Raw genomic sequence first — 72,089 nt, 5'->3', positions numbered from 1 at the left:
TAAGAAGCAAAAACATGATAAACATCACATGCAATCAAATAGTGACATGATATGGCCAATATCATTTGCTCCTTTTGATCTCCATCCTCGGGGCGCCATGATCATCCTCGTCACCGGCATGACACCATGATCTCCATCATCGTGTCTTCATGAAGTTATCTCGTCATCTATTACTTCTACTACTATGGCTAACGGTTTAGCAATAAAGTAAAGTAATTACATGACGTTTATGTTGACACGCAGGTCATAAATAAATTAAGACAACTCCTATGGCTCCTGCCTGTTGTCATACTCATCGACATGCAAGTTGTGATTCCTATTACAAGAACATGATCAATCTCATACATCACATATATCATTCATCACATCCTTTTGGCCATATCACAACACATGGCACATGCTGCAAAAACAAGTTAGACGTCCTCTAATTGTTGTTGCAAGTTTTTACGTGTCTGCTATAGGTTTCTAGCAAGAACGTTTCTTACCTATGCCAAAACCACAACGTGATATGCCAATTTCTATTTACCCTTCATAAGGACCCTTTTCATCGAATCCGATCCAGCTAAAGTGGGAGAGACAGACACCCACTAGCCACCTTATGCAACTAGTGCATGTCAGTCGGTGGAACCAGTCTCACGTAAGCGTACGTGTAAGATCGGTCTAGGCCGCTTCATCCCACGATGCCGCCGAATCAAGATAAGACTAGTAACGGCAAGTAAATTGACAAAATCAACGCCCACAAAAACTTGTGTTCTACTCGGGCATAGAAACTACGCATAGACCTAGCTCATGATGCCACTGTTGGGGAACGTAGCAGAATTTTAAAATTTTCTACGCATCACCAAGATCAATCTATGGAGTCATCTAGCAACGAGGGAGAGGAGAGTGCATCTACATACCCTTGTAGATCGCGAGCGGAAGCGTTCAAGAGAACGGGGTTGATGGAGTCGTACTCGTCATGATCCAAATCACCGATGACCTAGCGCCGAACGGACGGCACCTCCGCGTTCAACACACGTACGGTTGGGAAGACGTCTCCTGCTTCTTGATCCAGCAAGGGGAAGGAGAGGTTGATGGAGATCCAGCAGCACGACGGCATGGTGGTGGAAGCAACGGTGATCTCTGCAGGGCTTCGCCAAGCTCCAACGAGAGAGAGAGAGAGAGAGAGAGAGAGAGAGAGAGAGAGAGAGAGAGGTGTTACGTGGGGAGAGGGAGGCGCCAGAGACTTGGTTCGGCTGTCCACCCTTCCCCCCACTATATATAGGGACCCTAGGGGGGGCGCCGGCCCTAGGAGATGGGATCTCCAAGAGGGGGCGGCGGCCAAGGGGGGGACTTGCCCCCCAAGCCAAGTGGGGCGCCCCCCACCCCTAGGGTTTCCAACCCTAGGCGCAGGGGCAGGCCCATGGGGGGCGCACCAGCCCACCAGGGGCTGGTTCCCCTCCCACTCCAGCCCATGGGGCCCTCCAGGATAGGTGGCCCCACCCGGTGGACCCCTGGGACCCTTCTGGTGGTCCCGGTACAATACCGATTACCCCCGAAACTTTCCTGATGGCCGAAACTGGACTTCCTATATATAAATCTTCACCTCTGGACCATTCCGGAACTCATCGTGACATCCGGGATCTCATCTAGGACTCTGAACAACTTTCGGGTTACCGCATACTAATATCTCTACAACCCTAGCGTCACCGAACCTTAAGTGTGTAGACCCTACGAGTTCGGGAGACACGTAGACATGACCGAGACGACTCTCCGGTCAATAACCAACAGCGGGATCTGGATACCCATGTTGGCTACCACATGTTCCACGATGATCTCATCGGATGAACCACGATGTCGAGGATTCAATCAATCCCGTATACAATTCCCTTTGTCAATCGGTACGTTACTTGCCCGAGATTCGATCATCGGTATCCCAATACCTCGTTCAATCTCGTTACCGGCAAGTCACTTTACTCGTACTGTAATGCATGATCACGTGACCAAACACTTGGTCACATTGAGCTCATTATGATGATGCATTACCGAGTGGGCCCAGAGATACCTCTCTGTCATACGGAGTGACAAATTCCAGTCTCAATCCGTGTCAACCCAACAGATACTTTCAGGGATACCTGTAGTATACCTTTATAGTCACCCAGTTACATTGTGACGTTTGATACACCCAAAGCACTCCTACGGCATCCGGGAGTTACACGATCTCATGGTCTAAGGAAATGATACTTGACACTGGAAAAGCTCTAGCAAACGAACTACACGATCTTGTGATGTGCTTAGGATTAGGTCTTGTCCATCACATCATTATCCTAATGATGTGATCCCGTTATCAATGACATCCAATGTCCATAGTCAGGAAACCGTGACTATCTATTGATCAACGAGCTAGTTAACTAGAGGCTTACTAGGGACATGTTATGGTCTATGTATTCACACATGCATTATGATTTCCGGATAACACAATTATAGCATGAACAATAGACAATTATCATGAACAAGGAAATATAATAATAATCATTTTATTATTGCCTCTAGGGCATATTTCCAACACAAACTTGTCAATGACCGATCGCCAGAGCCGTATGGAGAAGCGGCACTTGACGAAAAGGTGGATGCCTGATTCTTGATCCCTCTTGCAAAGTGGGCAAAGCCCACAATTTTCCTAACCACGCTGCTCCAACCGGTCTGCAGTCCAAATCCGGTCTTGCAAGGCCAGCCAGGCGAAGAATTTGACCTTAGGGGGAGCCCAAGCTTTCCAGACCATGTAGTGAATGTGTGAATGTGTTAGGCCAAGGAATTGCGCCTTATAAGCAGTGGCCGCCGAGTATATCCCATCTACAGCATGTTTCCAAACAATGCCATCCTCAACCTGGTCATCAAGGTGAAAGCCATGCAGAAGTGTCCAGAGCGAGAAAAGCTCCCGGACATGGGCGCCGGAGACCATCGTGTCATGCGTGATGTTAGTCATCCAAGCGTTCCCGTGTATGGCATCTCGTAGCTTCCAGTTCTTCCTTTTCGCGGCTTGATAGATAAGCGGGGCAACATCCTTGGGCTTGCGACCAAGCAACCATGGGGCGTCCCAAAAAGGTGTTTTAGCACCATTTCCGACGATGATTGTGGTTGAGGCATAGAAGAGATCCAGGTCGTCCTCGGTGCAAGGGTTGCCCAATCCAACCCAAAGTTTATTAGGCTCCTTCCATTCGAACCAAAACCACCTCAGCCGCAAGGCCCGAGCAAACTTGTCGGTGTTGAGGACCCCAAGGCCTCCGTAATTCATGGGCCTGCAGACCACGTCCCGGTTGACCTTGCATTTTGCACTGGTCGTCTTGTCCGAACCAGCCCAGAGGAAGGCCCTCTCCACCTTGTTGAGGTTATGGAGTGTGCCCTGCGGCACAATGAGAGGCGTGATGGAGAAGACCGCTTGAGAGGTGATGACTGATCTGACAAGGGCAGTGCGTCCAATTGTTGTGATGGATTGTCCCTCCCAAGTTACCAACTTCCCGGCCGCCTTGTCTTCGAGATATTGGAAGTCGACTTTCCAGAGTTGCTTGACCGAGAGCGGGAGGCCTAAATATTTTATTGGGAACATGGCGCGTGTCGCCGGGATGCTACTCAGAATATGCCCCAGCGGAAGATGGTTGCATCGAATGGGCACCACCGAGCTCTTGTGGAAGTTGGTGCAAAGGCCTATCACCTCGCCGAAACCCCTTAGGATGGCAGAGAGGTTGTCAACGTCCCTCTTAATTGGGGCCATGAAGATGGCCGCGTCATCCGCATAGAGGGAGGTTCTCATCATGGTACCTCGCCCGCGTATCTTGTGTAAGATGCCTTTACGAGTTACGGTGGCGAGGATTTGTTGAAGGGGGTCGATTGCAAGGACGAACAACATCGGTGATATCGGATCTCCTTGACGGAAACCGCGGCCATGCTTGATCGGGTGGCCCGGAAGCCCATTGAGGAGGATACGCGAAGAGGATGATGAAAGCAGAGCGGCGATCCAATTCCGGAATTTGCAAGGAAACCCCTTGCGCTGCAAAAGGTCGAGGATGTATTCCTACTTGACCGAGTCAAATGCTTTTCTAATGTCGAGCTTGAAGAGGAGGGCGAAAATCTTGCGTTTGTGCAACCGGCGCGCAAAATTGCGAACATACATGAAGTTGTCATGTATACTCCTCTTCTTTATGAAAGCACTTTGGGCGTTGGAGACGAGTGCGTCCATGTGGGGGGAAAGCCTCAAGGAAAGAATCTTGGCAATAGCATGCACCAGGCTAATTGGCCTATAATCGAAGACGCCTTCCACCCCATCCTTCTTGGGCAACAACACCACATTGGCCGAGTTGAGCCATTGCAAGTGGGAAGTGCGGAGGGAGTCAAAACATTGGATGACACGCATGAGATCATGCTTGATGATATCCCAACACCGTTTGAAGAAGCTGCCGGTGAAGCCGTCCGGCCCGGGTGCCTTGTCACCCGGCATCGCTTTTATGGCCGCCAAAACCTCATCCTCTATGATGGGGTCACCGAGATCGTGCAAGTCATGGGGTTGAATTTTCAACTCATCCCAATTGAAGTCAACGTTGCTTGTGCTACCTCTGCCCATGACCTCCGAGAAGTGGTTGTGGATTATCTTCTCTTTTTTCTCATGCTCGGTCACCCAACCATGTGCATCCTTGATCCTATGGATGTGATTCTTTCTTCTCCTGGCGTTGATACGACGGTGGAATTTTTTTGTGTTAGCATCTCCATCCTTGAGGTTTGCGATCCTAGCGCATTGGCTCTTTCTTGCCCTCTGCAGGACTGCCAGACTAATCACCCGCCTCTTAAGCCTAGAGCGCAAGTCCATCTCCTCCGGGGATATTAGACGGTCCTCTTGCGCAATGTCCAGTCGAAGAATGATCATGTTGGCCGCATGTAGCTGAACCTTGGCCTTGGAGAAGATACGCTTGCTCCACTCAGTGAGACGGAGTGCCTTTTTTGAGCTTATGATGAAGGACCTGATATGGCTCAGAGTGGCTGACCCTCTCAGTCCAAGCATTTTGGACGACCTCTTGAAATCCGGGCAAAGATACCAGAAGTTCTCGAATTTGGAAGTACGCGGGCGCCTCGGGCCCTTGTCGTCGGCGAGCAATAACGGGCAGTGGTCAGAGAGGGAAGACGACAGGGCGTGTAGCAGGTGACTGTTGTGAGTGGTGTCCCACTCGGCATTGCAGAAGAAAGAATCAAGCTTGCACAAGGTGGGGTTTGCGCGTTCATTGCTCCAAGTGAAGCGTATGTTCTGGAGGTGGATTTCCTTGAGCTCACAAGACTGGAGTGTGGAGCGAAAACGATTAATTCTACTCGTGTCGACATTCCTTCTATTCTTGTCCCTCGCCCGGTAAATTTGGTTGAAGTCTCCGGCGACCAACCAAGCCACATCAGCGAGTGGTTTGTGGTTGAGCATCTCCGTAAAGAAGGCGTCTTTGCATGTCGAATCAGTGGGGCCATAGACCGAAGTGAGCTTGAAGCAGGAGCCCGACACGCGTATATGAAAGGTGGCTGAAAGACAGTATGCCGAGGCGACAATGTCGGAAGCATCAAGCAGGTTCACATCCCATAGCAGAAGGATACCGCCCCTCGTACCAGCAGCCGGACGCTGAGCATAGCCAGTTAGTCTGTTCCCCCCAAGGGACGCGGCGATGAATCTGTCCACAGCACACAACTTGGTCTCCGGGAGGCAGACTAGCTGGCACGATGACTCAGCTAACGTTGTCCTAACTATAGCTCGCCGGTCTGGGCAATTAAGCCCTCGCACATTCCAGCTGATTGTGTTTATTGGTTGTATTGTCATTGATCAACAACCTGACCCTTGAAGTCTGGACGAAACCCACCAAGTGGGCAAGCACATGCAAGTACAGGATGGAAGTAGAAAAGCTTGAAACAGGGCCAGAGGCCATTCTCAGTTAGCACGTACAGTACAGAGCTAAACACACACCACAAGCAAAGCTACAACCAAACTGGTACATACCCTTGCAGAATAAAAGGAGTTGCACTAACATGGGGAACAAAGCACCCAACAACATGTACGAGCTGATTACACCGATCAGATGCCCACGTCCAGCGAGCTAACACCATCGGCAGCACCAACAGTGTCGAGGACCCCCGCTCCACCATGGCCGATTAGAGCATCTTCAACAGCTGTAACAGCACCGTTGTCGAGCTCGAAGAACTCTCTCATGGCCACAATCACCTCAGGAGAGAGTTGCTCTTTGAACTTAACCGCAAAGGCATCCACGGTGGCCGTGGTGACGTCCTCACCGTCCTTGGTGATGCCCAGGCTGCGGCTAACCATCCGCTCTGCCATCTTTGCTGCTGGAGCCGTTGCCGCGAGCACTGCAGGGCGCCTGACCCTCTGAAGGGAGAGGCCTCCCGTCTTGGAGATCTTCACACCAACCAGTGTTTTCCGTCGTGCCGCCGGCTTCTTGGGTGGGGTTGAAAATGGCGATGCAGGGGGAGCCGGAGCAGACGGCATGAGCGCCGGCAGGCGGCCGCAGAACAAAGGCTCAGGGAGCGCCAAGCCCAGGCTGGGCACCAGAAGTTCGGCGAAACCCGCCGGCAGTCCATCATCATTTGCATGCCGGCGAGCCCGTGGAGAGGTCGGGGTACGCTGCAGGGGGCCACTGCTGAGCAGTGGCGGCGTTGGAGAAGTCTCGAAGCCGGGCGGGCGCACCGGCGAGATGCTAAGGAGAGGGCTTAGCATGGAGGCCGGTGAGCAAAGCTCAATGAGCGTCGGGCTCTTTTCCTGGATGGCTTCTAGAGCAGCCCTGGCCTCATCACGCTTGCAGGGAGGGGGGCGAACGGAGCACCGACGTGGGGGAGAGTGGAGGCGACGACGGGGGAGTGCGTGCATCCCTTGAGTTGCGCCTTGCGTTGCCTGGGTGGTCCTGCCTGACCGGACTGCGCCCCCGGACCTCCACATGAGCAGCCGGGGCAGGGGTGGCGATCTGCAGCTCCAGAGCGCCGGTCACGGGGGTGTTGGCTGAGCCGGAGCCCAGGAGGAGAGGGGCGGATACTGGCGGGGGCAGTGGTGAGGCGGCGCGTTGACGGCCATCGCGGCTGTCGCGACGGTCGTCCCTGCCACCCCTTTCGTGGCCGCGGTGTTGCTGCTGATCATCACATGGCGCGCGCGAGAGGCTCCTGTGGGCGCGAGCACCGCCGTCCGGCCCTCCCCTGGAAGCATCCCGCCCGCCGCGGCCACGGCCGTGGTCGCGGTCCCCATCTCCATCTCGGTCGCGACGATCCTGGCGCACAGGGCGGGAAACCCGCTCACGCCTGTCGCGGGCCTTTGACTCGCCATCAACGATGTTTGAGCGCCAGACGAATGGCTTGGAGACGAGCCTGCCCGAGGAGGGATCCTCGTGGATGTCGAGGTGCGCGAGAACGCGATGCTCGAGTCCCTTCCTGCCGTAGATCGGAGCACCTCCATTGCGCGCTGGAAGAGTGATCCAACTCACTCGCGGGACCTTGCTAAGGAAGGGTGTCCATGCCCACAGGCCCAGGGACTTGGTTTCCGTCTTCAACTTGGAGCAGGCTCGATGTAGTCGAGGGAGCAACCGGAGCCGACGGCATTGGCGACGGCGAGCTCATCCCAGGCGTAGAGGGGGAGGCCCTCGAGGCAGAGACGAACGTGGTGGCCGAGGTCGACGTGCTCCGCGTGCTCCTCCAGCCGTCACGCCCGGAGCTGCAGCTTGGTGTCCCCGAACGGCAGCACACGGCGAGATACGGCCAGCTCGGCGTGGTGCTTGTGGATGAACCGCACGAGGTACTTCTCTGGGTGGTGGAGGACGACGACAACATCGATCTGCAGAGCCCCAATCTTGTCGGCAAGGAACGCCGCCATCTCGCTGGTGGAGACATGGCGGTCCCGATCGAACCAGGCGACGACGGCATTGGACTCCAGGAGGGCCATCTCCAGCTGCATCGCGGGGGTGTTGTGGTCTGTGGCGAACACCTCCGGGCGGACCGAGTGGTCGCCAGACCAGGCCGAGGTCGCCATCCGGGCAGGCGGAGGCGGCGGGGGCGGAGGAGCGCGGGGTGGTGGAGGGGAGGCCGCCTTGTGCGGCCTAGGCGCACCAGGACGCAGGTGGGGACGCGGGGCGTGGAAGCACTCACACGCCCAATGGCCCGAGCGGAAGCAACGCCTGCAGGTGACGGGGTTGCGGCAGTCGACGGCTCGGTGTCGATGGCCAAGGCAGTGGAAACACAACCCGTTTATCCACGCAGGAGGAGGAGCGCGCGTAGTGAATGCCCCAACTGGCTTGGCTGGTGAGCGTGGCCGCCGTGATTTGACCTCCACCCATGGCGCGGTCACCTCTGCCTCGAGCTTCGAGGCCACCGCGCTGCGCGGCCTTGAATGCTCGGCGACACTCTGCAAAGGTTGTGGGCGAAAGCAAGCCAACCAGCCCGAGGGATGGCCTCCATTAACTTCACTAACGCTCGACGGGATGGCACCGTGGCCAGCAGCAGCCGCATTGAAGCCGGTAGGTGTGGGTGCCGCGCGGACGAGCAGGCCGGGAGGGGTCTCCAGCACCACCTCAACCTTGTCAGCAGAGCGGTGCGGCCGACCCGGAGGAGGTGGCGGCGGCGTGCCAAACTCCAGATCTGGATCGGGCGCACCCGTTGGCGCAGGCGCCGCGGCTTGAGAAGCAAGGAACTCCCAGAGGAGCTGCTGGGACGGGCGTTGGAGGCCGACAAGGAGAGCAGCAGGAAGGGAGTGCGGGGTGGCCGACGTCGCCGGATGGAGCGCCGCCGGTATGGGCTGGTGGAGGGGTGGTGGATTAGCAGCGGGCATGGCTTTTTTCCTCCCGGGCTCCCTCGAGTGGGAATTATTTCAATACACTAAGTAAGCATAGCAATTTGATTTTTGCGAAACTTTACGGTTGTTGAGTACATGGGTGCTTGAACATTGTTGGTGAAGCTGCAGGAAACGAACGTGGCCGGCATATTACATTGCCTTGTAGGATACTTAAATCTCAAAACGTATGTTGATATTTTCTTCAAATGCCTACAATTACACAGTTAATTAATGCCAAGGTGGCAAACTGGTCGTAGCCTAGATGGTCAGATTCCTTGTGGTGGAATCCACTGACCAGGGTTCAAGTACTAGGCATAACACTGATGAAGCATTTTTCTATATTTATTTCAAAAATTCTGGCGATGTTTGTTTAGTGGGAATCTATATTTATTTCAAAAATTCTGGCGATGTTTGTTTAGTGGGAAGATATGTTTCCTGTCGACTACGAGGTGTCTGTAGTGACTTTGTCAATCTCAAGATTTTATGTCGCCTCAGTATCTCGGAGGTGCTAATTTGTAAAACAAAAATGCTATACGTATGTAGAAAATCTACGTACTCTTACGTAACTTGCCTAACTAATCTCTCCACCACCATGATTTCAACTGGGTGGGCCCCCCTCCTCTGATTTCCTCCAACCGAAAAAGGCCACCTAAGCTATTACATTAGTTTATGTTTGATGGTTACGAAGGTGTAGCATTGCTGTTTGTAATAAGCCGGACCAATTTTTTCAGAAATGCCCACAAATATCCTCATGGAACATTACCACGCATGAGGACACCGACCAACCCGACTACCCGCACAATATCCACACACGCCACAGAGAAGAAACGTCGTCGATGTTGTCATCACTTCTTCTTGAGCTTTCAACTCTGGCTTTGCCAATGAAGATAAGTCTACATTGATCACGCCCCTAAAATCGATCACCCATCTTATGTCATCGTCACCTCCAACACTCATCATCGTTAGCTCCGACTTCACAAAGATATGGTGTGGTACGAGGGGCCCTCGAACTTGCCAGAAGAAACTGGCTACCAAAATCTAGTCGCGACTCAACAATCAACATCGCTTGCCGTCACCATCATTTCCGAACAAGAGGGTCCACCCACTAATCCAGGGCCACCACCCCCAACATCCCCACAACAAGGAGCAACAAATCTCGTAAATCCTGATGCTTCCAACTCCTAGAATGTCTATGGATTTCGAAAACATTGCAAAAGCAACAACAACTAAGTGTAAACTTCTGTGTGTTACGTATGCTAGCAACCACTGGTCTCTAGTCTCTACTCCTTGCTTGGCTCAGGTGCGAATAATGGATTGTTTGTGAATAATGATCATGTTCCTTCTTTTGTCTCCAATTTAAATAGGATTACCATTTTCTCACCCTCGGATATGAGTACCACTACATTAAGTTTGGTGTGATGTGATGCAACCACCATTTCGCTTACATGCCTTTTATTCCTGCCTTCAGGAGCACATGGACATCCATATACAGTTTTTAGATGATGATGGTTAAGATGGCATTGTTTTGTATTTCTCTAGATGACCACATTTAATATAGCCTTTGCATTTGTCAATAGTTGCCTGACCAAATGATGGAATTCAAGATACTGAGAGGAGTTTGTCGGACGCAACAAAAGACACAAAGATGAGTTGATAGTCTTGCAATTTGGGGCAGAGAGAGAGAGAGAGAGAGAGAGAGAGTGCTAACTGTTGATTGGGTGAATAGTTCTAAATGTGCACCTTATCTCCATGCTATAGCGGCGATATAGTGTTTGGAGGGATGTCATGCTAATCCAGTTAATGCGCTATAGGGTCAATTTAGTGTGATAATGCTTCTTTCGCTAGTTTCCACGACCCACTACTTAAACTATAGTTAGAGTTCAAATACTGAAAATAGTTAGGTTACTCAGTACATAATATCTTAGGATGTGTCTAGGACTCATCTAGATATGACATAACTATGTCACATCTAAGATGACATCATCAATTATTTGTATTGTCTTTGTTTGTCTTTTCTGGTATCTTTTGTTTGTTGTCTGTCACGATCGTTAACGTCCAGCCTAATAAAATCTTATTCTGCCACAATCGTTAGTCGAGCCCAACACTGCTATGTGTAGCTCACGTCTTCCACTTGGGCCGCTTTAGTTTTTCTTTCGTTTGAGTTTTTTTAGGTGTTTTTCTCTTCGAGTTTGGGCAGCTCTAGTTAGGCAGGTCCATATCTACTACCTAAAGCGCTTGTGTTGTATCTATTGAAAAACAAGGTATCACACTAACCTCAAGAAAAAATAGGTGTCCTGCAAATAGCATTTACGCAAGTACTAAATATACTTTTTTTCGAAACGTGTAAGTGCTTTTGGGGTAAAATACTAACATTTTTCAAGAAAATATTTTACTAAAAGTTGATGAATTTAAATATTATCCACTAATTTGAAAAAATGTTCGTGAACTGGAGAATAGAAAAAAATGTTCCTGGTTTAAAAAACTCATTTTTAAAAAAATGTTCACAAGTTTCAAAATATTTGTGATTCCGAAAAAATAGTGAGTTCAGTTTTATGGATTCAAAAAATGGTCATGAATTTGAAAACAATGTTCATCTATTCAAAAAAATGTCCCCTAGATCCTAAATATTTATGAAATAAAAAAATTATTCATGAATAAGAAAAATATGTTCACAAGTTCAAAAAATACTCACATGTTTAAAAAATGTCCGATTATATGAAAAGTGCAAAAACTGCAAAAAGAACATCCCATGCTAAAAAGTAAAGTCAAACAGAAAAACATCCTCACACACACCTATTTTTCGACGCTTCCTCCCTCCCCTCCCCCCCCCCCCCTGTCCATGGTGCGAGTTGATGCTTGACTTGCACCTGGGTCTTGGGGTAGCTACAACCACAGAGAGAGCCTTAGTTGTCTGTCGAGGATTGTAGTTGCAACTGGGTAATTACAACTACAAAAAAAGCGTCGGTTGCATGTCAAGAGTTGACTTGTAGTTGAGGCAGCTACAACCTACGAAAAAGCCTACTTGCATGTCGATAGTTGACATGCAACTGGTTCGGGGGCCCCGGCTGCAACTACAACCTATGGAAAAGCCCAATTTACAAGTCGAGTCTTGATTTGCAACCGGGGCAACTACAAAACCTTTGCCCAAGTTGTGAGTCGAGGGTGGATTTGCAACTGGGACAACTACACAAAACTACTATTCCAGTTGCGAGTTGAGGATGCACTTGCAACTAGAAAAACAAGCGGCTGAGTTGTGTGTCGAAGGGTGGACTTGCAACAGGGACAACAACAAAACTATGGGCCTAGTTGCGAGCCGAGGGTGAACTTGCAACCGAGACAACTACAATACTACGAGCCCAATTGCGAGTCAAGGGTGGACTGCAATTGGGTTGAAATAAACAACATGCCTAGTTTAGTTTAAAAATGATTATACAATAATTATGATTAAAAATAGTTGATGAAAAAATAAAAAAAATATGACAATGGTTAAAAACCAATTTGAAAAAGGACCTGAATTGCGAGTTGGTGTTTACTAGCAAAAATGTGACACCCACAAACTTAAAAAGGTCCTAGTTTTATGTTTCGAGTTGCAAGTCAACCATTGACTCCCATACATACGCCCACACCCTAGTTTGTGAACCGATTGTCGACATGCAACTGGGGCCACTACAAAAAAAGACGCCTCTTAGTTGCGAGTCGATGGTTGACTTACAACTAGGGCAACTACAAAAAAAGTACGACACATCCTAGTTGCGAGTTGATGGTTGACTTGCAACTGGCCCCCTACGAAAAAGTACGACGCATCCTAGTTGAGAGTTGATGGTTGACTTGCAATCGAACCCCTACAAACATATGTCCCCCCTAGTTGTGAGTCGATGATTGAGTTGCAACTAGGCCCCCAACAAACACCCGTCCCCCCATTGAGAGTCAATGGTTGGGTTGCAATTGGGGCAACTACAAAAAAGTACGACGTGCCCCAGTTTCGAGTTGATGGTTGACTTGCAATTAGGCCCCTACAAACATACGCCTCCTAGTTGCAAGTCAACGGTTGACATGCAACTAGGTCCGGCCGGTACAAAAAGAGTATGATGCGTCCCAATTGCGAGTCGATGGTTGACTTGCAACTAGGCCCCTACAAACATACGTCCACCCCCTAGCTACGAGTCAGTGGTTGACTTGCAACTAGGCCCCTAAAAACATACACCCCCTAGTTGTGAGTCGATGGTAGACTTGCAACTGAGCCCCTACAAACATATGTCCTCCTAGTTGTGAGTCGATGGTTGAGTTGCAACTGGGGCCCCCAACAAACATACGTCCCCCCGTTAAGAGTCGATGGTTGACTTGCAACTGGGGCAACTACAAAATGTACGACACGTCCTAGTTGCGAGTTGATGGTTGACTTGCAACTGGGCCCTTACAAACATACACCCCCTAGTTGCAAGTTAATGGTTGACATACAACTGGGTCCAGTAAAAAAAGTATGATGCGTCCCAATTGCGAGTCATGGTTAACTTGCAATTGGGCCCCTACAAACATATGTCCCCTAGTTGCGAGTCGATGGTTGGCTTGCAACTGGGATCCTACAAACATATGCCCCTAGTTCCGAGTCAATGATTGACTTGCAACTCCCCCCCCCCACCCATACAAACATACGCCCCCCGACTGCAAGTCGATGGTTGACTTGCAACTGGGGCAACTAGAAAAATGTACGACTCATCCTAGTTGCGAGTCGATGGTTGACTTGCAATTAGGCCCCTACAAGCATGCGTCCTCCTGGTTGCAAGTCAATGGTTGACATGCAACTGGGTCCAGTACAAAAAAGTCTGATGCGTCCTAGTTGCGAGTCGGTGGTTGACTTACAACTGGGCCCCTACAAACATATGTCCACCCCCTAGTTATGAGTCGATGATTGACATGCAACTGGACCCCTACAAACACACGTCTGCCTCCTAGTTGCGAGTCGATGCTTGACTTGCAACTAGGGAAACTACAAAAAAGTATGATGCGTCCCAGTTGCGAGTCGATGGTTGACTTGCAACTGGGCCCCTACAACATACGCCACCCTTAGTTGCGAGTCGATAGCTAAAATGCAACTCCCCCCCCCTCAAAAAACACACACACCACCCCATAGTTGCGACTCGATAGTTGACTTGCAACTGGGGCCCCTACAAAAAACAGACGCCACCCATAGTTGCAAGTTGATGGTTGACTTGTAACTGGTCCCGTACAAACAAACACACACACACACACACACACACACACACACACACACACACACACACACACACACACACACACACACACACACACACACCTCTAGTTTGCGAGTTGATAGCGGGAGCCCCGACAAACACACTCCCCACCCCTAGTTGCGAGTCGATGGTAGACTTGCAACTGAGGCCCCTACAATAACACACAGCCCCTAGTTGCGGGTCGATGGTTGACATGTAACTGCCCCCCCCCCCCTACAAAAAATAGATACTGCCCCCCCCTCCAGTTGCGAGTCGATGGTTGACTTGCAACCGCCCCCCTACAAACACACTCCCCACCTAGTTGCGAGTCAACGGTAGACTTACAACTAAGACAAAAATAGGCCGGGCCCAGTTATGCGTCAAGGGCAAGTCAGAGCTTCTCTCTTGACATCAAACTTAAAAGAAAATAGAAAATAGGCAGCGACAAGCGACATACCATGTCTCTTCCACTTCAATAACACGGGCCAGCTAAAATGAGCCATAGAGTGCACTGACAAAATTTGACAAAAAAACACAAACGTGCGACAGGAACAACCAACAAGTGGGCAAAAAAAACAAGGCATCACAAGAATACATTGACACGAAATTGCGAGTTTATAGTGCACAGAGAAAATGAACAAAAATAAACAGCGCCCCCCCCCCCCCCCCGGTCCAACGATGACATATATGAGCCCATGTGAAAAGAAACGCGAGAACTGACCGACACAAAACAAATGGGACAAAAGAACGAGCTGACATGAACGCGCATGAATGAGTTTGCGTGGACATTAAAGCAAACAAATTAGATGGTTATATACTTATTAGACAAGACATCACTATGATTTAGCAAATCCGAAAAGAAAAAAAATCTAGTTTACTCTTCTCTAACTAAACAGCTGAACCGAAAACAAAATAAAAAACATGGAATAAAAAGACACATGGCCCTTCACAAAAAAATATAGACCACAAAAAAAACCCAATACACAATAAAAACGGCCCACTAAAAATTCATATGTCAATTCTTCATAAGGAACGAACAGAAAACATGACACAAAGAGAAATTAGCATGACACTTTTTTTTAAAATAATGAGCGTGTATCTAACAATATACGAGTTACATGACATTTTGAACTATCAGCTAGATGAGAGTCAGCAAAACCAATCCAAAACCGGACTCCCATATCGCGTCGCCGAAAACGGCCCAACAAAAGACGCATGCGCAAACAGGTGGACAAGTAGACATTACATAGACGACGCGACACGAACGTGCGCGACAAAATGAACCTGCAATGAACATTTGCAAAACATTTAATGTTAAAATATGGGAGAGTGGAAAAGGTTCATGAATTTAAACAAATAAATATATAAGAAATAAAGGGAAATAAAAAAGAAAAAGAAATGATAATTTTTTTAAATCATGCAATTAAAGTTTGTAATTTAAAACAAATAATTAAATAGAAAAAATAAAAAGAAAAAAGAAACATAAACAAACAAAAAAGCAAATACAGGGTGTGGCATGGAAGTGTGCAAAAATAAAAAGAAAAAACTTGGACTGAGTTGTAGCACAGACTTGAAAAGGAAATGCAAAACGCAGCCGGCCGCCGAACAAACGAAAGCCCACAATAAAAAGGCCCCAGGCCTAGACACGAGGGTGTACAACCCTAAGCGGACAAGCCAACAAAAAAAGCCCAGATTCGGGAGACACATCGACAAGGACAAGAACGATAGGTTATTTATCAGCACAAATCTTATAGCAAGTTTGATCCTGTGGTCATGAACTTAGATGTGAGATAACTATATATCATCTAGATGTGACTTAGCCAATCCGAATATCTTAATAGATGTGAAAAAATAGACATTGTTTAGAAATGTTTGCTACTCTAACTTCTACAAGTGTGAACGTGTCATTCTAATCCCGATCTTACATTAATGCTCCTTCTAAAATTTTGCTTTGTTTTCTACCAACGTGCAAATTTTCTTTATGGAATAACACAGAGGTCTAGGGAAAAAAATAGTGCTCGGTAATGATTTAAAGATAGTGTTTTTGGAGCACTATTTTTTTTATCAAGAGCATTACGAATTTTTTTTCTTAATAAAACATTGCAAGCGGGTAAACCACTCAACAAGTCACAAAAATAATTCAGATCTTTTATGAATTTTATTGCTATTTTCTCTGAATTTATTTTTCATCTAGGTGCATGTGCACGTAGGACAGTGGGAGCCAAAACTTCCTCCTACAAGTGGTCTTTTGTGGTGACCTTTCTTTCACCACTGACAGAGTAATACCACTACTCGTTCCATATAGGATCGCCCATCTCATAATGGTTGGGAATTTGTTTTAGAAAATGTTGGATCTTGTACAATTGTAACTCTAATTTTTTTCATGCTGAGCAAAAAGAACCGATACTGAAACACAATTGTCATGGAATACGTTATTGCACATTTTGTTTGCACCAAGATTACTTTCACGGGATAAGGATTATGTTGTTTAAGTTGTTGGAGCACAATGCACTGCAATCTACTCTTTTCGTCCCAAAATTCTTATTTTAGATTTATCTAAATACGGATGTATCAAGTCACGTTTTAGTATTAGGTACATCTATATCTAGACAAATCTAAGACAAGAATTTTGGAACGGAAGGAGTATTATACTGGGCACAGTCCAGGCATGTCTGCTTCCATTCACTTGTTTGATTAGGTTTTCCACACACACAGCATGAACCAGCCAAAATATAACGAGGTACAGACAGATATTGTAACAGATTAGACTACAAGCACCACTTCCAGACCAGACTCGAAGCATCAATTACTTGAATATGGTGCATCGGAGAAGGAAGGTGATACACAGGAGGAGGAACAGTTCGCCATTGCCAGGGTACTCCCCGTTCTGTTCTATTACCCGGCCTCATGCATCATCAGGGCTTGACCCAAACCTCGCTGGCGAATCGGATGGCTGGTGGGTCTCATGGTAACCCATACGTCTTCTTCGTCCTTCAGCGAGCGCTTCCTCTGTAATACTCTGCTCCGCCTAAACCTTCTCTGCTTCCACCTTTGCTGCTACATGAGCTTTGCGTTTCTCCCACTTCTTATGTGTGCGCCGTGTTACAGATACGATCACTAGTAATTCAAGACTCCATAGTTCCGTTCCACAAAAACATTTTCGCAGAATACAACCACAACTAGCACACACCTACTCTCTGGCTGGATCACACGCAGAACATGCGACCATAAATGAGCACCCAAAGCTACCACAGGTTCGCCACACTGTACAATGATGAAGCTGATGTGGCACCAAATGTTCCCTAGCAAACGCCCATGGCTAACTATGGCCAACTCCAACGCTAGACCCCAAATCATCCGTTTTCGTCTGTTTGGGGTAAAATACGTCCCAACGGGCGTACGCAAACGGACAAAGCTGTCCGCTGGTGTCCGCTTTTTATCCTCCCGACCCCAAACCTGGCCAAAAATTGGGCGACAAATGTTGGACGGACACGAAACGGACAATGTCGCTGGTTGCTCTCGTCCGCTTCATCCGCTCTTTGGCCCACAAATCAGTGACCGCACATTCCGCTCGCCCCACTGGCCGCCGCCGTCCTTCCGCCTCCCAGTTCCCAGCGCAGGCCGCCGCCGTCCCTTCGCCTCCCCGCTCGCCGCGCAGGCCGCCTACGTCCCTCCGCCTCCCCCCTCACCATGCAGGTCGCCGGGAATCGCTTCTCCAGCCCGTTCCCCGCGTATGCAACTAGATAAATCTAGTTTCTCGTATGTGATTGATCCTACTAGCATGCTACTTTATGTACAAACCCAGCTAGATGTACTCTTAAATCCCGACACTTCCAAGTCCTAGGGTATCCATGGTCCCAACAAAAATGGCAAACCAACTGAGTGCAAAACTTGCATTAAATACGCTAGCAACCTCTGAGCTCTATCCCTTCTCAGCTCGGGTGCAAAGAGTGGCTTTGTAAAAAATGGTTATTTGCTGGTCAGTTTGTCTTCTAAAATTTAAATAGGAGATTGTTTCTCATGCTTACATGGGAGTGTTCTCATTTTTTAAGGAGAAGAAAATCTATATTAATGAAACCCCATTATTATAAGAAACACTCCAACAATTGGAAATACACTTTGATGCTTCTAAATGTTGGAATTGATCTCACGGTTAACAAACCGAGAGAAAAACAGGGGAGACAAAGTCTCAAACCCTCACGGTTGTGCCTTGATCGGGAGCACCCAAGCCCAACAACTGGTTTCGGTCCCTGGCCCATCAGCGTCCCACATATATTAAGAGGGGGTAGTGTATCTCTTTGAGACATGCACAGTATGAGAAAACACCCAAAAGAACCTCCTAACAACTGATCCACAAAAGGGGCGCTGAAGGGTTAGAAGGCCGACTACCACCGCCGACCACCACATCAGTGTCGGCGGCTTCCTGCTGCCACCAGCGAAGCTCTTGGTCCAGCTGCTACATCTCCACCAATGGATGGCAAGAGGGTCATGCCAGACGCCCTCTGCTGCCATCTACGTCACCCTGGTGGTGCTGCTCTTCTTCCCCGGCTATGTCTTCACTGCCAGAGACCCCAAGGTGCAGGCACGGGCAATCTTCTACTGATCCCTGCCAATCACGGTTAGTCACTACTATTCCGCATAAGAGGTGTTCTGAACACGAGATTAAGATCATGTTTTAAGTCAATCCTAAGGAATTATTTCTAACACTAAATCCTAACATATCTATGGGTTTCAGCGACACTGCAAAAGCAATTCCAACTGAGGGCAAAACTTGGAAACATTACATACGCTAGGAACCACCGAGTTTTACTCCTTGCTCAACTCATGTGTATTTCTGAATAATGGCAATGTTTCATCTTTCTTCTCACGTTTAAATAGGAGGACTATGATCTCATTATTTGATTACATCCATGTATTTTAATCTGCCATAACGAGCACGTGGATATTCATACACTATTGTGAGTGCTCCTTGGTAATCATTAAGAGCTTCCTTAGATGATCGAATGTAATATAATCATCATAGAAAAATTGCAGTGTTTTTATTTTCAAATTTTATCTAATCCTTATTGGTTCCACTTTGCTCGGCATCATCTGCATCATTCACTCAGTGGTATGTCATTAATGTTGGATCGTAAGATAACCAGGCTCACACTATACATGTAAGCAACACTTCAGGTTCTATCACCATCTTCACTACCCGCAGATAGAGTTAGGACGTCACGCTACTATGTCTGTTCGCACTATCCACGACGACGAGAGGTTGTGGTGACCACCTCTTCCCCAGGGAGAAACACAACCTATTGTGCATAGTGCCATGCCGCATTGAAAATGTGGATACTATGCTAGTCCAGTCACAAGTGCACAGCCACATATTTTTTCCAAGAGTCCATATCTAGCTGACCTTTATAATTCCATCCAGTTGTGTACAAATCTGAGTCAATGCACTCGCAAATTCTGATGCTTCCAAGGCCTAGGACGTTGATAACATTGTAAAAGCAATTCCAACCAAGTGTAATGAACTAGACTCTACTCCTTGCTCGGCTCAGGTTTCAAGTATGACTTGTTTTTATGAATAATGACCATGTTCCATCTCTCTTCTCCCCTTTAAATAGAAGCACTATTTTCTCATTAATAACTTGGATCTGATGTGAAGCAACAACCACTTCTATGCATTTTAATCCTAACATAATGAGCACATGGTCATCCATGACTGCATATACAGCCTGGAGGGCTCCCTGGTAAACGTTGAAGTGTCGAATAATACATTGAGGCCTCCATTGGTTTGTAGGATTCTTGTATGAATTTCATATGATAGGATTTTCAAAGGAAAAATTCATATGGAGCCCTTTAGTTTGTAGGAATGGGTTCCTATTCCTATGTAGGATATGATTCAATCCTTCACATTCAAAGGAAAAAAACATTAGCCTAGACTCAATGAAAAAATTCCTATCCTATGTATCAAATAGCGTCTCTTTCTTTATAGGAATTGAGATGCACGTCATCTCACTTTCTATGAAGTTGCTATTCCTACAATATTCTTATCCGATGAACCAAAAGAGGTCTGAACATGTCCTTGGTTTTGAATTTCTTTAGACCATCACACTTAAGATAGCCTCGGTCTTCGTCGTTGCTTACCTTGCCAACCCGTGGAACCCACAGTGAAAAAGGCAATAAGAGACGCAAAGGAGTTTGATAGACCGTGCGGTCGTTTTCTTTCTTTTTGAAAAAGGAGGATTACCCCCGCCTCTGCATCAGACCGTGCGGTCGTGCCGCTCAAACCATGTTAATTGCTTAACGAAATAGAGTTGCACATTCCATTTTCCACTAAGATAACGTGAAACACGTATGGATCTTGATAGAACGAACTGTCCTGTATGTACACTGACATGGTCCAGGCACACGTCTGGTTCCATTCATTGGTTCACTAAAGCAGGGAAGATGATGCGCAGGACAGGTACCATTCATATTGGGTCAGACTGCAAGCAAGTTGCCGGGCACATCTATGATGGTAAAGGAGGAAACTATGCTTGCACCATTAGAGAAATTAGAGAAACTGTTAAATCATTTTCTAGTTGTAATACTTGCCATGAACTTCGTGCTTCAAATGTTGAAGCACACACAAGAGCTATATATGACATCCCCTTCTCCCAGGGTATACATTTGTGGCTTGGATCACCGCATGATCTTGATGTAATCCCCGTAAACATTGCCACTGATCAATAAAGGCTATAACTATCTTTGCTTAAAAAAATACGATCACCACCAAATCGTGCTCAATGGTTCCATGTTAGAATACAACTTGTAATAGGATTAGGACTCCTACTCAGTTTGTAATAGGGCTAGGTCAGGTGTGGCTTGGCTCTTATATATACCTCTTGTACTGGCACAATATTGCATCAACAATTATTTAATACAATTCTACATGGTATCGGACTTTCAATCCTAGGGTATGGCTAACCCGCCAGCCCCGCCACGTGCCAAGTCCGTGATTCGTTTACCTGCAAAAGATCGTCTCAATCTTCATGCATCTTTATCTCCTTCCTCTCTACCCAAATCTTACAAATCAGCTCTCCTAGATCCTAATTGGGCCGCAGCTATGAAAGATGAATATGATGCCCTTCTACAGAATAACACATGGCAGTTAGTTCCTCGTGCTTCCAATACAAATATCGTTTCGGGCAAATGGGTTTTTCGCCATAAATTTAATTCTGATGGGAGTCTTGCCCGTTATAAGGCTCGATGGGTATGTCGTGGTTACTCTCAGCAACACGTCATCGATTATGATGAGACTTCCTCTCCAGTTGTCAAGCCCAGCACTATTCGCATTGTCCTTAGCATCGTCATCTCTTCTTCCTGGCCAATTTATCAACTAGATGTCAAAAATGCTTTCCTTCATGGCTCTCTTCAAGAAACAGTCTATTGTCAACAACCTCGTAGTTTCGAACATTCCTCCTATCCTAATCATGTCTGTCTTCTTCAAAAATCTCTTTATGATCTTAAACATGCACCACATGCCTGGTTTCAATGTTTTTCTACTTATGCTCAAACCATTGGTTTTACCCCATCCCATTCACACTTCACTCTTCACCTTTCATCACAACAACAACAACACTGCTTACCTTCTTTTATATGTTGATGATATTATCCTCACAGCTTCCTCACAACAATTTTTAGATCATGCTATCTCTCTTCTTCGCCACGAATTCTCTATGACAAATTTAAGTCTTCTTCACCACTTCTTAGGTATTGCTGTTATTCGCGACTCCTCTGGTCTTGTCTTGTCTCAACGTCAGTACACTCTGGATCTTCTTTCTCGTGCTGGTATGCTTGATTGTCAAACTTCTCGTACCCTTGTTGATACAGGTTCCAAACTCTCTGCCGACGGTGATCCTTTCTATGATCCTTCTCTTTATCGTAGTCTTACCGGTGCACTTCAGTATCTTACTCTCACTCGTCCTGAAATTTCTTTTGCTGTCCAACAAGCTTGTTTATACATGCATGATCCTCGTATTCCACACTACAATCATGTCAAATGTATTCTTCGATATCTCAAAGGCACACTAGACTTAGGTCTTCATATCAACAAATCCTCTCCCACCTCCTTAACAGCTTACTCTGATGCAGACTGGGATGGTTGTCCAGATACTCGTAGGTCCATATCCGGATTTTGTGTTTTTCTTGGTAACAATTTGGTTTCTTGGTCTTCAAAAAGGCAGGTTACGATCTCCCGCTCGTCTGCTGAAGCTGAGTACTGCGCTGTGGCTCATGCGGTTGCTGAAACGGTTTGGTTGCACCAGTTGCTGTCGGAGCTGCACCGTCCTATTGAGCAAACTACCATTGTTTATTGTGATAATATTCCAGCTGTCTACATGTTAGGGAATCCGTTTCAACACCGTCGCACCAAGCATATTGAGATCGACATTCATTTTGTTCGAGAGAAGGTGGCTCTCGATGAAGTTCGCGTTCTCCACGTGCCTACTTCTGCTCAGTTCGCTGATATCTTTACTAAAGGTCTGGCGACTACTCCGTTTCAAGACATTCGTTTCAGTCTCAACGTCGTTGAGCCTACCGTTGACACTGTGGGGGGATGTTAGAACACAACTGGTAATTGGATTAGGACTCCTACTCAGTTTGTAATAGGGCTAGGTCAGCTGCGGCTTGGCTCTTATATATACCTCTTGTACTGGCACAATATTGCATCAACAATTATTCAATACAATTCTACGTTCCATTCCACGCCAACTTTCAAAAAAGACAACACTAAACAGAGCATTTCGGCCACAAAAGAACTAGTAAAACCCACTGCTAGCAAACTCTGCCAGCACACTGATCCTACCACTACACTGACTGATGACGCCGATACTGAACGTTGTTCACTATAGCAAGCGCGCGAGTGCGTGGCTGGGGGAGGCTCAGGCGATGGCGAACTGGACGAACTTGGTGTTCCTCTCGGGCGGCTGCTGCTTCTTGAGGCTGACGGTGAGCACGCCGCTCTCGCAGCGCGCGGCCAGGGTGTCTGCGTCTGCCTGCTCCGGCAGCCGGAACCTGCGCACGAACGACCGTGGCGACGCGCGACTCTCCAGCCGGATGTAGCGGCAGTCCGCCTCCTCCTCCTCCCGCTTCCGCTTCCGGTTGGCGCTCTTCATCACCAGCACGTTGTCCTCCTCCAGAGACTTCTGTGGATGAAAATGAGTAAACGCCCCATTGTTAGTTCACCGGCGTAACGAGCTCGGTCCGAGGAGAAATTGGGGGCAGCCATGGCGGCATGGCATGGTGTGCGCACGTACCTGCATGTCGGACTTGGAGAGGATGGGGACGTCGAGCAGGAAGGCATACTCGCCACGGGTCTCCACGATGTCCACGGGCATGCTGCCATGGTGTCCGTGCCCATGCCCGTGCGCGGCGTGTTTGTGGGCGTGGTCCCAGTGGTCGGCGTCCGCAACGGTGAGGCACTCGAGCACCAGCGGCAGGTGGACAAGGCCGGCCACGGCACGGGCGAACAACAGCTCAGCCATTGCTTCTCCTTGTGGTTCCTTGATTGGTTCCTCGCTGCGTTCGTAGAAATCAATGTTCTTAGAGATTGTTTAACAGGGGGCTATATTTCATAACTTTATCGGACAATTGGGCATGAATCTTATAGCTGGTCATTTAGTGGCACCCTTCTCAAACCGCTATTTAGAACTTTGGTAAGGAACAGTGGGACTCAGACTTCAAGGGATCGATGGATTGGATGAATTTTTCAAAACCATTATGTGTTGAACCTTGCCGAACGATATTTGACAAGAAAATTCTTAACCTGCAAACAGGTCGGAGAGGAGAGTATGAAAAACTTAATTCCTTTTTTCAGCATATCACATCATGTGTCATGTCCCTACAGCCACCAACAAATTGGGTTCAGCAAAGCGTAAACACCACAACCACACTATACAGGTCCTCTTCTTATTGCTTACGATGTGATGTTATCAAGAAGGAGCACTGATGGCACCGCACTCGATCAGGCCACGGAGGAAAGGAGGAGCCAGCCCGTAGCCACCGGGGGGCTCATGAAAGTAGGATGCCACCTCTTCCACCAGTAGAGTTTCAAGGTTTGGCACACGCGTTGCGCCATGACATGTCGTTCTGAAGTATACTAGTTCGATGATCATCACATGGTTGCCAAGGAGTCCATCTTTAGTTGACCATCATAGTGACGCTACTCCGTGTACAAACCTGAGTCGATGTAGTAGTCAATCCTGATACTTCAAACTCCTAAGAGATGTCGATGGGCTTTGACAGAGCAACAGAAATTCCTACTAAGTGTAAATGTGCTTACACTATCTATGGTACCCACCACTGAGCTCTACTCCTTCCATGGCTCGGTTGTGAAGAATTGCTTGTTTGTGAATAATGATTTGTTTCATATCTCCTCCCGTGTACAAATAGGGATATTTTCCTAACCATTAAATTTGAGTGTTATTATGTTAGCTCTTGTGTGATGTGATGCAACAACCATTCATGCCTCTGCGCATCTATACCATATAGTGTGTGAATAACTTTTAATACTAGTAGTTGGATGAGACTGATCCAATGGTTGAGAAATGGCAAATCCGAGTAGTGTTGGGCATTGAATATAGCTTCACCACACCAAATTCTGCTACATGTACTATTCAGAAGATTCAATACTTGGACCTAAACACAATTTGCTTTATTATTTACGTTGTATGCACAAAACACTTATCATTTGTTCAAGACTCTTTTATTCTTCAATTCTTCCTACCTTTATTTCCTCCAATGAATTGGTATTTAATTTTTTTTCTTTCTCATTTTTTTCTGGTTCAAAGCTATAGCATCATCTTCCTGAAGTCCATTTGTCCTCGCCTCCTGTCTTCTCTCGCGACGGGAGGCCTTAGGCCGATACGCGTCCGTCATCCTTGGACGGCAGCATGGATGCCGGAGCGTGGATGTCGGGGCAACGGCCCCGGGATCCTCGGTGGTGGCTAGTGCTCGTAGCTCTGTGGGTAGCCGGAGCTGGCCCGATGGCAGTGCCGACGGTGTGGCGGCTCAGTTCCTCGGGCCAGCTAGTTTTTGGAGCAAGGTTGGTTGTAGCGTGTGGCGGGTCTGGCGGTGACCGGCTCGTCAGCAATGGGAGGTCGAGCGCGGCTGGCCGGTGGCCTCGCGCGAGGGATTCGAGCCCTTGTGCCCGGATCGGACGGTTGCGGCGGCAACTGTTGTTGTTATGGGCGATGACAGCGGCTGGCGCTACGATGGGTGCTCGCTGCTAGCACCCGGATTCAGGGTGGTGGTCCCTCTTCTTCGAAGATGAATTCCTCGGTGATCGTGTAGACGACACTCTGGCCGCATCTCTGGGTGGTGACGGCCTTTCTAAGGCTGGTGGTGGATGTCCCCTCCATCAACGGACTGGGTTTGATGCGGCTCGGCAGGTGACGCATGTGTCTCTTCTGGTTACCGGGAATTCGTCACGCTAGTATATCTGTTAAGGTCACCGCCATCCGGGATATCTGCGACGAGGATGTGTTGTGGAGGCCACCTCTTCCCCGAGGAGAAACCCAACGTATTGTGCATACTGTCATGCCACAGTGAAAAATGTGGAGACTACGCTAGTCCAGTCACAAATACACAGCCACGTATTTGACGAAGAGCCCATGTCTAGCTGACCTTCACAGGTACATCGAGTTGTGTAAAAATCCGAGTCAATGCACACGCAAATCCTGATGCTTCCATGGATTGGTGGGCTCATTACAGCTCAGGATTGGTGCGCTCATTACAGCTCTGGCCCTAAGAAGAACGCCCAACAAGCCATGTACTCCGGCGTGGAACATTTGGAATGAACGTAACCGGCGGCTCTTCAAGCACATCTCTTCGACTGCTGAGGAGGTTGTCTCCTTAATTGCCTCAGACTTAAATCATGTACGTGTAGCCTTCTGTAGACCACCCCCTGAACCAGACTGAGGTTCTCCTTTTTGTAACTTATACTCTGCCTATGGCAACCCTCTTGTACATTCTTTATCTATAATGCAAAGGCAGAGCACCTGCCTTTCGTCCTAAAAAAAATGCTGATGCTTCCAAGGCCTAGGATGTCGACAACATTGTAAAAGCAATTCCATCTTGAGTGTAATGTGCTGGACTCTACTCCTTGCTCGGCTCAGGTTTGAAGTTTAACTTTGTTTTATGAATGATGAGCATGCCCCATCTCTCTTCTCCCCTTTAAATAGAAGCACTATTTTCTCACTAATAACTTGGATCTGATGTGAAGCAACAACCATTTTGGCTATTGCTTTTATGCATTTATCCTGACATAATGAGCACATGGTCATCCATGACCGCATGTACAGCCCTGATGGCTCCCTGATAAACCTTTTAAGTATCGGATAATACATTGAACATGCCTTTTGAATTTCTTTACACCATCACACTTAAGATAGCCTTCGTCTTCGTCGTTGCTTGCCTTGCCAACCTGTGGATTCTGCAGAGGACAGAGGCAGTAAGAGACGCCCAGGAGTTTGATGATCGTGCGGCAACCGTGCTGATTGCTTAACGAAATAGAGTTGCACATTCCATTTTCCACTAAGATTACGTGAAACATGTATGGATCCTGATATGACGCATGGTTCTGTATGTACACTGACACGGTCCAGGGCACGCGGCTGCTTCCGTTCATTGGTTCGATCGAACATAATACAGATAGAGATATGTACGATCGCCAACAATTCGTGCTCCATAGTTCCATTCCAAGCCAACTCTCACAAAAGACAACACTGAACAGAGCATTCGGCCACAAAAGAACTTCCGTAGTAACACCCAAAGCTAGCAAACTCTGCCAGCACACTGATCTACCGCTACACTGACTGATGGTTCCGATACTGAACGGTGTTCCCTAGCAATCGCGCGAGCGCGGGGCTGAAGGAGGCTCAGGCGATGGCGACCTGGACGGACTTGGCCTTCTTCTCTGGCGGCGGCTGCTTCTCGAGGCTGACGGTGAGCACGCCGCTCTCACAGCGTGCGGCCACGGCGCCTGTGTCTGCCTTCTCCGGCAGCCGGAACTTGCGCACGAACGACCGTGGCGACGCGCGGCTCTCCGGCTGGATGTACCGGCAGTTCGCTTCCTCCTCCTCCCGCTTCCGCTTCCGGTTGGCGCTCTTCATCACCAGCACGTTGTCCTCCTCCAGAGTCTTCTGTGGACGAAAATGAGTAAACGCCCCATTGTTAGTTCACCGGCGTAACGAACTCGGTCCGAGGAGAAACTGGGGGCGGCCATGGCGGCATGCCGGCATGGCATGGTGTGCGCACAGCGCACGTACCTGCATGTAGGACTTGGAGAGGCCAGGGACGTCGAGCAGGAAGGCATACTCGCCGCGGGACTCCACGATGTCCACGGGCGTGCTGCTGTGGTGTCCGTGCCCATGCCCGTGGGCGGGTGTAGGTGGGCGTGGTCCCGGTGGTCAGCATCCACGATGACGAGGCGCTCGAGCACCTCCGGCAGGTGGACATGACAAGGCCGGCCAACATTCTACCTTGATTAGTTCCTCGCTGCGTGGGTGGGAATCATTGTTTTAAATAGCAGACTATGCCAAATAGCGAGGACAGTCTTTCAAATCAGTTATAGTGACCACACGGCAGGTGTGGTCAGCCCTTCATACCTATGAGTATTTGAATGATGTTGAGTGGAAGAAGAAGAAGAAAATGGACAGGAAATCAGTTATAGTGCGCTATAGCAGGATATTTCATAACTTTATCAAATAACTGTGCATGAATCTTATAGCTGGTCATTTAACGACACCCTTCTCAAACTGCTATTTTAAACTTTGGTACGATTTGGTAAAGAACGGCACCACTCAGACTTCAAGAGATCGATGGATTGGATGAATTCTTCAAAACCATATGTGTTGAACCTTGCCAAACGATATTTGACAAGAAAATTCTTAACATGAAACAGGTCGGAGAGGATAGTATGAAAAACTAAATTCCTTCCAGCATATCACATCATGTGTCATGTCCATACGGCCACCAACAAAATGGTTCAGCAAAGCATAAACACCACCACCACATTGTACATGTCGTCTTCATATTGCTTACGATGTGATATTCTCAAGAAGGAGCACTGATGGCATCGCACTCGATCAGGCCACGGCGGAAAGGAGGAGCCAGCCCGTAGCCACCGGGGGGCTCGTGAAAGTAGGATGCCACCTCTTCCACCAGTAGAGTTTCAAGGTCTGGCACACGGCGTTGCGCCATGACATGTCATTCTGAAGTATACTAGTTCAATGATCATCACATGGTTGCCAAGAAGTCCATCTTTAGCTGACCATCACAGTGACGCTACTCCATGTACAAACCTGAGTCGATGTAGTAGTCAATCCTGATACTTCCAACTCCTAAGATGTCGATGGGCTTTGACAGAGCAACAGAAATTCTTACTAAGTGTAAATGTGCTTACACTATCTATGGTAGCCACCACTGAGCTCTACTCCTTCTATGTCTCGGTTGTGAAGAATTGCTTGTTTGTGAATAATGATTTGTTCCATCTCTCCTCCCGTGTCCAAATAAGGATATTTTTCCTTACCATTAAATTTGAGTGTTATTATGTTAGCTTTTGTGTGATGTGATGCAACAACCATTCATGCCTCTGCACATCTATATCATATAGTGTGTGAATAACTTTTAATATTGGTAGTTGGATGAAACTGATTCAATGGTTGGGAAATGGCAAATCCGAGGAGTGTTGGGCATTGAATATAGCTTCACCACACCGAATTCTGCTACATGTACTATTCAGAAGATTCAATACTTGGACCTAAACAAAATTTGTTTTATTATTTACGTTGTATGCACAAAACACTTATCATTTGTTCAAGACTCTTTTATTCTTCAATTCTTCCTGCCTTTATTTCCTCCAATGAATTGGTATTTATTTTTCTTTCTCATTTTTTTCCGGTTCAAAGCTATAGCATCATCTTCTTGAAGTCCATTTGCCCTCCCCTCCTGTCTTCTCTCGCGATGGGAGGCCTTAGGCCGATGCCCGTCCGTCAGCCCTGGACGGCAGCATGGATGCCGGAGTGTGGATGTCGGGGCAACAGCCCCGGGATCCTCGGTGGTGGCTAGTGGTCATAGCTCTGCGGGTAGCCGGAGCTAGCCTGGTGGTAGTGCCGACGGTGTGGCGGCTCAGTTCCTCGGTCCGGCTAGTTTTTGGAGCGAGGTTGGTTGTAGCGTGTGGCGGGTCTGGGGGTGACCGGCTCATCAGCTATGGGAGGTCAAGCGCGGCTGGCCGGTGGCGTCGCGCGAGGGATTCGAGCCCTTGTGCCCGGATCGGACGGTCGCAGCGGCAACTGCTGTTGTTATGGGCGATGACAACGGTTGGCGCTACGGTGGGTGCTTGCTGCTAGCACCCGGATTCAGGGCGGCGGCCCCTCTTCTTCGAAGATGAATTCCTCGGTGATCGTGTAGACGACTCTGTGGCCGGATATCGGGGTGGTGACGGCCTTTCTAAGGCTGGTGGTGGTATGGGATGTCCCCTCCATCAACGGACTAGGTTTGATGCGGCTCGGCAGGTGACACATGTGTCTCTTCCGGTTATTGGGAATTCGGCAGCCGGATAAGGGATGACGGTAGAGATGACTTCAACGACGAGTTTATACACTCTGGTGGAAACACAAGATCTTTGATCACGCTATGTCGACATGCCTATGTATGTCCTTGCTGAAGGTGGTGGATTGAAGCTTGGCTTTGACGATGAGAATCAGAGTTTAACCTTGTGTTGGACTCATCATTATCGGCGCACGTGAGATGATTCCTTCTTGAAGGTATAGCCTAGGAGTTGTGTACATTTAGTTTTGGTTTTATCTTATATCATATAGGGTTAGTAGCTATCTGGTGAAGTTACTGTCGCGAGGCATGCCCTATTATTTATGTGTCGATGTAGTTCGGCTGTGGAATTTTGCATTATTAATAATATATGTATGTGTATTGTTTGATGCAGAGGCCGAGGTTATCCTCCTTTTCGAAAGAGAAAAACATGTGTACATGTTTATGTCCTATAGTGTGGCATGTGGAAATCCGATTGCACTTCTCTCATGTGCAAGAATCATGCAACTTACTAGTTTTAATAATGTCATACGGAGTACATGGGCATCTACTGTCCTAAGATCTCGCTGATCATTTATTTAAGTTTCTTTGACCACAATTAAGATTGCCTTGCTTTGAACTTCTTTAGATGATAACAGTTAAGATAGCCTTTGCATTAGTTTCCTGACCAAAGGATGCAATAAAATAGTTCCCTTAATTAATCAGTAAATGATATCTAAATATATTGGAAAAATAATATTGTTTAGCTCCTTTAGATCATACTTTTTGTAGGAATTTCAAAGAAAATAATTTAGTAGGAAAAGTTTCCTTCATCTATTAAAAAAACCCAAAAGGACATATCTAATTAATCTCGCGCATCAAACCATGTCAATCAAGTAATCTAGATTGCTTCAATGGTGAGTTCTTAATATATATGTTTAGCGTGCAATTTATATCATACCAAATTCCAGTTTCTTACTAATCATGAAATTAATGTGTATTTGATATCCTATCTAATATCAACGTGCAGGTAATACCTTTCCTAATATCAGCAAGCATTGCACGTACACATTTACTAGTGTCCTTTGAGAACAAGAACATGAAGGGGGAATTCCACGGGATTAGCTTTCTACGCTTCACAATCCGGTTTGATGTGAAGCAACAACCATGTTGCATCCAAACACTTTAATATAACCATAGTGAGATAGGATGTTCTACCACCGTACCATGCGTTGATGTTCGCGAGAAGGAGCTCTATAATCACGGTCACCCGCACCGACGATGGGATGGAGAGCATGTTCGCCAACAACCACCCTAGGCTCCTGAGATCATGGTGATGCTACATAGTGAGTCAATGCGGTCGTAAATCCTGAGGCTTCTAAGTCCTATGATTCCTATGGGTTTTGACAACATTGCAGAAGCAAGTCCAATTAAGTGTAAAACTTGTATGCATTACGTATACTAGCAACCACTTGGCTCCACCCATTGCTCAGCTCAGGTAAAATGACCATGCTTCATCTCTCCTCTCACGTTTAAATAGTACTATTTCCTCACCCCTTATATAGGAGCAGTATTACATTAAGTTTGATGTGATGTGATGCAACAACCATGTTGTTCCCATCCATTTTAATCTGACCATAAAGAGCACATGGACATCATGTACTATTCTAAAAATGGTAGAGCTCCCTGATAACCGTTTTAAGTTTCTCCATATGATCATGGAGAGGAGTTGACAGCTTGTGGCGCTTTCAAATAGAGAGAAATATGAGTGGTTGATTGGGTATTTTAAGTATAATAAATTTATTCAATAAATAATATTTCATTCAGTCATTATATCATGCTAATACAACTGCACGAAGCAAATACCCATCCTCCGTATAGCATGATGCACATAGTCAACATGTTTGAAACAATAAAAAAAGTGAACACCGACAATCATTTGACTACGTAAAAAAGGCCTAAGGAGGCCCTATCCGAAGAATACACTGAAATTCATGGTGGGAGAAAATCTTCCTGACCTTATGGTCCAACCGGGTAAATGCCATAAAAAGGTCTTAAGTATAATAAATAGTTAAGATAATCATTAAATAATATGCGACTAGAAGGATGTAGAAAAAAAAACCTTGTTAAAGGACGTTGATAATCATGGCTTGCTAGTAAAAAGTAATATAGGATCACCCATTGTATAATTGTTTGCTAATTGTAATTGTTATAGAAAACATGGGGTCTTGTACAATTTACTTGATTTGCACCGCACTCAACAAACTAATACCAATACAATTATCATGGAATCTGTTGGACATTTTGTTTTTCACTAAGATCACATACGAAAGACGGCATCAGCCATTTCTTCCTGAATATCACAAAAATAGAGGAAGTGAAGTGCATCTTAAAACCACAAGGACGGAGAGTACACTGCACTCGGCATTTCACACTTGAGTCGTGATAGACAAGGATGATGTCAATGATGATCGACAAGAATGTAAGCCTAGGCGTGCGGCTGCTCCTTTCAGATGTTTCATCAGGCTTCCCACATGTTATGTCCCACGATCGCACACAACATGAACTAGTGCAAACAAGACGAGATGTAGACAGATACGATCACTAGTAGTTGGTGCTTCCATAGTTCCATTCCATAGCAAAATTAACAATACACAACCACAACTAGCACGTGCAGTCTTCGGTCATGGCATGAAAAGAGTATGCGAACTCAAAGAACACCCCCTAATAAGTTACTATCAAATTCGTGTGGAGAATGACTTCTTTTTACACGATGGTCATGTTTCATCCCTCTTCTCGCATTTCAATGGAAGAACTATTTTATCATGCTTAAATATATTTCATTAACTTCGACCTAATGTGATGCAACAATCATGCCGCATCCATGCATTTTAATCCTATCATAACGAGCACATGGGTACTCATACACTACTTTTGAGAGCTCTCAGATAAGCGTTTTGACCTTCTTTCGATAATTACATTCAGTATAGTTGTGACGTTGTAGTGTCAGTCTTTTCTTATTTTGTCTAGTCCCCGTTCAAGAGTTGCACATTTCCATCTAGTCCCGGCGAGCAGCAGGAGCGGCGCATGCCACCGTCCCCCAAAAGGAAAAACAGAGGGGGAAGGTAGATTTTCACCTCGATGGTATTAAGTCTACATGTTGACCTCCTAAGCAGCACTTCAGGGCTCGGGCTTAGGCTCAGCGCTTCAGACGCGAAGTCACGTGGGACCTATATGTCGCTCAATGCGAGATGGAAGAAAGTCTCGCCTGAAGGATTTCCTGCGAGATACAGTATTGGGCCAGCCCATATTCGTGCATACCTCACTCACTCACAGCTGGTTCGTTGTTGTTTTGGTTTCCCCATGTTTTTCCCTTTTTTTCTACTTTTCTTTGATTTTTACCGTGTATTTTGTTTCTTTCTCGGTTCCTACAGGGGGTTTTTCTTTATTTTTCCCCTTTTCTTCAGTTTTTTTCTCCGTTTTCAATGCTCTTTCTTTTGCTTCCTATTTTCTCTATTTGTTTTCCATTTTGTTTCTTTCTTTCTGGGTTTCCATTGGATTTCATTTTTTTCTTTAATTCTTTGTCGGTTTTCACTATTTTCAATCTTTTGCACTCACCTAAATTGCATTATTTTGTTTTGTTGTTTTGTTGTTTCTTTTGTTGATTTTAATTGCTTTTTTCTTCCTATTTCCATATAAAACACGGCTATATTTTTATTAATCTTTAATATTTTTTCAATTACATGAAATATTTTTTGTATACATCTGAATCATTATCCTGTGCACGTGGATCATTTGTCAAATACATGATTAATATTTTGTTCAAACATATATTTTGATGTCAACCTTTTACATACACATTAAAAAATTATACATCAAGAACATCTTTTATATACAAGTTCAACATTTACTAAATACATGATCAACACTTTTGTTTTTTTTTCTTTGCGAAATAACATTTTTTAATTTATAACTTTTTTATGTCTACCATTTCCATACGTATTATAAATTTCCCTTTTACACCTTTACTATTATTTAAATACATGATCAATATTTTCATAATCATATATTTTATTATGTCTACTTTTTATACATGTTTACCATTTTTTCTAGATCGTGGACAATTTTCATATACACATTTAACATTGCCAAATCCATGATTAACATTTTTATAAACATATATATATATATATATATATATATCTAATTTTTTGCATTTTTTGTATACATCAGGAACACATTTTTTTTATATATTTAACATTTTAAGAATACATAATTAAAATTTTTAAAACATATATTATTTGATGTCTACTTTTCTAATAAACATTGTACATTTTTTTGTACACATCAGGATCATTTTTTATATACATGCTTAAAACATTTATCATGCCTGGTTAGAGTATTAGAATATGTCACATTATATTTACCTTCTGCTGTTTGGATAGAACCGCAAATTTGCATGCCAAACAGCCGTCCAGGCGTCCAATTCTGCTTGCCTGGGCGGCTGTGCCAGGCTAATAACCATGTCTGAGGTGAGGATCCTATTTTATTTATTATCGCCAAGCTAATCACAAGGGAGGGGCAACTAGGCTAAGCAAGCATTTTTTTACACAGGACACAAACCAAACAACTATGAGGCTAACTCCAGGCATCCTCCAGGGGCATGTAGTGGTGTGGATGCCAACCAAACTAACCCAAAATCACTAGTTAGGGGTTACTCCTTGTAAAGGTTGCTCCCACCTTCTCGGGCGTTGACAAGTGGTGCACCACTTGTCGTAACCTCATAGTTTTCCCTTTTTCGTTGATTTGTTTATTCAAAATATTTTATCTCTTGAATCATGCATCCAAATCTCGAACCGTTTATATCGTTGGATTTCTCATGTCAAGATCTTTCAAACTAGATTCCACGTTAATAGATTTCAATTAAAAATTCACATAAAATACTAGTAAGAAATTGGAAACTGAAAAACAAAAACAAAAAGCACTGATAATCGGGAAAATGAAAGAAAAAACGAAGCCGGAATCAAGGTTTTTTTTAATATTTTCCCCCCTTTTCAAGAAGCACAGTTGTGCTTCTTGCGGAACCAAACATGTGCCTGCACGAGAAGCAAATATGTTCTTCTTATGAAAGCACATATTTTTTTCCTTTCCGAGAAGCATAGTTGTGCTTCTCATGGAAGCAAATATGTGCCTCCATGGAAGAAAATTTATGCTTCTCTTCGAAACACAGTTTTCTATTTTCTGAGAAAAGCAACTCGGAAGAAAATATGTGTTTACACGGGAAGCAAATATGTGTTTCTTGTGGAAGCATAGATTTTTTTTCTTTTCAAGAAACACAGATGTCTTCTCGCAGAAGCATATTTGTTCCTACATGAGAAGCAAATATGTGTTGTGCTTCTCGTCGAAGCACAAATTTTATTTCTAGTACAAAAGAAATAGTGATTTTTTTCCAAAACCTAGAGAAAACCGGGCAAAAAACAAAAAGAAAAAACATCTAAAACCCGAAAACACGTAAAGAAAAATAAAATATTCCAAAAGGACCGCCTAGCACGCGATATGAGGCGGCGGTGGGACACCCCACTTGGCGTGCTCCCAAGACACCAAAAGTGACCCATGGAGGTCCCCCGCAAAGAGTAACCTCCAGTTAGTTACTCTTCACATAGGGGCACCCGCCGAGTCAGGGGCTGGCGCTCGCATGATTACTAAATGGCTTGCGGCCCATTAGTGTCACTCGCTCGGCCATTTGTTCGGTGGGCCTTTGCTCACTCAACAGCCGTAAAGGTTCCACGAGAAAAAAAACAGATCCGGTTTGTTGATCAGTTGACCACTAATCGGTTTACAATTCTAAAATGCTCACGGACTTGAAAAAAATCACAAGTACAAAACAATTAGAGAAAACAAGAAATTATGGATTCCAAACAGTTCATTAATTCATTTTAAAATAGTTCATGAATTCAAAAAATATTACCAAATCGCAAAAAGTTCATGTACTCAAAAAACATTCGCAAATTCATAAACAATTAGCAAATTTGGAAAATGTTAACCGATGAGAAAAAGTTTCATGGAATTAAAATAATTTTGTGCACTTCAAATTTATTTGCAGATTCGAAAAAGTTCATGAATATGAAAAAAATCATACATTTGAAATAAAGTCATGCAAAATGAATAAAATAATACAAAAAATAAAAAGGAAAAATTAGAAAACAGAAACCAAGAAAAATGGTCGAAATGTTCTAGAAGTTTCACAAAACTGGCTGGAAACTTCTAGAAGCTTCACAAAACTGTGGTGGAACCCTTTGTTAAATAGTACCCACGTGGGCGCCCTATTTGTTAGGTAGGGCTTGGGAGGATGTGCGTCGTGTAAGAGCAAAGCCTATAAGTGGCTCTACAGACGCCAATTCGAAATTGGTTTCAAAGGGAGCTCCTATTGGACTAGAGATCTTATTCCCTCTGGGCGGAGGTTACGAATAGAACGTTCACCCGGGGAGCACCTATTTGGCGCATTTTCCCATCTCTTTTCTTTTGTTTTTTCATTTTTTCTTTTCATTTTCGCACATTCGCAAGCTTTAAAAAATGTGTTTTTAAAAAAACATGAAGAATTTTTTATTCAGGTTTCTTTAAATCAAAAACAAATTTGAATTTCATAAACTTAATTAAAGGTAGAGGAACTTTCAAATTTGTACTTTTTTACATATGCGAAAAAATATTGGACTCATCAACATTTTTTAATTCTTAAAAAATGAATTCATGAATATTTAAAAAAAATTGAACAAGTTTCAAACTCATGAGCATTTTTCGAACTAACGGAGATTTTTGAATTTGCCAACATTTTCTGAAATTCATGAACTTTTTCTGAAATTCGTTATCATGTTTTGAATTCATTTTTTTCATTTAAGAACATTTTTCGAAATTGCAAGCTTTTTTTTAAAGAACATTTTGCAGATTCGTGGCCATGTTTTGAAACATTTTTCAAAATTGTGAGCATTTTTTTAAAAAAATGAATATTTTCTAAATTCAATTTTTGTTTGAGAGCTTTCAGTAATCATATTGATCTTGCTTCCATGGTCAAATGCAATATATGAGTGATATAAATTTGTGTTTGTATTTCCAAATTCTATCTATTCTCTATTCTAGAGCCTTGTGCAACATTCTCCCCGGTGCTATTTGACTGATGCAAGATCGTAACCTAACCACACTCACACAATACTTGTGAGCAACACTTCACATTCTCTCGTCGTCTTCGCCACATTTGGATAGAGCTTGGAGCTTTGGACATCACGTAGTTCTTGAGAAAATTATGGTGGTCAAATGTCACCGCACCCGTACTGACAACGAAGAGGAGATGTTTGCCAACAACTAGGGGATCATGAGAGCAGGAGGCCAATTCTCCCCATTCCCCAAGGAGGGGCCCAACCTAGTGTGTGCAGTGTATCGTTCAACTAAAATACGCCAAGAGTATGCTAATCTGGTCACTAGCAATCATTCACATACTTGACCAAGAGATCCCGATGCTTCCAGGTCCTAGGATGTGAACAACATTGTAAAAGCAACTCCAGCTGGTTGTGAAGCGCTAGACTCTACTCATTGCTCGGCACAGGTTTGAAGAATGACTAATGATCATGTTCCATCTTTCTGGTCGCGTTAAATGGCAGCGCATTATTCTCTCACCCTTGAATAGGAGTACTATCACATTAGTTAGATCTACCATGAAGCAACAACCATCTTGCTATTAACTACGGTCGGGTGTGAAGCATCTGTTAGGGAACATAGCAGAAATTCAAAAATTTCCTACGTGTCACCAAGATCTATCTATGGAGAAACCAGCAACGAGGGGAAGGAGAGTACATCTACATACCCTTGTAGATCGCTAAGCGGAAGCGTTCAAGAGAACGGGGTTGATGGAGTCGTACTCGTCGTGATCCAAATCACCGATGACCAAGTGCCGAACGGACGGCACCTCCGCATTCAACACACGTACAGCCCGGTGACGTCTCCCATGCCTTGATCCAGCAAGGAGAGAGGGAGAGGTTGAGGAAGACTCCATCCAGCAGCAGCACACTGGCGTGGTGGTGGTGGAGCGTGGCTATCCTGCAGGGCTTCGCCAAGCACCACAGAAAAGGAGGAAGAAGAGATGCAGGGCTGCACCAACGAGAGATCGAGTCGCGTGTTATGGGCAGCCCTAGGCCTCACTATATATAGGGGAGAGGGAGGAGGGTGCGCCCCCTCTAGGGTTCCCACCCCTAGGGGGGCGGCAGCCCTAGATGGGAAACAAGGGGCGGCCAAGAGGGAAGAGAGGGAGGCGCCCCCTAGGGTGGGCCTTAGGCCCATCTAAGCCTAGGGTTTCCTCCTTTTTTCCTCCTAGCTGCCCCTTGGGCCTTGTGGGAGGCGCACCAGCCCACTCAGGGGCTGGTCCCTCACCACTCTTGGCCCATGCAAGCCTCCGGGGTTGGTGGCCCCACTTGGTGGACCCCCGGGACCCTCCCGGTGGTCCCGGTACATTACCGATAAACCCCAAAACTCTTCCGGTGACCAAAACAGGACTTCCCATATATAAATCTTTACCTCCGGACCATTCCGGAACTCCTCGTGACGTCCGGGATCTCATCCGGGACACCGAACAACATTCGGTAACCACATACAAACTTCCTTTATAACCCTAGCGTCATCGAACCTTAAGTGTGTAGACCCTACGGGTTCGGGAACCATGCAGACATGACCGAGACGTTCTCCGGTCAATAACCAACAGCGGGATCTGGATACCCATGTTGGCTCCCACATGTTCCACGATGATCTCATCGGATGAACCACGATGTCAAGGACTCAATCGATCCTGTATAAATTCCCTTTGTCTAGCGGTATTATACTTGCCCGAGATTCGATCGTCGGTATGCCGATACCTTGTTCAATCTCGTTACCGGCAAGTCTCTTTACTTGTTTCGTAACACATCATCCCGTGATCAACCCCTTGGTCACATTGTGCACATTATGATGATGTCCTACCGAGTGGGCCCAGAGATACCTCTCCGTTTACACGGAGTGACAAATCCCAGTCTCGATTCATGCCAACCCAACAGACACTTTCGGAGATACCTGTAATGCACCTTTATAGCCACCCAGTTACGTTGTGACATTTGGTACACCCAAAGCATTCCTACGGTATCCGGGAGTTGCACAATCTCATGGTCTAAGGAAAAGATACTTGACATTAGAAAAGCTTTAGCATACGAACTACACGATCTTTGTGCTAGGCTTAGGATTGGGTCTTGTCCATCACATCATTCTCCTAATGATGTGATCCCGTTATCAACGACATCCAATGTCCATAGCCAGGAAACCATGACTATCTGTTGATCACAACGAGCTAGTCAACTAGAGGCTCACTAGGGACATATTGTGGTCTATGTATTCACACATGTATTACGATTTCCGGATAATACAGTTATAGCATGAATAAAAGACTATTATCATGAACAAAGAAATATAATAATAACACTTTTATTATTGCCTCCAGGGCATATTTCCAACAGTCTCCCACTTGCACTAGAGTCAATAATCTAGTTCACATCGCCATGTGATTAACACTGACAGGTCACATCGCCATGTGACCAACATCCAAAGAGTTTACTAGTGTCACTAAACTAGTTCACATCATCATGTGATAAGACTCAATGAGTTCTGGGGTTTGATCATGTTTTGCTTGTAAGAGAGGTTTTAGTCAACGGGTCTGCAACAATCAGATCCGTATGTACTTCGCAAATTTCTAGGTCATATTGTAAATGCTGCTACCACTCTCCACTTGGAGCTATTCCAAATGGTTGCTCCACTATACGTATCCGGTTTGCTACTCAGAGTCATTCGGATAGGTGTTAAAGCTTGCATCGACGTAACCCTTTACGTTGAACTCTTTATCACCTCCATAATCGAGAAACATATCCTTATTCCTCTAAGGATAACTTTTGACCGCTATCTAGTGATCCACTCCTTGATCACCTTTGTACCCTTTTGCCAGACATGTGGCAAGGCACACATCAGGTGCGGTACTTAGCATAGCATACTGTAGAGCCTATGTCTAAAGCATAGGGGACGACCTTCGTCCTTTCTCTCTTTTCTGCCGTGGTCGAGCTTTTAAGTCTTAACTTCGTACCTTACAACTCAGGCAAGAACTCCTTCTTTGACTGATCCATCTTGAACACCTTCAAGATCATGTCAAGGTATATGCTCATTTGAAAGTATTATTAAACATTTTGATCTATCTTATAGATCTTGATGCTTATTGTTCAAGTAGCCTAATCCAGGTTTTCCATTGAAAAACACTTTTCAAACAACCCTCTATGCTTTACAGAAAATTCTACATCATTTCTGATCAACAATATGTCAACAACATATACTCATCAGAAATTCTATAGTGCTCCCACTCACTTCTTTGGAAATAAAAGTTTCTCATAAACTTTGCATAAACCTAAAATCTTTGATCATCTTATCAAAGTGCATATTCCAACTCCGAGATGCTTACTCCAGTCCATAGAAGGATCGCTGGAGCTAGCATACCTTTTAGCATCCTTAGGATCGATAAAACCTTTCTGATTGTATCGCATACAACCTTTCCTTACGAAAACTGGTAAGGAAACTCGTTTTGACATCCACCTGCCAGATTTCATAAATGCAGCTAATGTTAACATGATTCCGACGGACTTAAGCATCGCTACGGATGAGAAAATCTCATCGTAGTCAACTCCTTGAACTTGTGAAAAACTCTTCGCCACAAGTCGAGCTTCATAGACGGTGATATTACCGTCCACGTCCGTCTTCTTCTTAAAGATCCATTTATCTCAATGGCTTGCCGATCATTGGGCAAGTCCACCAAAGTCCATGCTTTGTTCTGATACATGGATCCTATCTCGGTTTTCATGGCTTCTAACCATTTGTCGGAATTTGGGCCCACCATCGCTTCTCCATAGCTCGTAGGTTCATTGTTGTCTAGCAACATGACCTTCAAGACAGGATTACTGTACCACTCTGAAGTAGTACGTATCCTTGTCACCCTACGAGGTACGGTAGTGACTTGATCCGAAACTTCATGATCACTATCATAAGCTTCCACTTCAATTGGTGTAGGTGCCACAGGAACAACTTCCTGTGCCCTACTACACACTAGTTGAAGTGATGGTTCAATAACCTCATCAAGTCTCCACCATCCTCCCACTCAACTTTTCGAGAGAAACCTTTCCTCGAGAAAGGACCCGATTCAAGAAACAATCCATATTGCTTGATCTGAATTAGGAGGTATACCCAACTGTTTTGGGTGTCCTATGAAGATGCATTTTATCCGCTTTGGGTTCGAGCTTATCAACCTGAAACTTTTTCACATAAGCGTCGCAGCCCCAAACCTTTAAGAAATGACAGCATAGGTTTCTCTAAACCGGTGTCATCTCAACGGAATTACATGGTACCCTATTAAAGTGAGTGCGGGTGTCTCTAATGCCTAACCCATGAACGATAGTGGTAATTCGATAAGAGACATCATGGTACCCACCATATCCAATAGGGTACAACTATGATGTTCGGACACACCATCACACTATGGTGTTCCAGGCGGTATTAATTGTAAAACAAATTTCCACAATGTCTTAATTGCGTGCCAAAACTCGTAACTCATATATTCATCTCTATGATCATATCATAGACATTTTATCCTCTTGTCACAATGATCTTCTACTTCACTCTGAAATTACTTGAACCATTCAATAATTCAGACTTGTGTTTCATCAAGTAAATATTCTCAACATCTACTCGAATCATCTGTGAAGTAAGAACATAACGATATTCACTGCATGCCTCAGCACTCATTGGACTGCACACATCAAAATGTGTTACTTCCAACAAGTTGCTATCTTGTTCCATCTTACTGAAAACGAGGCTCTTCAGTCATCTTGCCCATGTGGTATGATTTGCATATCTCAGGTGATTCAAAATCAAGTGAGTCCAAACGATCCATCAACATGGAGTTTCTTCATGCGTATACACCAATAGACATGGTTCGCATGTCTCAAACTTTTCAAAAATGAGTGAGTCCAAAGATCCATCAACATGGAGCTTCTTCATGCATTTTATACCAATATTACTTACATGGCAGTGCCACAAGTAAGTGGTACTATCTTATATCTTTTGGCATGAAAATGTGTATCACTACGATCGAGATTCAATAAACCATTCCATTAGGTGCAAGACCACTGGAGGTATTATTCACATAAATAGAGTAACTATTATTCTCCTTAAATGAATAACCGTATTGCAACAGACATAATCCAATCATGTCTATGCTCAACGCCAACACCAAATGACAATTATTCAGGTTTAATACTAATCTTGATGGTAGAGGGAGCGTGCAATGTTTGATCACATCAAACTTGGAAACACTTCCAACATATATCGTCAGCTCACCTTTAGCTAGTCTCCATTTATTCCGTAGCTCTTTTATTTCGAGTTACTAACACTTAGCAACTGCACCGGTATCTTAATACCCTGGTGCTACTAGGAGTACTAGTAAAGTACACATTAACATAATGTATATCCAATATACTTCTATCGACCTTGCCAGCCTTCTCATCTACCAAGTATCTAGGGTAATGCTGCTCTAGTGGCTGTTCCCTTATTACAGAAGCACTTAGTCTCGGGTTTGGGTTCAACCTTGGGTTTCTTCACTAGAGCAGCAGCTGATTTGCCGTTTCATGAAGTATCCCTTCTTGCCCTTGCCCTTCTTGAAACTAGTGGTTTCACCAACCATCAACAATTGATGCTCCTTCTTGATTTCTACTTTCGCGATGTCAAACAACGCGAATACCTCAAGGATCATCATCTCTATCCTTGATATGTTATAGTTCATCACGAAGCTCTAGCAGCTTGGTGGTAATGACTTTGGGGAAACATCACTATCTCATCTGGAAGATCAACTCCCACTCGATTCAAGTGATTATTGCACTCAGACAATCTGAGCACAAGCTCAACGATTGAGCTTTTCTCCCTGAGTTTGCAGGCTAAGAAAATCGTCGGAGGTCTTATACCTCTTGACGTGGGCACGAGCCTGAAATCCTAATTTCAGCCCTCGAAACATCTCATATGTTCCGCGATGTTTCGAAAAACATCTTTGGTGCCTCTACTTAAGCCATTTAACTGAACTATCACATAGTTATCAAAACGTGTATGTCCGATGTTCGCAACATCCACAGACGACGTTTGGGGTTCAGCACACTGAGCGGTGCATTAAGGACATAAGCTTTCTACTGTCCGCATAATCGCTACTATCAACTTTCAACTATATTTTCTCTAGGAACATATCTAAACAGTGGAACTAAAGCGCAAGCTTACGACATAATTTGCAAAAGGTCTTTTGACTATGTTCAGGATAATTAAGTTCATCTTATGAACTCCCACTCAGATAGACATCCCTCTGGTCATCTAAGTGATTACATGATCCGAGTCAACTAGGCCGTGTCCGATCATCACGTGAGACGGACTAGTCATCATCGGTGAACATCTTCATGTTGATCGTATCTACTATACGACTCATGCTCGACCTTTCGGTCTCCGTGTTCCGAGGCCATGTCTGTACATGCTAGGCTCGTCAAGTTAACCCTAAGTGTATTGCATGTGTAAATCTGTCTTACACCCGTTGTATGTGAACGTAAGGATCTATCACACCCGATCATCACGTGGTGCTTCGAAACGACGAACTGTAGCAACGGTGCACAGTTAGGGGAGAACACTTCTTGAAATTGTTGTAAGGGATCATCTTATTTACTACCGTCGTTCTAAGTAAACAAGATGCATAAACATGATAAACATCACATGCAATCAAATAGTGACATGATATGGCCAATATCATTTTGCTCCTTTTGATCTCCATCTTCGGGGCTCCATGATCATCATCGTCACCGGCATGACACCATGATCTCCATCATCATGATCTCCATCATCGTGTCTTCATGAAGTTGTCTCGCCAACTATTACTTCTACTACTATGGCTACCGGTTAGCAATAAAGTAAAGTAATTACATGGCGTTGTTCAATGACACGCAGGTCATACAATAAATTTAAGACAACTCCTATGGCTCCTGCCGGTTGTCATACTCATCGACATGCAAGTCGTGAATCCTATTACAAGAACATGATCAATCTCATACATCACATATCATTCATCACATTCTTCTTGGCCATATCACATCACAAAGCATACCCTGCAAAAACAAGTTAGACGTCCTCTAATTGTTGTTTGCATGTTTTACGTGGCTACTATGGGTTTCTAGCAAGAACGTTTCTTACCTACGCAAAACCACAACGTGATATGCCAATTGCTATTTACCCTTCATAAGGACCCTTTTCAGCGAATCTGTTCCGACTAAAGTGGGAGAGACTGGCACCCGCTAGCCACCTTATGCACCAAGTGCATGTCATTCGGTGGAACCTGTCTCACATAAGAGTGCGTGTAAGGTCGGTCCGGACCGCTTCATCCCACAATACCGTCGAAACAAGATTGGACTAGTAACGGTAAGCATATTGAACAAAATCAACGCCCACAACTACTTTGTGTTCTACTCGTGCAAAGAATCTACGCAATAGACCTAGCTCTGATACCACTGTTGGGGAACGTAGCAAAAATTCAAAAATTTCCTACGTGTCACCAAGATCTATCTATGGAGAAACCAGCAACGAGGGAAAGGAGAGTGCATCTACATACCCTTGTAGATTGCTAAGCAGAAGCGTTCAAGAGAACGGGGTTGATGGAGTCGTACTCGTCGTGATCCAAATCACCGATGACCAAGTGCCGAATGGACGGCACCTCCGCATTCAACACACGTACAACCCGGTGACGTCTCCCATGCCTTGATCCAGCAAGGAGAGAGGGAGAGGTTGAGAAAGACTCCATCCAGCAGCAGCACAATGGCGTGGTGGTGGTGGAGGAGCGTGGCTATCCTGCAGGGCTTCGCCAAGCACCACAGAAGAGGAGGAAGAAGAGATGCAGGGCTGCACCAACGAGAGATCGAGTCGCGTGTTATGGGCAGCCCTAGGCCTCACTATATATAGGGGAGAGGGAGGAGGGTGCGCCCCCTCTAGGGTTCCCACCCCTAGGGGGGCGGCAGACCTAGATGGGAAACAAGGGGCGGCCAAGAGGGGAGAGAGGGAGGCGCCCCCTAGGGTGGGCCTTAGGCCCATCTAAGCCTAGGGTTTCCTCCTTTTTTCCTCCTAGCTGCCCCTTGGGCCTTGTGGGAGGCGCACCAGCCCACTCAGGGGCTGGTCCCTCACCACTCTTGGCCCATGCAAGCCTCCGGGGTTGGTGGCCCCACTTGGTGGACCCCCGGGACCCTCCCGGTGGTCCCGGTACATTACCGATAAACCCCGAAACTCTTCCGGTGACCAAAACAGGACTTCCCATATATAAATCTTTACCTCCGGACCATTCCGGAACTCCTCGTGACGTCCGGGATCTCATCCGGGACACCGAACAACATTCGGTAACCACATACAAACTTCCTTTATAACCCTAGCGTCATCGAACCTTAAGTGTGTAGACCCTACGGGTTCGGGAACCATGCATACATGACCGAGACGTTCTCCGGTCAATAACCAACAGCGGGATCTGGATACCCATGTTGGCTCCCACATGTTCCACGATGATCTCATCGGATGAACCACGATGTCAAGGACTCAATCGATCCTGTATAAATTCCCTTTGTCTAGCGGTATTATACTTGCCCGAGATTCGATCGTCGGTATGCCGATACCTTGTTCAATCTCGTTACCGGCAAGTCTCTTTACTCGTTCCGTAACACATCATCCCGTGATCAACCCCTTGGTCACATTGTGCACATTATGATGATGTCCTACCGAGTGGGCCCAGAGATACCTCTCCGTTTACACGGAGTGACAAATCCCAGTCTCGATTCGTGCCAACCCAACAGACACTTTCGGAGATACCTGTAATGCACCTTTATAGCCACCCAGTTACGTTGTGACATTTGGTACACCCAAAGCATTCCTACGGTATCCGGGAGTTGCACAATCTCTTGGTCTAAGGAAAAGATACTTGACATTAGAAAAGCTTTAGCATACGAACTACACGATCTTTGTGCTAGGCTTAGGATTGGGTCTTGTCCATCACATCATTCTCCTAATGATGTGATCCCGTTATCAACGACATCCAATGTCCATAGCCAGGAAACCATGACTATTTGTTGATCACAACGAGCTAGTCAACTAGAAGCTCACTAGGGACATATTGTGGTCTATGTATTCACACGTGTATTACGATTTCCGGATAATACAGTTATAGCATGAATAAAAGACTATTATCATGAACAAAGAAATATAATAATAACACTTTTATTATTGCCTCTAGGGCATATTTCCAACAGCATCAATACTTCTATGCATTTAATCATACTGGTTTTGTTCATTTTATTGCTGATAGAAGTAGCACACATGGGCATCCATGACCTTTAGCTTCCTCTTAATCATTTTCAGTTTCTTTCAATTATTACATTGAAGATTCCCTCGGTTTTGGATTTCTTACACTTGAGAGAATAGAGAACAAAGTTAATTTGATAGATCGTGGAACTCACGGTCACACATCATGCCTTCTGAAGTCTAAACCGTGTTGATTGCTAAACAAAACAATGTTCTCTTTCTATTTTCTGCTGAGATTACATGAAAAATGTATGAATCTGGTACTGAATCCAGACATCCGGCTTTCGATCAAGCGGGGAAGATACATGCAGAGATACAACAACTAACAATTTCTGCTATGTAGTTCCATTCACAGCAAGATTCATAAAACATGACCACAAGCTCAGAACTACTCAACTAGCTCACCTAATCTCCGGCCAAATCACGAACAGAGCAGACTCGTCATGCTACTGTCCTGCTTGGAAGGGCGTGCGCCGTTTAAGAGAAAAGCCTATAAAGGGCGCTACATGCACCAAATAGGTATTGGTTTCAAAGGGAGCTCCTGTTGGACCAGAGATCTTATTCCCTGTGAGTCGGGGGATACGAACAAAACGTTCACCCATGTCACACTAACGGGCTGGCATGTTGGTCTATTTCGGTGTTTTTCTGTTTTCTTTGTGTTTCCTTTTTTCTTTTTTCAAATTCATGAACTTTCTAAAAACATTAAAAAATTGAAAATCATGAATAATATTCAAATTCATGATTTTTAAAAATCACAAACAATTTTGAATTTCATAAACTTTTTTGAAAATAGAGCAATTTCCAAATTCCTACATTTTCAAATATGCGAACCTTTTTGAAATCGCAAACATTTATTGAAATTCGTATATGCTTTTTTAATTTACAAATATTTTTTTAAAAATTGAACAAGTTTCAAACTCGCAAAAAATTCGAACTAATAGACATTTCTTCATTCCCAAATGTTTTTTGAATTCATGAACATTTTTTGAATTCATGATTTTATAATTCGAGAACATTTCTCAAAATTGCAAACATTTTTTTAGTTCAAGAACATTTTACAAACTCGAGAACACATTTTGAAACATTTATCAAAACATGAATATTCTTTTTCAAAATTGTGAATATTTTTCTCAATTCAATTTTAGTTTGAGAGCTCTCGGTAATCATATCGAGCTTCATTAGATGATCAAATGTAATATACACATGATGTAAATTTTACAGTGTTTGTGATTATATCTAATCCCTATTCTAGAACCTTCTACAACATTGTCTCCGGTGCTATTTCATTGATGCAGGATTAACCTAACCACACTCATACTATACATGCAACCGACACTTCACATTCTCTCGTCACCTTGATCACCTATGGCTATGGATAGAGCTAAGAGCTTTGGACATCATGTCATTCTGGAGAAGAAATGGCTGTCAAATCTCAAATGTCACCGCACCCGCACCGACGACAAGGAGGAGGAGATGTCTGCCAACAACCACGAGGGGATCGTGAGAGCAGGAGGCCACCTCTCCCCATTACCTTGGGAGGGACCCAACCTCCTGTGTGCATTGTCGTGTTGCACTGAAATAAGCTGAGAGTATGCTAGTCTATTCGCCAGAACACACCCACATACTTGACCAAGAGCCCATGTCTAGCTAAGCATCACAAGGATGCCACGTTATATAGAAACTTAAGTTGATGCACTATAAAATCCTGATGCATCCGAGTCCTAGGATGTCGGCAACATTGCAAAAGCAATTCCAACTGGGTGTGAAGCGCTAGACTCTACTCCTTGCTCGGCCCAAATTTGGAGAATGGCTTTATGACCATGTTCCATCTTTCTTCTCTCGTTAAATAGAAGCACCCTATTCTCTCACCCTTGAATAAGCAGTACTATCAAGCAACAACCATGTTGTTATTATGTTGGCTCTGGTGTGAAGCATCAATGCTTCTATGCATTTAATCTTGTTGGTTTTCTGCATTTTACTCTTGATATAAGTAGCACACATGGGCATCCAGGATGTCGAAGTTGAAAGATCATGTCATCTGAACCATGTTGATTTCGGAAGGAAACAAAATTCTCATTCTTTTTTCCGCTAAGATAACGTGAAGCACGTATGAATCCTGATACTATCAAGTGCGGTAGATGCATGTAGAGGTTGATACGACAACTAATAATCCGTGCTCCATAGTTCCATTAACATCAAGATTAACATAAGACGAACATAACCAGCACACCTAATATTCGGCTAGATCACGAACAGAGCATGAGACCACAAAAGAACACCCAAATCTACCAGATGCGCCACACTACTCTACTGTTGGAACGATCACGACGTCGATGAGGTACAGAAAGTTCACTTGACTGAAGGGCTCGATCAGGCGATGGCCACCTGGACGGACTTGGTCTTCTTCTCGGGCGGCGGCTGCTACTTCACGGTGACGGTGAGCACGCCGTTCTTGCAGCACGTGGCCATGGCGCGCGCATCCGCGTCCTGCGGTAGCCGGAACTTGCGTATGAACAACCTCGGCGACGCGCGGCGCTCCAGCCGGATGTAGCGGCAGTCCCCCTCCTCCTCCCGCTTCCGCTTCCTGTTGGCGCCGCCGCCGCTGCCATTGTTGGCGCTCTTTTTTGAAAAGCAAGGGTTCATAGTTCGAATCTCCCCTGGCGCTCTTTTTTAAAGGGTTTACCGAAAATAAAATGTAAAATGGGCCGACCCAGCATAGATGTGTACTGTGCGCCTGTTTGCACGAAACGAATAAACGGACATTGAAGGTGCCGTTTAGGAATTGCCAGATCTTATTCCCTGTGGGTTGGGGGATATGAATAAAACGTACATCCACTCCACGCTAATGGGTTGTATCATTAGTCTGTTTCAGCGTTTTTTCTGTCTGTTTTCCATTTTTATATTTTTTAAAATCTGTAAACTTTTTAAAGAAATTGTGATTTTTTAAGATCACGAACAATTTTAAATTCTTGATTTTTGAAAAATCAAGAACAATTTTAAATTTCACATTGAAATGAAAACAGAGGAATTTTTGAACTTGTATTTTTTTAAATATGCGAACATTCAATGAACTTATGAATTGTTTTTAAACTTCATAAAAATGAATTTGCAGATATTTTTTAACTCATGAATATTTTTTAAAAAATTGAACAAGTTTTGAACTCACGAACATTTTTCGAACTCGTATGGTGGAACGGGCCAATCTGGTCTTTCATAATAAAGAGATAGATGGAACATACATTTTTAATTAACCAGTATTTTTTGAAATTCATGAACATTGTTCAAAGTTCATGATCATTTTTGAATTCATGATGTTTTAATTTGATAGCACTTTTCAAAATGCAAACAATTTTTGGATACAAGAAAAAAAATTGGACTCGCGACCATGTTTCTGAAACATTTTTCAGATTCATGAATATTTTTCTAAATACAATTTAGGTTTGAGAGCTTTCGGTAATCATATCGAGCTTCCTTAGATGATCAAATGTAATATACAAGTGATTAAATTTTGTAGTGTTTGTATTTTCGAATTCTATCTAATCTATTTTGGAGCCTTCTGCAACATTTTCTACAGGGTTATTTCATTGATGCAGGGTTGTAACCTAAGCACACTCACGCTATACTTGCAAGCAACACTTCACGTTCTCTCGTAGACTTCACCACCTATAGGTAGAGGTAGGAGCTTTGCACATCAATGTCATATGACTGTCAAATGTCACCACACCCGCGCCGACAACAAGGAAGAGATGTCTACCAACAGCAACTATGGGATCGTGACAGCAAGGGACCACCTCTCCCCATTATCCAATGAGGGACCCAACCTACTGTCTACAGTGTCAGGTTGCACTAAACTACGCCGAGAGTCTGGTCACTAGGACACACACCCACATACTTGACCAAGAGATCCTGGTGCTTCCATGTCCTATGATGTGAACAACATTGCAAAAGCAACTCCAAGTCCTAGGATGTGAACAATTTTGCAAAAGCAACTCCAGGTGGCTATGAAGCTCTGGACTCTACTCCTTGCTCGGCTCAGGTTTAAAGAATGACTAATAGCCACGTTCCATCTTTCTTCTCACGTTAAATAGAAGCCCACTATTATCTCACCCTTGAATAGAAGTACTATCACATTTGCTCGGATATGTTGTGAAGCAACAACCATGCTGCCTTTTATTGAGCAAAGAATGACAGTAGGAGAGGCTCCTTCTGACTTTATATTAAATAAGTATAGTGATTACAAAGGATTACATGCAGAGTTTACTCATGTCCCTCAAAGAAATGCACCACACATCAATGCGTGTATGCATTTAATCTTTGTTCTGCGCATTCTACTCCTGACATAAGGAGCACATGGGCATTCATGAAGTCTTGAGCTTCCTCATGATCGTTTTGAGTTTCTTTCAATTATTACACTGAAGATTTCCTTTATTTTGGATTTCCTTACATCATGACACTTGAGAGAATAGAGAACAGAGTTAATGTGGTACATCATTGAACTCATAGTCACAGAGAGGAGTTGCCACATCATGCCTTCTAAAGTCTGAACCGTGTTGATTGCTGAACAAAACATTACATGAAAAGATATGGTTCGTGATACTGAATCTAGGCACGTGGCTACTTTTGATTAAGCAAAATCTAGGCATGCAGCTGCTTTCTATCAAGTGGGGAAGATACATCCAGAGATACGACAACTAACAATTTGCGCTATGTAGTTCAATTCATCACAAGATTCACAAAACACGACCACAAGTCCACAAGTACTCAACTAGCACACCTAATCTCAAGCCAAATCACGAATAGAGCACGCGGCCACAAGAGAACACCCAAATCTACCAGACTCGCCACACTACTCTACCGCTCAGGATGGAGTGCACAGTGTAAGAGCAAACCCAATAAGTGGCGCTATAGGCGCCAAATAGGAATTGGCTTCAAAGGGAGCTCATGTTGGACCACAAATCTTATTCCTCGCGGGTCGAGGGATACAGACGAAATGGGCACCCACGCCGTGCTAATGGGCCGTCACGTTAGTCTGTTCGGTGTTTACTTTTTTTTCTTTTCCTTTTATCTTTTTCAAATTCACAAACTTTCTAAAATATTGTGATTTTTTGAAAATCAAAAAAATAATTAAAATCATGATTTTTTAAAATCGGAAACAATTTAGAATTTCATAAAAATAGAGCATTTTTAAATTCGTAATTTTTTAAATATGTAAACATTTTCTAGGTCATGATCAATTTTTGAAATTAAGAAAATCTTTTTTTTAATTTGTAAACATTTTTAACTCGCAAACATTTTTTGAATTCGTGAATATTTGTTACAAAATTGAACAAGTTTCAAACTCACAAAATTTCTCAAAATCACAAACATTTTTTGAATTCATAAAAAAATCGCAAACATTTTTTGAATTTGCGATTTCTTAATTTGAGAACATTTTTGGATTCAACAACATTTTGCAGACTCATGGACAGTTTTTGAAACATTTTCAGAGCTCTCGATAATCATATCGAGGTTCCTTAGATGAACAAATGTAATATACGACATTCTCTCTGATGCTATTTCATTGCAGAATCGTAACCTAACCATAGTCACACTATACTTGCAAACAACACTTCACCTGTGGATAGAGCTAGGAGCTTTGGATATCATGCCATTTTTGAGAGGAAATGACTTCAAATGTCATCGCACCCACACCAACAATAAGGAGGACATGTTTGCCAATAGCAACTAGGGGATAGTGAGAGCTGGAGACCACCTATCGCAATACTCCAAGACGGACCCAACTTACTATGTGTGTCGTGTCACATGCTGCAAAACAAAAAGCTGAGAGTATGCTAGTCTAGTAACTAGCACACACCCACATACTTGACCAAGTGACCATGTCTGGCTGACCACCACAAAAAAACCCCGTTATGTACAAACTCAAGTTGATGCACACTTAAATCCCAATGCTTCCAAGTCCTAGGATATCGACAACATTGCAAAAGCAATTCCAACTAGGTGTAAAGCGCTCAACTCTGCTCCTTGCTCGGCTTAGGTTTGAAGAATGACTAATGACCATGTTCCATCTTTCTTCTCGTGTTAAATAAAAGAACACTATTCTTTCACCCTTGAATAGCAGTACTGTCACATTAGCTCAGATCTGATGTGAAGCAACAACCATGTTGCTATTAACTTGGGTCTGGTGTGAAGCATCGATTCTTCGATGCATTTAGTCTTGCTGGTTTTGTGCATTACCCTTGACATAAGGAGCACATGGGCATCCTTGATGTCTTTAGCTCCCTCGTAATCGTTTTGAGTTTCTTTCATTACATTGAAGATTGCCTTTGTTTTGGATTTCTTTAGGTCATCACACTTGAGATCCTTTCCTTGCTAACCAGTGGAACTTACAGAGAACAGAGGTAGTACTGAGTCACATACATGACCTGAACGAAACAAAGTTCACATTCTATTTCCTGCTGAAATTACGTGAAACGCGTATAAATCGTAATACTGAATCCAGGCATGAGGTTGCTTTCGATCAAGCGGGCATCAAGATTCCCAGAAGACGGCGACAACTAGCAAACCTAATCTCAGGCCAGATCACGAAAAGAGCATGCGACCACAAAAGAACACCCAAATCTACCAAACTCGACACACTACTGTGGTGCTACATTGATCACTGATGACAAGCGCCGATTGAAGGAAATATGCCCTAGAGGCAATAATAAAGTTATTATTTATTTCCTTATATCATGATAAATGTTTATTATTCATGCTAGAATTGTATTAACCGGAAACATAATACATGTGTGAATACATAGACAAATAGAGTGTCACTACTATGCCTCTACTTGACTAGCTCGTTAATCAAAGATGGTTATGTTTCCTAACCATGGACAAAGAGTTGTTATTTGATTAACGGGATCACATCATTAGGAGAATGATGTGATTGACATGACCCATTCCGTTAGCTTAGCACCCGATCGTTTAGTATGTTGCTATTGCTTTCTTCATGACTTATACATGTTCCTATGACTATGAGATTATGCAACTCCCGTTTGCCGGAGGAACACTTTGTGTGCTACCAAACGTCACAACGTAACTGGGTGATTATAAAGGAGCTCTACAGGTATCTCCGAAGGTACATGTTGGGTTGGCGTATTTCGAGATTAGGATTTGTCACTCCGATTGTCGGAGAGGTATCTCTGGGCCCTCTCGGTAATGCACATCACTTAAGCCTTGCAAGCATTGCAACTAATGAGTTAGTTGCGGAATGATGTATTACGGAACGAGTAAAGAGACTTGCCGGTAATGAGACTGAACTAGGTATTGAGATACCGACGATCGAATCTCGGGCAAGTAACATACCGATGACAAAGGGAACAACGTATGTTGTTATGCGGTCTAACCGATAAAGATCTTCGTAGAATATGTAGGAGCCAATATGGGCATCCAGGTCCCGCTATTGGTTATTGACCAAAGACATGTCTCGGTCATGTCTACATTATTCTCGAACCGTAGGGTCCGCACGCTTAAGGTTTCGATGACAGTTATATTATGAGTTTATGAGTTTTGATGTACCGAAGGAGTTTGGAGTCCCGGATGGGATCGGGGACATGACGAGGAGTCTCGAAATGGTCGAGACGTAAAGATCTATATATTGGAAGACTTTATTCGGACATCGGAAAGGTTCCGAATGATTCGGGTATTTTTCGGAGTACCGGAGAGTTACGAGAATACGGGGGAAGAAGTATATGGGCCTTATTGGGCTTTAGGGGAGAGGGAGAGGCAGGCCACGCCCCCCCCCCCCATTGACTAGTCCGAATTGGACTAGGGGGAGGGGCGGCGCCCCCTCCTTCCTTCTCTTCCCTCTCCCCTTTGTTGTCTCCTACTCTCCTACTACTTGGAAGGACTCCTAGTTGGACTAGGAAAGGGGGAATCCTACTCCCGATGGGAGTAGGACTCCCCTAGGGCGCGTCATAGAGAGGGCCGGCCCTCCCTTCCTCCACTCCTTTATATACGGGGGCAGGGGGCACCCCATAGACACACAAGTTGATCATCGTGATCGTTCCTTAGCCGTGTGCGGTGCCCCCCTCCACCATATTCCACCTCGGTCATATTGTAGCAGCGCTTAGGCAAAGCCCTGCGACGGTAGAACATCAAGATCGTCACCACGCCGTCGTGCTGACGGAACTCCTCCCCGAGGCTTTGTTGGATCGGAGCCCGGGGAGCGTCATCGAGCTGAATGTGTGCCAAGAACTCGGAGGTGCCGGAGTAACGGTGCTTGGATCGGTTGGACCGGGAAGACGTACGACTACTTCCTCTACGTTGCGTCAATGCTTCCGCTTCGGTCTACGAGGGTACGTAGACAACACTCTCCCTCTCATTGCTATGCATCACCATGATCTTACGTGTGCGTAGGAAATTTTTTGAAATTACTACGTTCCCCAACAGTGATATCAGAGCCTAGGTTTTATATGTTGATGTTATATGCACGAGTAGAACACAAGTGAGTTGTGGGCGATATAAGTCATACTGCTTACCAGCATGTCATACTTTGGTTCGGCGGTATTGTTGGATGAAGCGGCCCAGACCGACATTACGCGTACGCTTACGCGAGACTGGTTCTACCGCCGTGCTTTGCACACAGGTGGCTGGCGGGTGTCAGTTTCTCCAACTTTAGTTGAACCGAGTGTGGCTACGCCCGGTCCTTGCGAAGGTTAAAACAACACCAACTTGACAAACTATCGTTGTGGTTTTTGATGCGTAGGTAAGATTGGTTCTTGCTTAAGCCCGTAGCAGCCACGTAAAACTTGCAACAAACAAAGTAGAGGACGTCTAACTTGTTTTTGCAGGGCGTTGTGATGTGATATGGTCAAGGCATGATGCTAAATTTTATTGTATGAGATGATCATGTTTTGTAACCGAGTTATCGGCAACTGGCAGGAGCCATATGGTTGTCGCTTTATTGTATGCAATGCAATCGCCTTGTAATGCTTTACTTTATCACTAAGCGGTAGCGATAGTCGTAGAAGCATAAGATTGGCGAGACGACAACGATGCTGCGATGGAGATCAAGGTGTCGCGCCGGTGACGATGGCAATCATGAAGGTGTTTCGGAGATGGAGATCACAAGCACAAGATGATGATGGCCATATCATATCACTTATATTGATTGCATGTGATGTTTATCTTTTATGCATCTTATCTTGCTTTGATTGACGGTAGCATTATAAGATGATCTCTCACAAAATTTCAAGATAAAAGTGTTCTCCCTGAGTATGCACCGTTGCCAAAGTTCGTCGTGCCCAGACACCACGTGATGATCGGGTGTGATAAGCTCTACGTCCATCTACAACGGGTGCAAGCTAGTTTTGCACACGCAGAATACTCAGGTTAAACTTGACGAGCCTAGCATATGCAGATATGGCCTCGGAACACGGAGACCGAAAGGTCGAGCGTGAATCATATAGTAGATATGATCAACATAGTGATGTTCACCATTGAAAGCTACTCCATTTCACGTGATGATCGGTTATGGTTTAGTTGATTTGGATCACGTGATCACTTAGAGGATTAGAGGGATGTCTTTCTAAGTGGGAGTTCTTTAGTAATATGATTAATTGAACTTAAATTTATCATGAACTTAGTCCTGGTAGTATTAGCATATCTATGTTGTAGATGAATAGCTCGCGTTGTTGCTTTCATATGTTATTTTGATATGTTCCTAGAGAAAATTGTGTTGAAAGATGTTAGTAGCAATGATGCGGATTGGATCCGTGATCTGAGGTTTATCCTCATTGCTGCACAGAAGAATTATGTCCTTGATGCACCGCTAGGTGACAAACCTATTGCAGGAGCAGATGCAGACGTTATGAATGTTTGGCTAGCTCAATATGATGACTACTTGATAGTTTAGTGCACCATGCTTAACGGCTTAGAATCGGGACTTCAAAGACGTTTTGAACGTCATGGACCATATGAGATGTTCCAGGAGTTGAAGTTAATATTTCAAGCAAATATCCGAGTTGAGAGATATGAAGTCTCTAACAAGTTCTATAGCTAAAAGATGGAGGAGAATCGCTCAAGCAGTGAGCATGTGCTCAGATTGTCTGGGTACTACAATCGCTTGAATCAAGTGGGAGTTAATCTTCCAGATAAGATAGTGATTGACAAAATTCTCTAGTCACCATCACCAAGTTAGTAGAACTTCGTGATGAACTATAATATGCAAGGGATAACGGAAACAATTCCCAAGCTCTTCGTGATGCTGAAATCGACGAAGGTAGAAATCAAGAAAAACATCAAGTGTTGATGGTTAACAAGACCACTAGTTTCAAGAAATGGGCAAAGGGAAGAAGGGGAACTTCAAGAAGAACGGCAAGCGAGTTGCTGCTCAAGTGAAGAAGCCCAAGTCTAGACCTAAGCCTGAGACTGAGTGCTTCTACTGCAAAGGAACTGGTCACTGGAAGCGGAACTGCCCCAAGTATTTGGCGGATAAGAAGGATGGCAAAGTGAACAAAGGTATATTTGATATACAGATTATTGATGTGTACTTTACTAGTGTTCATAGCAACCCCTCAGTATTTGGTACTAATTCAGTTGCTAAGATTAGTAACTTGAATTGGGAGTTGCAGAATGAACAGAGACTAGTTAAGGGTGAGGTGACGATGCGTGTTGGAAGTAGTTCCAAGATTGATATGATCATCATCGCACACTCCCTATATTTTCGGGATTAATGTTGAACCTAAATAAGTGTTATTTGGTGTTTGCGTTGAGCATAAATATGTTGATCATGTTTATTGCAATACGGTTATTCATTTAAGTAAGAGAATAAATTGTTGTTCTATTTACATGAATAAAACCTTATATGGTTACACACCCAATGAAAATGGTTCGTTGGATCTCGATCGTAGTGATACACATATTCATAATATTGAAGCCAAAAGATGCAAAATTAATAATGATAGTGCAACTTATTTGTGGCACTGCCGTTTAAGTCATATTGGTGTAAAGCGCATGAAGAAACTCCATGCTGATGGGATTTTAGAATTACTTGATTATGAATCACTTGATGCTTGCGAACCATGTCTCTTGGGCAAGATGACTAAAGCGCTGTTCTCCGGAACAATGGAGCAAGCAATAGATTTGTTGGAAATCATACATACTGATGTATGTCGTCCGATGAATATTAAAGCTTGCAGCGGGTATCATTATTTTCTGACCTTCACAGATGATTTGAGCAGATATGGGTATATCTACTTAATGAAATAGAAGTCTGAAACATTTGAAAAGTTCATATAATTTCAGAGTGAAGGGGAAAATCATCATAACAAGAAAATAAAGTTTCTACGATCTGATCGTGGAGAAGAGTATTTGAGTTACGAGTTTGGTCTTCAGTTAAAACAATGTGAAATAGTTTCACTACTCACGCCACCTGGAACACCATGGCATAATGGTGTATCCAAACGTCATAACCGTACTTTATTGGATATAGTGCAATCTATGATGTTTCTTACCGGTTTACCACTATCGTTTTGGGGTTATGCATTAAAGACAGCTGCATTCACGTTAAAAAAGGGCACCATCTAAGTCCGTTGAGACGACACAATCTGAACTATGGTTTGGCAAGAAACCAAAGTTGTCGTTTCTTAAAGTTTGGGGCAATGATGCTTATGTGAAAAAGTTTCATCCTGATAAGCTCAAACCCAAATCGGAGAAATGTGTCTTCATAGGATACCCAAAGGAGACTGTTGGGTACACCTTTTATCACAGATCCGAAGGCAAGACTTTTGTTGCTAAATTCGAAATCTTTCCAGAGAAAGAGTTTCTATCGAAAGAAGTGAGTGGGAGGAAAGTAGAGAACTTGATAAGGTAATTGTACCTTCTCCCTTATTGGAAAGTAGTTCATCACAGAAATCTGTTCCTGTGACTACTACACCAATTAGTGAGGAAGCTCATGATGATGATCATGTAACTTCAGATCAAGTTACTACCGAATCTCGTAGGTAAACCAGAGTGAGATCCGCACCAAAGTGGTACGGTAATCCTGTTCTGGAGGTCATGTTACTTGACCATGATGAACCTATGAACTATGAGGAAGCGATGATGAGCCCAGATTCTGCAAAATAGCTTGAAGCCATGAAATCTGAGATGGGATCCATGTATGAGAACAAAGTGTGGACTTTGGTTGACTTGCCCGATGATCAGCAAGCAATTGAGAATAAATGGATCTTCAAGAAGAAGACCGACGCTGACGGTAATGTTACTGTCTACAAAGCTCGACTTGTTGCAAAAGGGTTTCGACAAGTTCAAGGGATTGACTACGATGAGACCTTCTCACCCGTAGCGATGCTTAAGTCTGTCTGAATCATGTTAGCAATTGCCGCATTTTATGAAATCTGGCAAATGGATAAACAAAACTGCATTCCTTAATGGATTTATTTAAGAAAAGTTGTATATGATGCAACCAGAAGGTTTTGTCGATCGTAAAAGTGTTAACAAAATGTGCAAGCTCCAGCGATCCATCTATGGACTGGTGCAAGCATCTCGGAGTTGGAATATACGCTTTGATGAGTTGATCAAAGCATATAGTTTTGTACAGACTTGCGGTGAAGCCTGTATTTACAAGAAAGTGAGTGGGACCACTACAACATTTCTGATAAGTATATGTGAATGACATATTGTTGATTAGAAATAATGTAGAATTATTCTGCAAAGCATAAAGGAGAGTTTGAAAGGAGTTTTTTCAAAGAAAGACCTCGGTGAAGCTGCTTACATATTGAGCATCAAGATCTATAGAGATAGATCAAGACGCTTGATAAGTTTTTCAATGAGTACATACCTTGACAAGATTTGGAAGTAGTTCAAAATAGAACAGTCAAAGAAAGAGTTCTTGCCTGTGTTACAAGGTGACTCAAAACCCGACCACGGCAGAAGATAGAAAGAGAATGAAAGTCATTCCATATGCCTCATCCATAGGTTCTATAAAGTATGCCATGCTGTGTATCAGATCTATTGTATACCCTACACTGATTTTGGCAAGGGAGTACAATAGTGATCTAGGAGTAGATCACTGGACAGCGGTCAAAATTATCCTTAATGGAATAAGGATATGTTTCTCGATTATGGACGTGACAAAAAGGTTCGTCGTAAAAGGTTACGTCGATGCAAGTTTTGACACTAATCTAGATGACTCTAAGTCTCAATCTAGATACATATTGAAAGTGGGAGCAATTAGCTAGAGTAGCTCCGAGCAGAGTATTGTTGACATAGAAATTTGCAAAATACATACGAATCTGAATGTGGCAGACCCGTTGACTAAACTTCTCTCACAAGCAAAACATGATCACACCTTAGTACTCTTTGGGTGTTAATCACATAGCGATGTGAACTAGATTATTGACTCTAGTAAACCCTTTGAGTGTTGGTCACATAACGATGTGAACTATGGGTGTTAATCACATGATGATGTGAACTATTGGTGTTGAATCACATGGTGATGTGAACTAGATTATTGACTCTAGTGCAAGTGGGAGACTGAAGGAAATATGCCCTAGAGGCAATAATAAAGTTATTATTTATTTCCTTATATCATGATAAATGTTTATTATTCATGCTAGAATTGTATTAACCGGAAACATAATACATGTGTGAATACATAGACAAACAGAGTGTCACTAGTATGCCTCTACTTGACTAGCTCGTTAATCAAAGATGGTTATGTTTCCTAACCATGGACAAAGAGTTGTTATTTGATTAACGGGATCACATCATTAGGAGAATGATGTGATTGACATGACCCATTCCGTTAGCTTAGCACCCGATCGTTTAGTATGTTGCTATTGCTTTCTTCATGACTTATACATGTTCCTATGACTATGAGATTATGCAACTCCCGTTTGCCGGAGGAACACTTTGTGTGCTACCAAACGTCACAACATAACTGGGTGATTATAAAGGAGCTCTACAGGTGTCTCCGAAGGTACATGTTGGGTTGGCGTATTTCAAGATTAGGATTTGTCACTCCGATTGTCGGAGAGGTATCTCTGGGCCCTCTCGGTAATGCACATCACTTAAGCCTTGCAAGCATTGCAACTAATGAGTTAGTTGCGGGATGATGTATTATGGAACGAGTAAAGAGACTTGCCGGTAACGAGATTGAACTAGGTATTGAGATACCGACGATCGAATCTCGGGCAAGTAACATACCGATGACAAAGGGAACAACGTATGTTGTTATACGGTCTGACCGATAAAGATCTTCGTAGAATATGTAGGAGCCAATATGGGCATCCAGGTCCCGCTATTGGTTATTGACCGGAGACGTGTCTCGGTCATGTCTACATTATTCTCGAACCATAGGGTCCGCACGCTTAAGGTTTCGATGACAATTATATTATGAGTTTATGAGTTTTGATGTACCGAAGGAGTTCGGAGTCCCGGATGGGATCGGGGACATGACGAGGAGTCTCGAAATGGCCGAGACGTAAAGATCGATATATTGGACGACTATATTCGGACATCGGAAAGGTTCCGAGTGATTCGGGTATTTTTCGGAGTACCAGAGAGTTACGGGAATACGGGGAAAGAAGTATATGGGCCTTATTGGGCTTTAGGGGAGAGGGAGAGGCAGGCCGCGTGCCCCCCCATTGACTAGTCCGAATTGGACTAGGGGGAGGGGCAGCGCCCCCTCCTTCCTTCTCTTCCCTCTTCCCCTTCCTTGTCTCCTACTCTCCTACTACTTGGAAGGACTCCTAGTTGGACTAGGAAAGGGGGAATCCTACTCCCGGTGGGAGTAGGACTCCCCTAGGGCGCGCCATAGAGAGGGCCGGCCCTCCCCTCCTCCACTCCTTTATATACGAGGGCAGGGGCACCCCATAGACACACAAGTTGGTCATCGTGATCGTTCCTTAGCCGTGTGCGGTGCCCTCCTCCACCATATTCCACCTCGGTCATATTGTAGCAGCGCTTAGGCAAAGCCCTGCGACGGTAGAACATCAAGATCGTCACCACGCTGTCGTGCTGACGGAACTCCTCCCCGAGGCTTTGTTGGATCAGAGCCCGGGGAGCGTCATCGAGCTGAACGTGTGCCAAGAACTCGGAGGTGCCGGAGTAACGGTGCTTGGATCGGTTGGACCAGGAAGATGTACGACTACTTCCTCTACGTTGCGTCAACGCTTCCGCTTCGGTCTACGAGGGTACGTAGACAACACTCTCCCTCCCGTTGCTATGCATCACCATGATCTTGTGTGTGCGTAGGAATTTTTTTGAAATTACTACGTTCCCCAACACCGATGCGGTAACGAAAGCTCGCATGACGGAAGGGATCGATCAGGCGTGGTGACCTGGATAGACTTGGTCTTCTTTTCTGACGGCGGTTGCTTCTTGACGGTGACGGTGAGCACGCCGCTCTCGCAGTGTGCGGACGCGGGCATCCTCTGGCAGCCAGAACTTGGGCACGAACGGCCACGGTGACTCGCGGCGCTCCAACCGGATGTAGCCGCAGTCACCCTCCTCCTCCCCCCACTTCCGCTTCCCGTTTGCACCCTTCGTCACTAGCACGTTGTCACCCTTTAGAGTCACCTGTCAAGGAAAATGAGTACACACCCAAATTTTAGTTCATTGGTGATGTTGAATCGAGCCCGGTCCAAGAAGAAATGGGGGCGACCATGGCGTGATGCACCTCGTAGCTTGATGTCGTACTTGGAAAGCCCGGGGACGTCTAGAAGGAAGGCATACTTGCCGGGGGTCTCCACGATATCCATGAGTGCGCCATGACCGCCACTCCAACGTGCGTGTGATATTGACCGTGCCCTAGCCCGTGTGCGGCATGGTGGTGGGCGTCCCCGGTTACGAGGTGGTCGAGCACCTCTGGCAGGTAGACGAGGCTGGCCTCGGCAGGGGCAAACAGCGCAAACTCTTTTGACCGGAGGCGGGAGCTACCGGCATAGCATCCACCCTTCACATGCTTTATGATCTGTGCATAAGTGGGCCCATCCATATGTATAATCAGGTATAATAGCATCCCATCTCTCGTATTCTCTACTAAAAGGTACAAGTAGGTCCGAGAGACGTGCATGCATAGTAGGAATAAAATATATTGACTGCCCCTCCTCTGCCTCAGTGCCACACAACATAGTTTTATTCAATTGATGCTAGTTTAAATCAACCATATTCTTTAAATCATAATTTTGTTTTTGAAATTATATATATATATATATATATATATATATATATATATATATGAACCCCATGCGCCAAGACCTTTAGAATAAGATCCCTCTTGAATACATTTCAAACATGTTTAAATTTGAAATTTTGAAATGAGTGAAAACAGCTTTCCGAAAGTAGTGAAGTAGGTTTTTAGAATTGAGTGAAACCAGTTTTTTGAAATGAGTGAAATCTGTTTTGGGTACATATGAAACATTTTTCTGAAATAAGTGGAATAGGTTTTTGAATTGAGTGAAACCATTTTTTTGAAATGACTGAAATCTGTTTTGCATACATATGATTTTTTTCTGAATAAGTGAAGTAGTTTTTTTATTGTGTGAAACTAATTTTATGAACTGAGAGAAATCATTGTTTGAATGAGTGAAATCATTTTTTAAATGAGTGAAATTAATTTTTGAAATGAGCGAACTCTGTTTTATGAAGTGAGCGAATTTGTTTTGTGAATATATAATTTTCTGAATTGAGTGAAGTCCAATTTTTTGAAATACTGGAAATGATTTATTCGGAAGGAGTGAAATCAAGTGAGTGAAGTTAGTTTTATGAAATAATGTAAGTTTATTTTTATTTGACATATATTAGATTTTGAAAATTATTAAAACATGTTTTTCTTTCAATTGAAAAGACTGAAATCAGTTGTATGAAATGAGTGAAATCAGTGGCTTGATGAAATGAGTGAAATCAGTTTTCTGAAATGTGTGAAATAAATTTTGGAATTAATGAAATCCATCTTTTTGAATGAGCCTAAATCCATCTTTTGAAAATGAGTGAAATATATTTTCTGAAAGCAGTGAAACATGTGTTTTAAAATCAGTGAAATCAATGTTTATAAACGAGTGAAATTAGTTCTTTGTAATGAGTGAAATCTGTTTCGCATACATATCATTTTTTTCTATAATAAGTGAAGTAGTTTTTTTTTGAATTGTGTGAAACCAATTTTATGAACTGAGAGAAATCATTGTTTGAATGAGTGAAATGATTTTTGAAATGAGTGAAATGAATTGTTGAAATGAGTGAACTCTGTCTTATGAAGTGAGCGATTTGTTTTGTGAATATATAATTTTCTGAATTGAGTGGAATCTGTTTTAAAAATACATGAAATGATTTATTCGGAAGGAGTGAAATCGAGTCAGTGAAGTTAGTTTTATGAAATAATTCAAGTTTATTTTATTTGACATATATTAGCTTTTGAAAATTATTAAAACATGTTTTTTCTCTCAATTCAAACGATTGAAATCAGTTGTATGAAATGAGTGAAATTAGTTGCTTGATGAAATGGGTGAAATCAGTTTTTTGAAATGTGTGAAATAAATTTTGGAATGAGTGAAATCCATCTTTTTGAATGGGCCTAAATCCATCTTTTGAAAATGAGTGAAATATATTTTCTCAAATCAGTGAAACATGTGTTTTAAAATCAGTGAAACCAATGTTTAAAAAGGAGTGAAATTAGTTCTATGTAAATGAGTGAAATAATTTCTGAAATTAACAGAACATTCACTTGTATGAAATAGCAAAACAATCTTATGTTTTATGAAAGTGATTCGAAATATAATTGAAATATATAAAATAAAAAGTAGTTCAAATATAGCCAAGATTGATCTTGTTCTCAAGGTCTTGCCAACACGATTTGAAATATATAAAAAGTTTCAAAAATGAACATTTGGTTTAAAATATACCAATCAATTGAAATATAGGGATGAAATAAAATGCATGTCATTTTTGTGGGGAGAGAGAATCATGCATGCATCGGTCTCTCCTTTCCAACTCTCTCTCTCTCTCTCTCTCTCTCTCTCTCTCTTGACAAAGCCCTGGCATGCATGTAATATTGGTACGGTTTGTCGGCGCGTGTTCAGTTCTGTCAGTGTATAGGAGGGATTATAGACTTACAAGTTTATACCGTGTCAGACATCATAGATCTTGTTGAATTGGACGGACGGTGGATTGCCAGCCGGTAGCTATCAGCTCCGGTAAATTTACTTATTCGGGGCAAACAACAGCTCAACCATTGCATCTCCTTCTTCTTCCTTGATTGGTTCTTCGCTAGGTGGGTGGGAACTGGTAAGGGATGGCACGACTCAGACTTGGAAAGATTGATGGATTGGATGGATTCTTCAAGACCATCATGTGTTGAAACCTTGTCGAATGAATATTTGACAAGAAAATTCTTGCCATACAAACAGGTTGGGGATGAGAGTATGAAAAACTAAATTCGGCCTTCCCATGAATAGGCATATCACGTTCTGTGTCTTTCTTCTTTGTGTCGTGTCCAATAACAAAATGGATCTGCCAAGCATAAACACCACCACTTTGTACCAGTTGTCTTCTTCTTGTTTATGATGTTCCATTCTCAAGGAGCACCAATGGCACTGCACTAGACCAGGCCACGACGGCAAGGAGGATCTAGCTAGTGACCACATGGGGGCTCATCACAGCAGGATGACACCTCTCCCACCAGCAGATTTTCAATGTTTGAAGCACGTTCTAAAGTATTCTAGTTCCATTACCATCACATGGTTGCCAAAGAGTCCATCTTTAGCTGACCATCATAGTGATGCTTCTCTGTGTACAAACTTGAGTGAATGTAGTAATTAATCATGATGTTTCCAACTCCTAAGATGTTGATGGGCTTAGGCAGTGAAAAAGAAGTTCCTACTAAGTGTAAGTGCATATACATTATCTACGCAAGTCCTATCCTCTACTCCTTGTTTGGCTCGGGTATAAAGAATGGCTTCTTTGTGAATAATTATATGTTCCATCTATCTTCTCATGTTTAAATAGCGGTATTTTTTTCTCACCTTTAAATTGGAGAACTATTATGTAAGCTTCGGTGTGATGTGACACAATAACCATTATGCCTCTATGCATCTATACCACTATATGTTAATATTGGTTGTTGGATGAAACTGATTCAATGGTTGAGAAGTGGCAAATTCCAAGTAATGTTGGATGCTGAATATTCTCTTCACTACACCAAATTCTGCGGCATGCACTATCCAGAAGATTCCATACTTGCACTTAAGCACAATTATAATATGAACAAACCTCAAAAGAATGATATGATATTTCTCCTTTGTTCTACACCCTTTCATAGTTTAATTATCCAGCTTTTATCTTTTAATAGGATTGACATTCATTTTTGTTTTATCATTAAGTTGGACTTGAAGGAAATATGCCCTAGAGGCAATAATAAAGTTATTATTTATTTCCTTATATCATGATAAATGTTTATTATTCATGCTAGAATTGTATTAACCGGAAACATAATACATGTGTGAATACATAGACAAACAGAGTGTCACTAGTATGCCTCTACTTGACTAGCTCGTTAATCAAAGATGGTTATGTTTCCTAACCATGAACAAAAGAGTTGTTATTTGATTAACGGGATCACATCATTAGGTGAATGATCTGATTGACATGACCCATTCCATTAGCTTAGCACCCGATCGTTTAGTATGTTGCTATTGCTTTCTTCATGACTTATACATGTTCCTATGACTATGAGATTATGCAACTCCCGTATGCCGGAGGAACACTTTGTGTGCTACCAAATGTCACAACGTAAATGGGTGATTATAAAGGAGCTCTACAGGTGTCTCCAAAGGTAGATGTTGGGTTGGCGTATTTCGAGATTAGGATTTGTCACTCCGATTGTCGGAGAGGTATCTCTGGGCCCTCTCGGTAATGCACATCACTTAAGCCTTGCAAGCATTGCAACTAATGAGTTAGTTGCGGGATGATGTATTACGGAACGAGTAAAGAGACTTGCCGGTAATGAGATTGAACTAGGTATTGGATACCGACGATCGAATCTCGGGCAAGTAACATACCAATGACAAAGGGAACAACGTATGTTGTTATGCGGTCTGACCGATAAAGATCTTCGTAGAATATGTAGGAGCCAATATGGGCATCCAGGTCCCGCTATTGGTTATTGACAGAGATGTGTCTCAGTCATGTCTGCATTGTTCTCGAACCGTAGGGTCCGCACGCTTAACATTACGATGACAGTTATTATGAGTTTATGAATTTTGATGTACCGAAGTTAGTTCAGAGTCCTGGATGTGATCACGGACATGACGAGGAGTCTCGAAATGGTCGAGACATAAAGATTGATATATTGGACGGCTATATTCGGACACCGGAAGTGTTCTGGGTGATTTCGGAGAAAACCGGAGAGCCGGAGGGTTACCGGAACCCTACCGGGAGAAGTAATGGGCCATATGGGCCTTAGTGGAGAGAGAGAGGGGCTGCCAGAGGTGGGCCGCGCGCCACCTCCTCCCTGGTCCGAATTGGACTAGGGGAGGGGGGCGGCGCCCCCCCTTTCCTTCTCCCACTCCACCTCTTTCCCCCTCCTAGTAGGAGTCCTACTCCTACTAGGAGGAGGACTCCTCCTTGGCGCGCCACACCTGGCCGGCCGGCCTCCTCCCCTTGCTCCTTTATATACGGGGGCAGGGGGCACCCCTAGACACACAAGTTGATCCACGTGATCGTTCCTTAGCCGTGTGTGGTGCCCCCTGCCACCATATTCCACCTCGATCATATCGTTGTAGTGCTTAGGCGAAGCCCTGCGTCGGTAGAACATCATCATTGTCACCACGCCGTCATGTTGACAGAACTCATCCCCGAAGCTTTGCTGGATCGGAGCCCGGGGAGCGTCATCGAGCTGTACGTGTGCTAAGAACTCGGAGGTGCCGGAGTAACGGTGCTTGGATCGGTCGGATCGGGAAGACGTACGACTACTTCCTCTATGTTGCGTCAACGCTTTCGTTGCGATCTACGAGGGTACGTAGATAACACTCTCCCCTCTTGTTGCTATGCATCACCATGATCTTGCGTGTGCGTAGGAATTTTTTTGAAATTACTGCGTTCCCCAACAGGACTATATGAACAAAACGCTTAACATTTGTTCTAGGCTCTCATATTCTTCAATTCTCCCTACCTTTTTACTTCCAAGGAATTGGTATTTTATTTTATTTCTTGTTTTGTTTTGATTCAAAGCTATAGCATCATATTACAACGCTTTCATTGAATATTTTGTACCTATAATTTGATTATCAATGGGATAAATCTACACCTTATATTTCATGCACATGTGACTCAAATTTACATGTTTGTGTATTATAATGCGGCATCTGGATATCCAGTTGCCCGCCTATGTTGTCTCAACATAGCCGGTCCCAAGCCCGGGTAAAGGAGGAGGGTTGTGATAGGCTTGGCGAGCCAACGTAAAAACTCAGCCACTCTTATGGAGATGAAACCCAAAAGATTTTCGTTGGGGCGTAACCCTCTCAGCGACGCGCCACATCGGAACCCGGGTGTGGTGGAAAATGGGCAAGGGCCGGGCCGTCACCCCCCAGGTGGCGCGCCGTATCTTGATCCGGATACGGTGGCAAGTGAGCGAGGATCGGGTCGTCGCATCCTTAGTGGCGCGCTACATCGGCGCCCGGATGTAGTGGAAAATGAGCAAGGGTCTTCGCATTTGACTCGACGAGTGCGAAGGGTAAGGAAGCTAGCCGAGCCTAGGAGGATTCGCTTAGGTAGCTGGAACGTAGGGTCTCTGACAGGGAAGCTTCGGGAGCTAGTTGATGCAGCGGTGAGGAGAGGTGTTGATATCCTTTGCGTCCAAGAAACCAAATGGAGAGGACAGAAGGCGAAGGAGGTGGAGGATACCGGCTTCAAGCTATGGTACACGGGGACGGCTGCAAACAGAAATGGCGTAGGCATCTTGATCAACAAGAGCCTCAAGTATGGAGTGGTAGACGTCAAGAGACGTGGGGATCGGATTATCCTGGTCAAGCTGGTAGTTGAGGACTTGGTTCTCAATGTTATCAGCGCGTATGCCCCGCAAGTAGGCCACAATGAGAACACCAAGAGGGAGTTCTGGGAAGGCCTGGAAGACATGGTTAGGAGTGTACCGATTGGTGAGAAGCTCTTCATAGGAGGAGACCTCAATGGCCACGTGGGTACATCTAACACAGGTTTTGAAGGGGCGCATGGGGGCTTTGGCTATGGCATCAGGAATCAAGAAGGAGACGATGTCTTAAGCTTTGCTCTAGCCTACAACATGATTGTAGCCAACACCCTCTTTAGAAAGAGAGAATCACATCTGGTGACTTTTAGTAGTGGCCAACACTCTAGCCAGATTGATTTCATCCTCTCGAGAAGGGAACATAGGCGTGCGTGCCTAGACTGTAAGGTGATACCTGGAGAGAGTGTTGTACCCCAGCATAAGCTGGTGGTTGCTGACTTCCGCTTTCGGATTCGTGTCCAGCGGGATAAGCGGGCTAAAGTCGCTAGAACGAAGTGGTGGAAGCTCAAGGGGGAGGTAGCTCAGGCGTTCAAGGAGAGGGTCATTAAGGAGGGCCCTTGGGAGGAAGGAGGGGATGCGGACAATGTGTGGATGAAGATGGCGACTTGCATTCGTAAGGTGGCCTCAGAGGAGTTTGGAGTGTCCAGGGGAAGGAGAAGCGAAGATAAGGATACCTGGTGGTGGAATGATGATGTCCAGAAGGCGATTAAAGAGAAGAAAGATTGCTTTAGACGCCTATACCTGGATAGGAGTGCACACAACATAGAGAAGTACAAGATGGCGAAGAAGGCCGCAAAGCGAGCTGTTGGTGAAGCAAGGGGTCGGGCGTATGAGGACCTCTACCAACGGTTAGGCACGAAGGAAGGCGAAAGGGACATCTATAAGATGGCCAAGATCCGAGAGAGGAAGACGAGGGATATTGGCCAAGTCAAATGCATCAAGGACGGAGCAGGCCAACTCTTGGTGAAGGACGAGGAGATTAAGCATAGATGGCGGGAGTACTTCGACAAGCTGTTCAATGGGGAGAATGAAAGCTCTACCATTGAACTGGACGACTCTTTTGATGAGACCAGCATGCGTTTTGTGCGTCGAATCCAGGAGTCTGAGGTCAAGGAGGCTTTAAAAAGGATGAAGGGAGGCAAGGCGATGGGCCCGGATTGTATCCCCATTGAGGTGTGGAAAGGTCTCGGGGACATAGCGATAGTATGGCTAACCAGGCTTTTCAATCTCATTTTTCGGGCAAACAAGATGCCAGAAGAATGGAGACGGAGTATATTAGTACCAATCTTCAAGAACAAGGGGGATGTTCAGAGTTGTACTAATTACCGTGGAATTAAGCTGATGAGCCATACAATGAAGCTATGGGAGAGAGTCATTGAGCACCGCTTAAGAAGAATGACAAGCGTGACCAAAAACCAGTTTGGTTTCATGCCTGGGAGGTCGACCATGGAAGCCATTTTCTTGGTACGACAGCTTATGGAGAGATATAGGGAGCAAAAGAAGGACTTGCATATGGTGTTCATTGACTTGGAGAAGGCCTATGATAAGATACCGCGGAATGTCATGTGGTGGGCCTTGGAGAAACACAAAGTCCCAGCAAAGTACATTACCCTCATCAAGGACATGTACGATAATGTTGTGACAAGTGTTCGAACAAGTGATGTCGACACTGATGACTTCCCGATTAAGATAGGACTGCATCAGGGGTCAGCTTTGAGCCCTTATCTTTTTGCATTGGTGATGGATGAGGTCACAAGGGATATACAAGGAGATATCCCATGGTGTATGCTCTTTGCGGATGATGTGGTGCTAGTTGACGATAGTCGGGCGGGGGTAAATAGGAAGTTAGAGTTATGGAGACAAACCTTGGAATCGAAAGGGTTTAGGCTTAGTAGGACTAAAACCGAGTACATGATGTGCGGTTTCAGTACTACTAGGTGTGAGGAGGAGGAGGTTAGCCTTGATGGTCAGGTGGTACCTCGGAAGGACACCTTTCGGTATTTGGGGTCAATGCTGCAGGAGGATGGGGGTATTGATGAAGATGTGAACCATCGGATCAAAGCTGGATGGATGAAGTGGCGCCAAGCTTCTGGCATTCTCTGTGACAAGAGAGTGCCACAAAAGCTAAAAGGCAAGTTCTACAGGACGGCGGTTCGACCCGCAATGTTGTATGGCGCTGAGTGTTGGCCGACTAAAAGGCGACATGTTCAACAGTTAGGTGTGGCGGAGATGCGTATGTTGAGATGGATGTGTGGCCACACGAGGAAGGATCGAGTCCGGAATGATGATATACGAGATAGAGTTGGGGTAGCACCAATTGAAGAGAAGCTTGTCCAACATCGTCTGAGATGGTTTGGGCATATCCAGCGCAGGCCTCCAGAAGCTCCAGTGCATAGCGGATGGCTAAAGCGTGCGGAGAATGTCAAGAGAGGGCGGGGTAGACCGAATTTGACATGGGAGGAGTCCGTTAAGAGAGACCTGAAGGATTGGGGTATCACCGAAGAGCTAGCTATGGACAGGGGTGCATGGAAGCTTGCTATCCATGTGCCAGAGCCATGAGTTGGTTGCGAGATCTTATGGGTTTCACCTCTAGCCTACCCCAACTTGCTTGGGACTAAAGGCTTTGTTGTTGTTGTTGTATCTGGATATCCAGTTGCACTTACTCTCATGTGCTTATTTGTCCTATCCAGTCGCCATTGCATCAGAGGAGAGGTATTTCTCCAGAATGAAAATAGTGAAGAATGTTCAATGTAATCACATTAGTGATGATTTCATGAACCACTATATCATCTGATTTTTGGAGAAAAGACTTCTATATTCAACTCCACGTAAGGATGCAATAGATTTCTTTTTGAAGATGAAAGAATGCAGAGGTAAAAAAATATAGAGGTAACTACTTTCTTAATCAGAGCTTATTTTGTTATGATATATTGGCAACTATGATTTCGTATTTGTGTGAGGTTAGTAAAAACATTTTAGACATGTTAGTTAATATGAGTTAAGCATTTTTGGCCATAAATTGTTGCTGATTTTTTAGGGGATTAGTGCTACTTGTTCGTGTTGACACCGATGACATTTTTCCTGGCTATGCCCCAGTGTACATACACACATAATTGTTTTGATTTTCTTTTGGTGGCTACATTTTCTTGGCAACCTCACTGCCTACAGTTGGAGGAGTTGTGCTATACATACAATGATTTTAGTGCAACATGTGTCTGACACATTACTAGCACCATCCAACTCGTTGTGTCCCCATGTGTATGCACATGTTGTACAAAAAATGTCGAATGCAGAGCCATTCCGAAGTTGGACCTAGGATTTGCAACCAGCACAACATGTTGTGTCATTCTTGAGAAGGAGCCCTATTATCTCCACACTTGGAGAGACAACAACAATGATCTTGCACAATTGAGGGTGAGGAAAAGATTCGGCCAGTAGCCACCCGAGGAGGCCCCTCGCCCAAAAGTATAGTCCTTGTGTTTGGTGGAGAAAGCGCAATGCACCGCTCTCAATATTCTATTTTGACGGCCAACACATGGTTGACAAAGTGACTATCTCTAACTGACCATCATAGTCCATAGATACGCTGCTCTTTGTAGAAAGCTAAGTCGATGTAGTCGTTAATCCTGATGCTTTCAAGTCCTAGGGTGTTGTTTGGCTTTGACGACATTGCAAAAGCAATTCCAATTATGTATGCTAGCCATCACTGACCTCTACTCCTTGTTCAGCTTAGGCGCGAAGAAGCACTATGAATAATTTTCATGTCCCATAGCTCTTCTCGCATTTAAATAGGGGTAGATTTACCCCCCCCCCCCCGAGTAGCATTACATTAACCTTTGATGTGATGTGATGCAACCACCAATCTGCCTCCATGCACTTTAATCCTGCCATAAGGGGTAGAGGGGCATTTACTGTCGTGAGATCTCCTAGATAATTGTGTTAATTTTATTTATGTGCTCATAGTTAACATGTACTTTGGTTGAGTTTATTT

At 44.3% G+C, this 72,089-nt stretch overlaps 1 protein-coding gene and 2 pseudogenes across 1 annotated transcript; all 3 read right to left on the bottom strand.

The window, feature by feature from the left end:
* Window positions 1–22,970: 22,970 nt before the first annotated feature.
* LOC123131110 (18.6 kDa class III heat shock protein-like) lies at window positions 22,971–23,573 on the bottom strand. Its single transcript, XM_044550867.1, has 2 exons — window positions 23,346–23,573; window positions 22,971–23,234 (listed from the first exon to the last, which is right to left on the bottom strand). The coding sequence occupies exons 1-2, from the start codon at window positions 23,571–23,573 to the stop codon at window positions 22,971–22,973; spliced, it is 492 nt and encodes a 163-aa protein (XP_044406802.1).
* A 3,324-nt stretch (window positions 23,574–26,897) lies between these two features.
* LOC123129728 (18.6 kDa class III heat shock protein-like) lies at window positions 26,898–34,141 on the bottom strand (annotated as a pseudogene).
* A 13,989-nt stretch (window positions 34,142–48,130) lies between these two features.
* On the bottom strand, window positions 48,131–62,059 carry LOC123129727 (18.6 kDa class III heat shock protein-like; annotated as a pseudogene).
* Between the last annotated feature and the right edge of the window lie 10,030 nt (window positions 62,060–72,089).

Source organism: Triticum aestivum, chromosome 6A (genome assembly GCF_018294505.1).
Source record: "Triticum aestivum cultivar Chinese Spring chromosome 6A, IWGSC CS RefSeq v2.1, whole genome shotgun sequence".
Lineage (NCBI taxonomy): Eukaryota > Viridiplantae > Streptophyta > Magnoliopsida > Poales > Poaceae > Triticum > Triticum aestivum.
This window is presented reverse-complemented; position numbering and strand designations above follow the sequence as displayed.

Excerpts from the sequence above, each read along its gene's own strand:
- LOC123131110 (XM_044550867.1), bottom strand. The coding sequence starts at position 23,573 with ATGGCTGAGCTGTTGTTCGCCCGTGCCGTGGCCGGCCTTGTCCACCTG. Across the intron at positions 23,235-23,345 it reads TCTCCAAGTCCGACATGCAG|AAGTCTCTGGAGGAGGACAA; the intron begins GTACGTGCGCAC and ends TTTCATCCACAG.